We start from the raw sequence: 72089 nt of genomic DNA, 5'->3' as shown, positions 1-72089 counted from the left end.
AGAATAAGATGAGATTAAGTTGGGCCATGAAGGGAGAAGTCTGGCCTCCCCTGCCAGGGGTCACCCACAGCTCTCCATGCATCTGCTGACTTTTCCTAGAAATATGCCACTGCTGTCCCCCACTTCTTACTCTATTCATTTTTATCAGAATGTTCTTCTTTTCTCCCTAGTTCTCTTTTTAAAGATAGAGCCAGTGCTTTTCTTTGGTGATGCACAAAGGGTCAAAGATGAGAAACTTAAAAGCATAAGGGTGTGTGTGTGTGTGTATATATATATATACACACACACGAATATATATATTTGGTTTTAAACTCAATGTAACTGTGGAAATGCCTGCTTTTTAAAAATTAATAAGAGAATAACAGGAACAGAAAAGTAGGGAACAAGGTAGGGTCAGAGTTTGGTTAAGCATTGTGTTTTTAAAGGAATAGTGAGCTATTGTTGACTGGGTTTCTAGAGATAGTGGGTCCTTCAGGGACTTGCCTCTTGATATTCTGAATTTTTAGCTTAGCTAAAAATTTTTATACTGTTGTTTAGTTATTGTGGAAATGATGGCTGAAGGGAAAGAAAGGTGGTTGGATGTGAAAGCCTGACTGTGATTGAGACAGGCATAGAAAAAGCAGCTCCTCTAAGTAGGCATTTTCATGTCAGCATCTCAAACTTGTTCTCATACAGCTGCTGTTTTTTTTTTTTTTTGAACTGTTGACCAATTTATTTGATATCTAGACCTATGAGTTTTGACAAATGCAGAGTTGTGAAAGTACCACCATGAAGTAGATAAACAACTGTTTCTTCACCCCTAAAATTCCTCTGTGCCATTGCTTGGTAATCAACCCTTTCTCCACCCCCTATTGCAATCGCTGTTCTATCTTCTATCGTGGTAGTATTGCCTTTTCCAAAATGTCATACAAAATGATTGTAAGGTGCGTAACATTTTGAATTTAGCTCCCTTCACTTAATACATTCATGATTCATCCTTTTGTTGCATACATCAGTAGTTCATTCTTTTTTTCAGTTTTTATTGGAGTATAGCTGATTTTAAATGTTGTGTTAGTTTTTGCTGTACAGTAGAGTGAATTGGTTATACATATACAAATATCCACTCTTTAAAATTTTTTTACTTTATTTTTTAAGTAGTTGGTTGTACTGGGTCTTGGTTGCAGCATGCAGGATCTTTAGTTGCAGCAGTTGGGGCATGTGGGATCTAATTCCTTGACCAGGGATTGGACATGGGCCACTTGAATTGGGAGTGTGGAGTCTTAGCCACTGGACCACCAGGGAAGACCCTCTACTCTTTTTCACATTCTTTCCCCATAGGTCATTACAGAGGATTGAGAAGAGTTCCCTATGGTATACAGTAGATCCTTATTATCAACTTTATATATAGTAGTGTGTATATGTCAATCCCACTCTCCCAGTGTATCCCTCATTATTTTTTAATGGGTAGTATTTCACTGGATTCAATACCATCCAGTTAATTTATTCATATGACAGTTGAAGAACATTTATTAGAATGTTTTCAGTGTTTGCAATTATGATTAAATCTGCCATAGACATTTGCATCCATGTTTTTGTGTATCAGTTTTCGTTTCTCTTTGGTGAAATATCTGAAGATGGGATTGCTAGGTTATTAGATTCCTCTTGCTGATATAACTAATTACTATGAATTTAATCACTTAAAACAACATAATGACATAGATCTGTTCTTTTACAGTTGTGGAGGTCAAAAGTCTAAACTGGTTTGGCAGGGCTGTGTTTGTTCCAGGGCTGTAGGGAAGAATCCACATTCTTGCCTGTTCCAGCTTCTAGACTCCAACCCTCTTCCTTAGCCAGTGCTCCTGCCTCATTCTGACCTCTGCTTCTGTGGTCACATCTCCTATAACTCTATTCTTGTCTTCCTTATAATTACATTGGGCCCACATGGATAACCCAGGATAATCTCCCCATCTCAAGATCCTTAACTTAATCACAGCTTCAAGCTTCCTTCAAAATCCCCTTTTACCAGATAAGGTAGGGCAGTCCTTGGTTCAGGGGTGTGGATGCAGATATCTTTGGAGTGGAGTGAATGTGGGGATCTCATTGTGCCTACCAAAACTGGGGCATGCAACAAGTGTACATTAACTTTATAAGAAAATGCCAAAATAATGCTTTCAAAAGTATTATCATGCTATAAATTTTTGGTAATATTTCTAGTTGTGTTAATAATATATTGAGCTTGTTAATCAGGGTATGTTTCTGCATCAGTTTGCAAATTTTTTGCTGTATGTCAGAGAAAACCTAATACAAACTGACATTTGAAAAAAGGAAAGTTATTGGCTTACATAAACAAAAGGTCTAAGGCTGAAGTTTTGCTCTTAGCATTTCTGAGTTCAGGACTCAAACATTGTCATCATTAGTTTTTCTCTATCTATTGGATTTGTATCATTTGCAGGCTCTATGCAGTGGCAAGGAGATGACAGTAGCTCAAGATCTTATATTCTCTTTGGCTGAAGTCCCAGGGAACAAATACCCAATTATATCTCAGTGTTTTTAGCCACTGCTTCTTATTGTTGCCAGTGGATCACATGACAATCCTGTGAACCAATCACTGTGACCACAGGATAGGATATGGAAATTGGTCTTGGTCACCTGATCTATCCCTTAGCTGGGCAAGGATCTTAACCCAAAGACTGTGGACTAAAAGATAGATGGAACCCAAACAGAAAACAGAGGCTATATCTAGCAGAAGATACAGATGTTGGAGACATTCTGCAAATGTCCATTCTAATTTCTTAAACTTTAAATAGAGCTCTAGACTTAAGTCTCCTCTAAGGAATTTACTCTTTTGGGTGTGTTTACCTACTTTTGCCAAATAAGAAACCATGTTAACTTCATTTATACCACTAGGGATTGCTTATAGATGCAATGGGGGAAGACAGGGAACTAGAGATGCCCTGAAACCAGTTTGTGTTGGCTCACATGCACTCCTGTTGTATGGATCTCTTCCCAATGCTGAATCTAGTCAGTTTATGTTGATTCCTTGAAATCAGCCATGGGGAAGTATTTACATCACAGAAATTGGCAAACGCACGTATCAGGGCTTTATCCCCTAGAGGGCTATTTGCTAAACATTTACCAATACACTGCTGGCAGCTAGTAAATAACAATACAATGAATATTATAGCTTTGTGAGAGAATTTTAAATTAATTCAGTCATTAATTGCAACAGGAATTGAGAGAAGGGAAATATCATTGTGTGTGTGTGTGTGTGTGTGTGTGTGTGTGTGTGTGTGTGTGTCTACCCCTCATACTTACCTCCCAAGAAAGCCTTCATGGAGAACCAGAGAGGTTGAATTGGACATTGCACTGGAAAGAACACACTTAAGTTTAAGTCTGCGGCTTGTGCTTTCATGGTTTGTACTTTTTTCTGCCATCCAAGAAAAAATTTTCGTTTCACAAAATACTCTATTTTCTTCTAAAAACAGCATAGTTTCTCAAATTAACTTTTGGGTGTGTTGTGAGCTAGAGGCCAAGATTCTTTTTTTTTCCCAATGCCTTGAGAATTAGAAAAAACCCTCTTCTGGCTATCATCAAGATATTATCACCAAATGCTGCATATTCCCTTTCCTTTTTTCATGGATTCTTGATTCCCAGCATGAGTTCTGTTAAATTCATGAGTCTTCAGCCTATATAAGAACAGAGGTCTAATGTTCAAAACCTCCTGTGAGTGTGCTCTGTGAGTCTTGCTGTGTAGTCCATTCTACCACTAGCTTCTTCTTGACCTGGGCACCTTCTCCCCCATGAGGAACATGGAGGAGTTCCTGAAATACTAGCTGAACAAGAGGCATTCATTTTAACGTCAGCAGGTTCTATGCAGATGTTCAGTTTTTTAAAATATATCTTGTTCTCATTCGCACTGCACCAAAACCCTACCTCATTTCCTCAGATTGTCATCTCCAGGTTTATTCCACCCCTTCTCTTCATCAGGTCAACTGAAAATGAAAGATGATTTTCCTCCCAAAGAAAAACTTCCGTGTTTTGGGCCTCATAACTTCTTGTGTAATTTCCTGTCAGTTCTCTCTTAGGGCACAGACTCCAAGAGCTGATTGATGTGTATGAGTTTCTTGCAGTAGAGATGCTCACTAACAATTTGCTGCCTGGCTCTATCATATCTTTTCACTTGACTTTTTGGAGAAAAAGGTTTTTTCTTGCGCTTATTTGCATTCTAATGATTTCTTTCTGGTAAAGCCCAATGAAAAGATAATTTCATGGTTAGAATAAAGATGCATATTTTAATTTAAAACATAAGTCTTTGTTTCCTGGTTATGAGCACACTTTTACATGCTAGAGTTTAGATAGGTCTGGAGGGACATTGTGAAGACACGCCATAGTCATTTGGCACATTAAGGAATAAAATAAGAGTAAAGTCTTTGAGAAGATTTAGCCTTCATTTTATGTACTTTCAGAGATGACACATGCTGTGGGGCTCAGGGATGCTTAGGTCATAGAAGAGTCCTTTAGAGGATGAAAGTAGGACAGTCTAAGTGTAGATATATTGGCATATTGGTGTAAAATTTTAGAAGATAAATACTGTGTGAGGTTCCCATCTCTTGGTGTTTAATTTCCATGTCATTACAGTCAAAGAAAGAAAGACTTGATTCAAGAAAGGACTAAACTCAAAACCACATATTGCAATTTATTTGGAATTTCAGTGAAAACATTAGGTGCTGGCACTAAGTTATTAGGATATTTTTCAAGGAAGGTTAAAAACACCATTGCTTAGAGTGATTTAATATAGAATAACCAACTGTTTGTGTGAAGTGGTTTAAAAGCTTTTGGTCTGGAGTTGAGCAAAAATCTTCAGAGGGGATTATTCATGGAATAGGGAACTGGGCCTAAATATTCAGGCCATGTAAACCTAGATCTGAATTCCAACTTTTGTAGTTGCTTGTGATGTTACTTTGTGCATTTAACTTACACTTTCTGGATCTCAGACTTAATTTATTTGTCTAATGGACATCCTGAAGCTACCTCAAGGTGTTGTTATTATGAATGAAATGAATGAATGAAATATAAATATGTGAACCTGTTAGCCTATTGCTTGGTACTCAACAAATACTGTTCATGGGATTCTTAAGACAAGAGTACTGAAGTGGTTTGCCATTCCCTTCTCCAGTGGACCACATTTTGTCAGAACTCTCCACCAAGACCTATCCGTCTTGGGTGGCCCTATATGGCATGGCTTAGTTTCATTGAGTAAGACAAGGCTGTGGTCCATGTGATTAGATTGGCTAGTTTTCTGTGATTGTGGTTTCAGTCTGTCTGCCCTCTGATGTCCTCTCTCAGCACCTAGAAAACTAAGATCATGGCATCTGGTTCCATCACTTCATGACAAGTAGATGGAGAAACAGTGGAAACAGTGGCTGACTTTATTTTCTTGGGCTCCAAAATCACTGCAGATGGTGAGTGCAGCAATGAAATTAAAAGATGTGTACTCCTTGGAAGGAAAATTATGACCAACCTAGACAGTATATTAAAAAGCAGAGAGATTACTTTGCCAATAAAGGTCCATCTCATCAAGGCTATGGTTTTTCCAGTGGTCATGTATGGATGTGAGAGTTGGACTATAAAGAAAGCTGAATGCTGAAGAATTGATGCTTTTCAACTGTGGTGTTGCAGAAGACTCTTGAGAGTCCCTTGGACTGTGAGGAGATCCAACCAGTCCATCCTAAAGCAGATCAGTTCTGGATGTTCATTGGAAGGACTGATGTTGAAGCTAAAACTCCAATACTTTGGCCACCTGATGTGAAGAGCTGACTCATTTGAAAAGACCCTGATGCTAGAAAAGATTGAAGTCAGGAAGAGAAAGCAACTACAGAGGATGAGACGGTTGGATGGCATCACCGACTCAGTGGAGATGAGTCTGAGTGAACTCCGGGAGTTGGTGATGGACAGGGAGGCCTGGTGTGCTGTGGTCCATGGGGTTGCAAAGAGCTGGACACGACTGAGTGACTGAATTGACAACAAATACTGCTCACTATCCTTCTTCCTTAAGAGGAGGACACAATTGTTATGGGAGAAGTTTGGGAAAATTCTCAACTGAGACTTATTATGCTCTAGTAGGACCATGTAATACTTTTTTTTCTTTTGGGGGAGCTGATTGGGACTAATGTCATGATACCTGTTCCATCTGCCCAGTAAGGAAGGGATGACACATTCTGTGGAGCTCAAGGATGCTTAAATCATGGAGGAGTCCCATAGAGGATGAAAGTAGGCCAGTCTAAATGTAGATATATTGGCATAAAATTTTAGAGGATAAATGCTATGTGAGGTTCCTAACTCTTTGTGTTTAATTTCCATGTCATTACTACCAAACAAAGACTTGATTCAGAGAAAGGAAGAAACTCAAAGCTTTGGAAGACCTGAAAAGAGGCCTCTACTTTACAAAGGAATCCCATCTATAGCAGACCCAATGGATCTGGTTGATCAAATTTGGTTACAAGGAGTAGACCACCCTTAAGGGATCCTATTTCATTTCTGAACAACTGTAACTGTTAGAAATGCCTTTATATTTAGTCAAATGCAACACCTTTGTGCTGTGATGTTTATCATTTCAGTACTAAAGTCAATTTCAGCTACTTTATGTTCTTTTCTCCCAAAGTTTTCCTGAGATATAATTGACATATAACATTGCATTAGTTTAAGGTGTACAACATAGTGAATAGTATATATATATATATATATATATATATATACACACACACACACACACACACACACATATATATAAATGATTAATAGTAAGTTTAGCTGACACTCATTTCCTCACATATTTGTAATTTTTTTCTTGTAATGAGAACTTTTAAAACCTACTCTATTAGCAACTTGAAACTATAGAACACAGTATTATTAACTGAATTCACCAAGCTGTACATTAATCCCCAGAACTTATTTATCTTATACCCCCAAATCTGTGCCTTTTGACTACCTTCACTTATTTTGCCCACCCTCTACCCCCTACCTCTGGCAACCACCAATCTGTTCTCTGCGTTCATTTTTTTTTTTTTTTTTAGATTCCACATATAATAAGTCTGTCGGACTTATTTCACTTATCATAATGCCCTCAAAGTCCATCTGTATCACAAATGGCAGGGTTTCCTTCTTTTCTATGGCTGAATAATATTCCACTATATATTGGGTTGGCCAGAAAGTTCATTTGGGTTTTGTAAGATAGTACAGAAAAACTCTAATGAACTTTTTGGGCAACCCAATATATTTATGTGTGTGTATATATCTCTCACATTTTCTTTATCTCTTGATGGACTATTACGTTTTTTTTTTTTTTCATATATAGCTATTATAAATGCTGTTAGGAACTTGGGGGTGCAGATAACTTTCTAAGATAGTGATTTTGTTTCCGTCTGATAAATACCTAAAAGTGGAATTTCTAGATTATGTGGTAGTGCTATTTTTTAATTTTTTGAAGAACCTCCATACGATTTTATATAGTTGTTGCACCAATTTGTATTTCCACTAACAGTGCACAAGTGTTCCCTCGCTCCACATCCTCATTAACATTTGTTATTTCTTATCTTTTTGATAGTAGCCATTCTAATAGCTGTAGGGTGATAGGGCTTTGCAGTTTGATTCTCATTTTCCTGAATGATATTGAGTACTTTTTCATGGACCTTTCACGATCATATGTATATTTTCCTCAGAAAAATACCTAATCAGTTTCTCTGCCCATTTTTCAGTCAGGTTATTTGTTATTGCTTGTTTTAGTTTTTTTGCTGTTGGGTTGTATGGCTTCTTTACCTATTTTACATATTAACCAGATTTATGACTTACAAATATTTTCTTCCATTCTATTGATTGCCTTTTCATTTTGTTGATGGTTTCCTTTGCTATGCAGAAGCTTTTAAGTTTGATGTAGTATCACTTACTTTTGCTTTTTTCTGCCTCAGCTGTCTTGTATTTCTTCAGAGGAGTACAAAGCGGACATTGGTAGGCTTAATTCCTCTAATGCTCCTTTGCACACCCCAGAAAGAACTCTTTTCTTACTATAGGCTGTTGCCCTGAGCAACAGTGTTGTAAAGAGTATTTTGGAGTTAATGTGAGTATGAGGATGGGGCAGGAGGATAAAGAGGTAACTGTGGGAAGCTCATTCAGTACAAAGTCATCACCACTGTTGAAATAGCTACACAAAGCCCAGGCAGCCCACTTGGTACTTGAACACCTAAATCTTTCAAAGCACCTGCAGTTCAGTGATATTTTCTAAGAAGATCTCAGTAGAGATAGCTTTTTTTTCAGTTAATTATCTATAGGAGAATATGATAATTGCATTTCTGAAGGTCTCCTGTATTTCAGTGTTTGCATCCTTGACATTGATTGCTCTTTGAAACTTCAAATGCTGATAAAGGAAATATGCTTGAAAGAAATGCCAATTGAATTCAGGCCTGTTAAAGACCTGGCTGTGAGAAGACTAATCCTTCAAATAATACTGATTTATTAATGTACTGTATCTGTTATCTGCCCTTTTTCAGAAGTCCCCCAAAAAAACAGGAATCTTAAGGAAACATTTGCAGCTTACTTAAGAGAATAATAATAAACTAATAAAAGCCATTTTTCTGAGGAGAGAGCTTTCTGAGAAGCATTTTATTAAGTGTCATGCTTGAATGGGATTCTGATTTTTGACACTTGCTAGTTGGGGGAGGCAATTCCAATGGTTTTCTTTCATAAAATAATTAGCTTCAAATGTAATAGAGTTATATAATTGGAAGGAAGCTTAAAGATAGTTTTGTTCAGTCTTTTTCATTTTCCAGGTATGAAAACTAAAATAATTTTTTACTGGGTAATTGTTACATTCCTATTATATTCCAGGCACTGTGGTAGGAACTAGGGATATTGTGGACAACAAGGCAAAGTTGAGTAGTTAGACCAATTACAGGGAAGTCATGGATTAGTTAGCGCAGCTCAGGTGTAGACTAGCATTCAACCCACAGTTGCTTTGACCATCTGTCTTGCCTCCAACCCTCACCAATTCATTCAACACCGTCAGTTGCTTATTCCCATTTGCTCCTTTACCTGCTCACTTCTTTCATATTGTCTGAGAATGGCGGTTCTCACCACTTTTGGTCTTCTCTCCTCTCCCTCAAATGCACATGTTGAGTGTACACATGTGATTTATACATTCTCGGGGCATGTGCAGCTCTCTTGAACTCCACAGGCATCAGGAAAAGAAACTCTATCTTGGTGATATATATTGAAACAGTAGCCACACAAAGAACTTTATTGACCATCTGCTTTCTACTGGGGAATTTTGTGGGGCCTGCAGTATTTTTACTATTGGTGAGAATTTTATCAATCACTCAATAAATCAGTCAAATCAAGGAGTAATTGACAAATCATATTCCATGCCCTGTGGAAAGATAAAATTTTAGAATGTGATCCTTGTTTTACCCATGAGGAAACTGAGCTTTAGAGATGTTAAGTAAGAAGTTCCCACAGCCTCGAGGTAGAGACCAGGGTTTGAACCCAGAGTTTCAAACTCTACTTCTAGGTCTTTTCTCTCCTAAGAGTAGCTACTTTAAGTGTTAGAAATACCTCTGGAGTGGAGACACTTTTTTGGTTTGTTTGTCTTTAGTGTATAATAGACCACATGTGTTTTAGGAGCCTGGAAGCAAGGGAGATGGGTAAGAGCTGGAGAACACTGAGGAAACTTCCCCCATAGACACTTCATCAAAGAATGGGTAAGATATGGTTAAGTGGAATAGAATCAAAAATGGTTAATATTAACTTGACTCAGGTGTTTCTAGAAGGATGGGAATTAGTTTGAAGCATAAAGAGCTTAATATAGTATACATAATATAGTATATTATACTATATATAATATAGTAATTTCTATGACTTCAAATCCAGCTTTAAATATAGATGTGTTTAGGTAATCAGTGAGTTTCTTTTCTATATATTATATAGAAAATATAATATATAATATATTCTATTATATCTGATATTTTAAGGGGGGTAAAAAAGGTATCTTGTCAATTCATCACACATTTATTTATTTGTTACTTAGAAATAATAGAGAATAATGACCAGTAGCCCTTACTCTTAGAGAGCTTAGATTCTGATTGTGGAATTGTGATTTCAGCTATACCTGAAGAATTTAAAATATAAAAATTCTTGACAGTTTTTGATCTTTTTAATACCTTTTTTCAGACTTTAGTTAGAAAGTAAAATAAGCCAAATTAAACCACTATTTTTACAATGGTTTCCAAATACATTTTCAGTTGAAATAGGCAAGTATCGCTCCAGAATTTTAATTAAGAGACTAACAACATGCTATACGTCCTTTAAGGTACTAGACTGTCTGTGGTGCTTATTTTATTTGAAGCAATTGAACTAGTCTATAGCTTTGTATTCTTTCCTGGGAAATCCCATGGACAGAGGAGCCTGCCTGACTATAGTCCATGGGGTGGCAAAAGTTGGACATGACTTAGCGACTAAACCACCACCGCTGTAACTTATGATGATCACACTGAGAGAAGTTTTAAGCTTTTCTTGCCTCGATCCAAAGTACTATTGTATGAATATTGGAGTACCATGATCAGTGCTTTAGAAGAAGAGTTTTTTGGGTCTACATAATGGTGGCATTCTGCACTCTTGTTGTTCCCATTCTACAGATGGGAAAATAAGCAAAGGAAACTGTTAGGACAGTCACATTAGGGGGAAAAAGGCTTGAGGAATTTTATGCTCCAGATATTCAAATACAAAGAGTGTGTAGTAATGACAGATAATTTCTTGTGACCATTTTATCTAATAATCTTTCATTTGTTCTTAATTAAAAGAAAGAAGAATTGAAACTGCTGTAGTGCCTTTGGTTCACTCCTATATTTGAATCTACAGATCTAGAACTTCTCATCTGGAAGTTCTGTCCATATTCTTACATATTGTGGACTCTATCATAAGCCATTCCACTGTATAGTAATACAATAATTCTTAAAATATAATTTTATATCTTAATTACTTACAATATTATATATGCTATGTGTAAATGCATTATATACATTATATGGAAACAATGTGTTGCATTCTGTCATCATATTTGACTAGCTAATTTTGAACCTGTTTCCATCATTTGAATTCAGCTTGCTTTCTTGGCAGCTCAGACACCCTAGTAAGTGAAGAGCCAAGTATACTCAACTTGACACACTAGTAGTGAAGAACCAGGATTCAAATCCAGGCCTGAATGACTCTAGAAGCATATGTCCTTCACTATGCTTTGCTTCTACCCTGATTTAAGATTTACTTTTTATAACTCTAGTTTCATCTAAGTTTGAATTGTAAGTCTTACATGTATTTTGGAATCACTGTACATGTAAGAGCATAAAGAATACACCTTGGGAAGTTACAGGCCAGAATAAACTGGATGTACATAGTTCATCAACATTAGCTAGAGATTCATCACCTTGAAATGTGGTCATGTGAAATTATTTGTGGAAACTCAGCTAAACAAAACATAGCAGTGTATGTAGTAACATGTTAAATGAGATAACCTGTTTTGTTTTGGTCAAACACTCAAGAAAATTGGAGGCTCTGATTCTTACTTTCCAAAGTGAGGTTTGAATCTACCTGACCTAAACTGCTAAAGAAGAAGGTAAAAAAACCAGTTGAAGTCTTCAGTTTCCTGCCAAGATGGGATAAAAGGGATTAGTTTTACTCTCCCTCCTGGGAGGCTGGGAATAGTATCTGTTCCCACCAACCTCCCTGGAAAATCTCATGTTCTATGAGGCTTTAAATAGAGCCTTCAGAAGGCCCAGTGATGGGGAACCATTCAGTTCAGTTAAGTCACTCAGTCGTGTCCAACTCTTTGAGACCCCATGAATCACAGCACACCAGGCCTCCCTGTCCATCACCAACTCCCAGAGTTTACCCAAACTCATGTCCATTGAGTTGGTGATGCCATCCAACCATCTCATCCTCTGTTGTTCCCTTCTTCTCCTGCCCTCAACCTTTCCCAGCATCAGGGTCTTTTCCAATGAGTCAGCTCTTCGCATCAGGTGGCCAAAGTATTGGAATTTCAGCTTTAGCATCATTCCTTCCAAAGAAATCCCAGGGCTGATCTCCTTCAGAATGGACTGGTTGGATCTCCTTGCAGTCCAAGGTACTCTCAAGAGTCTTCTCCAATACCACAGTTCAAAAGCATCAATTCTTCAGTGCTCAGCTTTCTTTATAGTCCAACTCTCACATCCATACATGACCACTGGAAAAACAATAGCCTTGACTAGATGGATCTTTATTGACAAAGTAATCTCTCTGCTTTTTAATATGCTGTCTAGGTTGGTCACAACCTTCCTTCCAAGGAGTAAGCATCTTTTAATTTCATGGCTGCAATCACCATCTGAAGTGATTTTGGAGCCCAGAAAAATAAAGTCAGCCACTGTTTCCACTGTTTCCCCATCTATTTCCCATGAAGTGATGGGACTGGATGCCATCATCTTAATTTTCTGAATGTTGAGCTTTAAGCCAACTTTTTCACTCTCCTCTTTCACTTTCATCAAGAGGCTTTTTAGTTCCTCTTCACTTTCTGCCATAAGGGTGGTGTCATCTGCATATCTGAGGTTATTGATATTTCTCCCAGAATTCTTGATTCCAGCTTGTGATTCATCCAGCCCAGCATTTCTCATGATGTACTCCGCATATAAGTTAAATAAGCAGGGTGACAATATACAGCCTTGACGTACTCCTTTTCCTATTTGGAACCAGTCTGTTGTTCCATGTCCAGTTCTAACTATTGCTTCCTGACCTGCATACAGGTTTCTCAAGAGGCAAGTCAGGTGGTCTGGTGTTCCCATCTTTTTCAGAATTTCCCACACTTTATTGTGATCCACACAGTCAAAGGCTTTGGCATAGTCAACAAAGCAGAAATATATGTTTTTCTGGAACTCTCTTACTTTTTTGATGATCCAGCGGATGTTGGCAATTAGATCTCTGCCTCCTCTGCCTTTTCTAAAACCAGCTTGAACATCTCAAAGTTCATGTATTGCTGAAGCCTGGCTTGCAGAATTTTGAGGGTTACTTTACTAGTGTGTGAGATGAGTGCAATTGTGCAGTAGTTTGAGCATTCTTTGGCATTGCCTTTCTTTGGGATTGGAATGAAAATTGACCTTTTCCAGTCCTGTGGCCACAGCTGAGTTTTCCAAATTTGCTGACATATTGAGGGGAACCATTAGACTGATGAATACTCTGGTCTCACCTACAAATCTTAAAAAAAATTTTTTTAATTCAAATATAGTTGATTTACAATATTGTGTTAGTTTTAGACACACAGCAATGTGATCCAGTTATATATATATAATGGGCTTCCCAGATGGGTCAGATGGTAAAGAATCCACCTGTCAATGCAGGAGACCCAGGTTTGATCCCAAGGTTGGGAAGACCCCCTGGAGGAAGAAATGGCAACCCACTCCAGTATTCTTGCCTGGAGAATTCTATGGACAGAGAAGCCTGGCAGGCTACAGTCCATGTGGTTGCATAGAGTCACACATGACTAAGTGATTAACCCCCACACACATATAAATATATCTTTTGTACTATATATATATATTTCAAATTCTTATCCCTTATAAGTTATTATAAAATATGGAATTTAGTTCCTTGTGCTATATAGTAGGTCCTTGTTGGTTATCTAATTTATATATAGTAGTATGTGTATGGAGAAGGCAATGGCACCCCACTCCAGTACTCTTGCCTGGAAAATCCCATGGATGGAGGAGCCTGGTGTGCTACAGTCCATGGGGTTGCAAAGAGTAGGACACAACTGAGCAACTTGACTTTCACTTTTCACTTTCATGCATTGGAGAAGGAAATGGCAACCCACTCCAGTGTTCTTGCCTGGAGAATCCCAGGGACGGGGGAGCCTGGTGGGCTGCCGTCTATGGGGTCGCACAGAGTCGGACACGACTGAAGCAACTTAGCTTAGCAGTGTGTTATGTTAATCCAAAACTCCTAATTTATCCTGTCATATCTTTCCCCTTTGGTAACTGTAAGTTCCTACCTAACAATTCTTAAAAGCAACACCTGAAAGCATAGTACTGTTTTCAAGTGATTTAACCACAATGAGATGCCACCATACAACTATTTGAATGGCTCAAAGAAACATCTGACCATACAAAGTATTAGCAAGGATATTTAGAAACTGGAACTCTCATATACCATAGGTGAGAATGTAAGATGCTATACCCACTTTTCAAAACAGGCAATTTCTTATGAAGTTAAATATACCCAGCCATAACACCCCTAGGTACTTGCCCAGGAGAAATAGAAAATTATCTTTACAAAGATTTATACATGAATATTTATAGCAGCTTTATTTACAAACGGCCTCAAACTGGTAACAATCAAAATGTCCATCAATAGGTGAATAAATAAATCATGGTATAGTCATACAATGGAATACTGTTCTGTGATACAGGAGTGAACCATCACACCTGAATGAACCTCAAAACATGCTGAATGAAAGAAAGTCAAAAAACAGTACACATTTGCACAGCAGTGTGAATGTACAGTCAAAAAGGGTTAAAATGGTACATTTTATGTCATGCATATTTTGCCATAATAAAAAAGAGTACTTGCCCTGTGATTCTTTTATATTTATGAAAGTCTAGAAAATCAACTAATCTATGGTAACAGAAAGCAGATCAGTGGTTTTGGAAGGGATCAGGACACAGAAGGAAGGATTACTAAGGGGGATAAGCAAACTTGTGGAAGTGATGGACACCGCTGTCATTTTTCAACAGCGTTTGCTCAATTTGTGTCCCTATGTCACATTTTGCTAATTCTTGCAATATTTATTGTTTTCATTATTAATGTAGTTGTGACAGTGTTCTGTGATCAGTAATTTTTGATGTTGCTAAGGCAAAACTACTGGCTCACTGAAGGTGGCTTAGATGATGGTTAGTATTTTTTAGCAGTAAAGTGTTTTTTATTTAAGAAACGTACCCTTTGTTTTTCTTAGACAAAATACTATTGCATACCTAATAGACTATAGCATAGTGTAGGCATAATTTTTATATGCTTATATGAGAAACCAATAACCTTGTATGACCCTCTTTATTGTGATATTTGCTTTTTTGCAGTAGTTTAAACCAAACCTATAGAATCTCCAAGGTATGCCTGTTTTAAAATGTGTCCAAGATTTGTTTTGATCAGATATGGTAACACATGCAGACATGGAAATGTCATGAAGAACTTTGTGTACTTACGGTTCCCTGGAAACAGAAGGCATGCCATGTTACACAGGGTGACCTGGGAAAGCCATGGAATCAGTCAGGAGGGAAAGTGAGGGGAAACATGGACAAGTGCCTTTCTGGTGATTTCTGTGGGAAAAGCAAGATGAGACAGAGAAGACAGGCTTAGGATTAGCTAGTTTGAATCATCTCAACAGACTCTGGCTTCTCCTACTTGTCTGATACCTAGCACTAGGGTGGTTAGGATGGGTGGAGAGTATCTTGGCATATGAGAGCCCTGTTGAGGGTCTGATAAAGGAAGTGGTAGGGGCCAGGGCCTCTGGAGGCTGGTTTGCTTTTGAAGAGCATACTCTTGGGAAAGTGCTTACTTCACTAGGATTTAGCCAACCCTGGGAAGGGTAATCCCTTCCTGTGTCAGCAAGACCTCAAAATGTCAAAGCAGAAGGAAATACAGAAAAATCATAACTAATACAGTAAATAAGAGTGAGAAGATGAGTCATGTATATATTGCCCATTTAGATAAGGCCCAGGGATAAAATGGGTTTCCCTGGTAGCTCAGCTGGTAAAGAATCTGCATGCAATGCAGGAGACCCCAGTTTGATTCTTGGGTTGGGAAGATCCTTTGGAGAAGGGATAGGCTACCCACTCCAGTATTCTTGTGCTTCCCTGGTGACTCAGATGGTAAGGAATCTGCCTGCAGTGTGGGAGGCCTGGGTTTGATCCCTGGGTTGGGAAGATCCCCTGGAGGTGAGCGCATGGCAACTCACTCCAGTATTCTTGTCTAAAGAATCCCCATGGACAGAGGAGCATGGTGGGCTACAGTCCATGGGGTCACGAAGAGTCAGACAGGACTGAGCAACTGAGCATAGCACAGGGATAGAATGGACCATAATGTTTTAGTAGCTTCAGTTGTGTCCGATGGATCTTTGTGAACCGATGGATTGTAGTCTGCCAGGCTCCTCTGCCCATGGGATTCTTCAGGCAAGAATACTGGAGTGGGTTGCCATTCCCTTTTCCATGGGATATTCCTGACCCAGGGATCGAACCTGGGTCTCCTGCATTGCAGGTGGGTTCTTTACCATCTGAGCCATCAGGGAAGCTCTAATGGATGGGGTAGGTTTAATGGCTAGTAATGCCTTTGGCACCCCATTCCAATACTCTTGCCTGGAAAATCCCATGGACGGAGGAGCCTGGTAGGCTGCAGTCCATGGGATCACTAGGACATGACTGAGTGACTTCACTTTCACTTTTCACTTTCATGCATTGGAGAAGGAAATGGCAACCCACTCCAGTATTCTTGCCTGGAGAATCCCAGGGACGGCGGAGCCTGGTGGGCTGCCATCTGTGGGGTCGCAAAGAATCGGACACGACTGAAGTGACTTAGCAGTAGCAGCAGCAGCAGTGCCTTGGGGGCAATTAAAACATAGATTTTTTAAAGTTAGGGCTTCTGAAACTTTCTTGTGCATGCAAATCACCAGGCGTCTTGTCAAAGTGCAGATTCTTATTTAGAAAGTTCTGGAGTAAGTCCTGAGAATCTGAATTTCTAACAAGCTACAGTGCTGTTGGTGTAAGACAACCCATGATACAGTAAAGTTCTGAGTGCTTGAAAGAGCAATGGGTAGGAATCTGGGCTGAAGTGTTGGTTCTGCTACTTGGTAATTGGATAATTCTGGGGAATGTACGTAACCTATGAAAACCTTATATTACTTACAGATAAGGTGGGAGTTATAACAATATCTACCGCAGAAGATCATTGTGATAGTTAAATGAAGTATTACTTAAGGGTGCTCAGTGAAAGGCAGTCAAAAGTAAGAAAAGTTGGGGTGGGTTTCTAAGACAGCTTACTGTTTCCTAAATTGCAAAAGTGGGATAATTTAGGGATCCTGTTCTTGCAAGGATCTCCTTTGCCATCTGTCTGGTGAGAAGATTTTTGGCTTCTGTATCTAAAGTGATGGGAAGAATTCACTTGGAGGCCATTTTGTTTCTAGACTGCTCTGTTCATTTCAGAGATTTTTTTTTTTTTTTGGAGATAAAGTCAGCTGCAGCCATGTAGTGATAGGTCTATTGCCTGAGGCAACTCAGAAGGAGAAAGGTCTGCCCTCCCAACCCCCTTTCATTTTTCTGATACATCCGGAGTTTCACATTTAACCAAGCCTACCCACAATTACTGTATTCTCTGTGGTCAATACCAATGACTTTGAGTGATAAGAGGTAAGTGGTTATAGTACATCTCCCACAACCTCATTACAATGAGGCACTCAGACAGAAGTATAAACATACTTTTAAACAAGCATGCACAAAAACAATAATACAATCTACAGCAAACTCAAAACATTCTTGACTCTCAGGCTTTGTAAGGGCTCAAAGAGCACTTTGTATGAAAGTGTCACTCAGTAAACATAATATCGCAGAGGGAGGAATCATTTCATTTTCTAGGTTCTGAGAAGCAACAGGACACAGAGGTTGAGAGGTCTGTGCCCAGGATGCTGTTCTGAAGAGTGTGGACTGTCAGGGTTTTATATCTTTTTTCCTCCTACAAAGGGAGAAGGATTTAAATATAATCATCAATTTGAATAATCCTTTGGTTGGTTGTTTATAAGGATCAGAACCTCCTCACTCAGTTTAAGTGAAAGAAGGTTTATGATCAGGAATGTTTCATAGAATTCAAGGGCAGAAATCACAGCTGAGGGTTATGAGAAACTGGAGCTGGAAGTGTAAACTTCAGTGACAAGGAAGGCCTTGGTCACTTCCCACCTCCCTTGGTCAGGTATCTTATGACCTCTTCCCTGAAATTCACTTCACATTTTACTTTTTTATAGAACATATCTTCCATTTAATTTTCCAAAGACCCATCCTAGCCATCTTCAAACTACCTGCAGCCCCTGGGTCTGTGTTACTTTCAGAACAGGACACTCAGCTAAGCAATATGATCCCTACTCCAGTTCCGAGTATAGGAAGATTTGACACAAGATTGATACAACTTGAATCAGTTGTTTCTCCTTGCTCCAACCAGCAGCAGGTAGTGTAAAGTTACTTGACTAGCCATAGGACAGTTCCCAGTTGGTAAGAACACAGGGCATAGGCAAGGAATTTGAATGCCATGCCTGCTCTGGCCTTGCCACCTAATCTGTTAGTCATTGAGACTGTTTTGTTAACCAAGAAATTCATTGAGCACCCATTTGATATATTCATCACAAGCAGTTGGTAAGTAGGAATCAGGACTTTGGCAGAGAGTGGACCTCCTTGTTTGTCATTGACTGCAGTTGATTACTGTTAGTAACCTTTGGAGAGGGCTGTACAGTCAGCTATAAATATACTGTCTGTACCCTTATCCACATTTTTCTACTTTGTCTATAAGGTTCTAAGGAATGCCAGTGATATTTTCCTAGTCTTAAAGTCCTGTGGGTAAAAATGATAGTAGATCAACAGGTGTGAGCATCAGAAAGAGCATGTGGAACAACAGAATGAGCCTTGTTCTGAAAGCCGAAATCTCTGTTTTTGATAGTTACTGTATAGTTAACCTTTTTACACTTCTTCTAGTCTAATCTTTATAAATAAAAAATTACAGTTTTTATTTCAAGTCTTCTTGTGAATACTCAGTGAAAGAATTATATGAGGTTATTTGTGTCTTCTAAGGTAAATATTAAAGGGCACTGAAGATTGAGTAGCCTTGTTGAGGCTTCTTTCATTTCATGCATTCCCCATTTGTGGACTATGATAATGAGATATGATAAAAGGTGTTGAAGAAATTATACTTCGTTCTACCACCACATGTCTCCAAGGACAAAGATTCTTCCAGGGATATGGAGGGCCACATTCTATTTAACTTTTTGATCTTCCATATACTTCAGTTCAGTTCAGTCAGTCATGTCTGACTTTTTGGATCCCCATGGACTGCAGCTCGCCTCCCTGTCCATCACCAACACGCGGAGTTTACTCAAACTCATGTCCATTGAGTCAGTGATACCATCCAGCTATCTCATCCTCTGTCATCCCCTTCTCCTCCCACCTTCAATCTTTCCCAGCATCAGGGTCTTTTCCAATGAGTCAGGTCTTCTCATCACGTGGCCAAAGTATTAGAGTTTCAGCTTCAGCACCAGTCCTTCCAATGAATATTCAGGACTGATTCCCTTTAGGGTGGACTGGTTGGATCTCCTTGCAGTCCAAGGGACTCTCAAGAGTCTCTTCCAACACCACAGTTCAGGAGTATCAGTTCTTTGGTGCTCAGCTTTCTTTATAGTCCAATTCTCATATCCATACATGACTCCTGGAAAAACCATAGCTTTGACTAGACAGACCTTTGTCGGCAAAGTAATGTCTCTTTTTTTAATATGCTGTCTAGGTTGGTCACAGCTTTTCTTCCAAGGAGCAAGCAGCTTTTAATTTCATAGCTGCAGTCACCATCTGCGGTGATTTTGGAGCCCCCCCAAATAAAGTCTGTCACTGTTTTCATTGTTTCCCTGTCTATTTGCCATGAAGTGATGGGGCCAGATGCCATGATTTTAGTTTTCTGAAAGTTGAGTTTTAAGCCAACTTTTTCACTCTCCTCTTTCACTTCCATCAATAAGCTCTTTAGTTCTTCTTTGCTCTCTGCCATAAGGGTGGTGTCATCTGCATATTTGAGGTTATTGATATTTCTTGCTGGAATCTGGATCCAGCTTGGGCTTCATCCAGTCCAGCATTTCTCATGATGCATTCTGCATATTAGTTAAATAACCAGGGTGACAATATACAGCCTTGATGTACTCCTTTCTTGATGTGTAACCAGTTTGCTGTTCCATGTCCAATTCTCACTGTTACTTCTTGACCTGCAGACACATATCTCAAGAGGCAGATCAGGTAGTCTGGAATTCCCATCTCTAAGAATTTTCCACAGTTTGTTGTGATCCACACAGTCAAAGGCTTTGGCATAGTCAATAAAGCAAAAGTAGGTGTTTTTCTGGAACTCTCTCACTTTTTTGATGATCCAATGGATGTTGGCAATTTGATCTCTGGTTCCTCTGCCTTTGCAAAACCCATCTTGAATATCTGGAAGTTCACAGTTCACATAGTGTTGAAGCCTGGCTTGGAGAATTTTGAGCATCACTTTGCTAGCATGTGAGATGAGTGCAAATGTGTGGTAGTTTGAGCTTTCTTTGGCATTGCCTTTTTTGGGGATTGGAATAAAAACTGACCTTTTCCAGTCCCATGGCCACTGCTGAGTTTTCCAAATTTGCTGGCATATGGAGCGAAGCACTTTCACAGCATCATCTTTTAGGATTTGAAATAGCTCAACTGGAATTCCATCACTTCCACCAGCTTTGTTCATAGTGATGCTTCCTGAGGCCCACTTGACTTCCCATTCTAGGATGTCTGGCTCTAGGCAAGTGATCACACCATCGTGGTTATCTGGGTTGTGAAGATCTTTTTTGTATAATTCTTCTGTGTATTCTTGCCACCTCTTCTTAATATCTTCTGCTTCTGTTAGGCCCATATAATTTCTGTCCTTTATAGAGCCCATCTTTGCATGAAATGTTCCCTTGGTATCTCTAATTTTCATGAAGAGATCTCTAGTCTTTCCCATTCTGTTGTTTTCTTCTATTTCTTTGCATCGATCACTGAAGAAGGCTTTTTTATCTCTCCTTGATATTCTTTGGAACTCTGCATTCAGATGGGTATATCTTTGCTTTCTCCTTTGCCTTTTGCTTCTCTTCTTTTCCCAGCTATTTGTAAGACCTCTTCAGATAATCATTTTGCCTTTTTGCATTTCTTTTTCTTGGGAATGGTCTTGCTCCCTGTCTCCTGTACAATGTCACGAACCTCTGTCCATAGTTCTTTAGGCATTCTGTTTATCATATCTAATCCCTTGAATTTATTTTTCACTCCCACTGCATAATCATAATGGATTTGATTTAGGTCATACCTGAATGGTCTAGTGGTTTTCCCTACTTTCTTCAGTTTCAGTCTGAATTTGGCAATTAGGAGTTCGTGATCAAAGCCACAGTCAGCTCCTGGTCTTGTTTTTGCTGACTGTGAGCTTCTCCATCTTTGGCTGCAAAGAATAAAATCAATCTGATTTCAGTATTCCATATACTTAGCTTGTAAATTGTGTGGAATTTTAATGTGAGCAAAAATAATGGTGTATTTTGGGTGAAGTGGGACTTCCAAAATGTTGAAGAAAGGGGCTGCTGCAGTTGGGATGATGGTGATTGATTTTATGTGCTCAGAATCTCCCAGGGTCTTGGCCCAACTGCTAAAGAACAGATGCCTAAATAGGTTCCTAATGTTGAATATTTCCCACATTTTGGAGTTTTCCCCTGTTCTTGAAAGACTGATAAAATTACCTAAAAGTGAGATGTTTTCATTGCTTTCCTCGAATTGAAGCTCTCACACCTTCAATCTTATACATATTATAGACAACAAAGACTGTTAGTTTAAATGTTACAAAAACTACATGCCTTTTAAAGCAAGCACTTGGTCTTGAAGTGAGCTCCACTGCACTTAATACATTTTTTCTAGAGACTTTTTTTTGTACAGAAAGCCACTTAGGTTTGTAAAATAATGTCAAGAAGATCTGCCTTCTATGTCCTCTTGTTAATAGCCCTGTTGTTGTTGTTCAGTTGCTCAGTTGTGTCCAACTCTTCATGACCCCATGGATGGTAGCACACATGGGGTAGAATTTGCCCAAGTTAATAACCCTGCTAAATCCATTAAATTTTCTCTTCCACAAGAGTTACTGCTCCCAGGGATAGAATAGGAAATAATGCTGCTGCTGCTAAGTTGCTTCAGTAGTGTCTGACTCTGTGCGACCCCATAGATGGCAGCCCACCAGGCTCTGCTGTCCCTGGGATTCTCCAGGCAAGAACACTGGAGTGGGTTGCCGTTTCCTTCTCCAATGCATGAAAGTAAAAAGTGAAAGTGAAGTCGCTCAGTTGTGTCCGACTCCCCGCGGCCCCATGGACTGCAGCCTACCAGGCTCCTCCGTCCATGGGATTTGCCAGGCAAGAGTACTGAAGTGGGGTGCCATTGCCTTCTCCAATATGTCACTTCAGTTGTGTCCAACTTTGTGTGACCCCATAGATGGCAGGCAGCCCACCAGGCTCCCCCGTCCCTGGGATTCTCCAGGCAAGAACACTGGAGTGGGTTGCCGTTTCCTTCTCCAATGCATGAAAGTAAAAAGTGAAAGTGAAGTCGCTCAGTTGTGTCCGACTCCCCGCGGCCCCATGGACTGCAGCCCACCAGGCTCCTCCGTCCGTGGGATCTGCCAGGCAAGAGTACTGGAGTGGGTGCCATTGCATATTGCACATATAGAACTGTTGTTTTCAAGACTGTCTTCCAGAATAGTTAGAGGCACATCAGCTGTCAATATAGCTCTTTGATACAGCCATTTTCTTTGGTCAGTCCTTTCTAGAACTCCAGTAACTGAGCAGATTGCTATTGGATGGACCATCTTGAAAACCTGCCTGAGTCATTTGGAAAGGAAACATGTTTCAGTACTGACTTCAATAGAAACACAAAGTTTCTACATGAAAAGCCCTTGCTTTTAACTTGCACAGCCATAGGGAGACTGAGAGGGTGGCTGATTACTCTCAGAACTGGTAGAGCATTCAAAGGATATCTGTCCAAATAGAGGTATGTGTGATGTCACCTGAGCTAGCCTTGTTTGGCATTCTATGGATTGAGTCCTTTACCTCTGCCCTCTGCTGCAAGCTTCAGAGCCTAGCACACAAGGTGTTTGTCCCAAGATCTTCAGCCTTTTTAACAAACAGCAACTGAATAGAAGCGATACGCTGGAGGTGTGATGTTTTAAGATTCTTCGATGGCAGGTTTCAAAAAAACCTACTTGTATTTGTATACAAGAAACTGCCTTGTATTTGTTCAGATAAAGCTTGATATTATGTCACTTAGAGCCTGAAATCTCTGTAAAGTCTTAACATAAGGTGAATTTTTTCCTTGAGCTTGTAAAGTCTACTTGGTGAGAGCGGCTTGGCTGCTCCAAGCATTCTTTTAGGACCTAAGCTAAGGAGGTGCTGACATTGTCAACAGGAGACTTCTGCTATTGTCCCTAGTGTTGACTTTTAACTGGCCTATGAGGAAAGAGTGCTAGTGGAGAATCACAGGGGAGGTTTTATTGCCAATTCTGAAAGTAGAGAATATCACTTCCTCTCCCATTTTATTATTCAGGGCCCGGTCACATGACCGCAACTAACTACAGTGAATTCTGGGAATGTAATTTGTCTGTGTGCCCTGAATGAAAGGGGCTGGCTTGGTAACAGCTGGCCAGTCTGCCAACTAGCTGAAACCAAATGGTGTTTATGACAAGAGTGCAGGGGTTCTCACAGAATCCTAAGTCTTCAAGAAGAGTGTGGGTCTAGAAATCGGACAGTGCCTCTGTCTCTTTCTTTCTTTTGCTCTTGATCTCTTTATTTTTGTGCCACTGGTTCAGTCCATTCTCTGTTTCTCTGTGTACGTTTTAAAGGCTGCTCCTTCACCTGCAAGGCTGAAAATGGTTATTCCACAGCCCAGTTTTCATGTTATGATCTTGGCTATCCAGAGCTTAACTATTTTCTGAATTCCAATTCCAAATTTCTAGGCAAGAGAATTTGACTGGCCCAGGCTGCCTCAGTTCCAGCTAACTGAGGCCAGCAGTTGGGGACCCAAAGTGTACACCTGGCTTTGAGATCCCCAGCCCACTACCACTGTGACCCTGAGAAGGAGACAGTGTTCAGAAATGGATGATTTTGAGCTGGATCACCCAAACTATCCATATGTTTAAATGGCAGATTTCAGAAGTGACTCAGGAGTTTTCAGCCACAGTGTTTGCACTGCAAGAAGGCAAGAGGAAGTTCTCATGCCTGAGTCCTGATACCCCCACTTCTCTCCTCTATCACTCATATCATTGTGTTTGCCGTTTTGTGACATTGTGTACATCCCAACTCAGGTAGTCACACCACCACTTCTCTGTCTTTGAAAGGAAAGGGTCACCTTCATGTATATAAAATCACAACAGGCCTAGCTTTAATTTAAAGTGTTTTTCATTTTCTGAAACTTTCTATATAAGCTCTATGTGGTAGAGCTTCTTGAAGCCTATAAAACCAGTGACCTAAATATTAAACTGATGATGCATGCAAGAGAATAGAGAAGCTAAGGAGGATTTCTCTTATCCGGAGTCTGTGATATTCTATCACTGTTATGGAATGTTTTATTTTAAGATTCATCATATTTTTAAGGTAGAGGAAAATATATCTAGATATAAATCTGTCTCATTTTGGTTTTCACTGTGGTCTTATGACGTGCTTATTATAGGAGGGTAAATCAAGGCTTAGTCTGGTGATTCACTTAATGCCTTTCTTTGAATGTCCCTCATTTGTAAAATGGAGATAGTAGTACATTACACAGGGATGCTGGGAAGATTAAATAAAATAATGAATGTTAAAAAGCTTACAGAGTCTTCAACAAATAAGCATAGAGTTAATGTACGACCCAGCAATTCCACTCTTAGATATGTGCCCAAGATAGTAGAAAAATAGGTGTTCAAATAAAACCTTGTCTGTGAATGTTTGTAGCAAGTCGATTCACAACAGCCAAAACAGGAAACAGCCCAAATGTCCATCAGGTGATAAATGAGTAAATAAATGTGATATATCCATACAACAGAATACTGTCTGGCAACAAAATGAATGAAGTGCTAGTACATGATATGGCATGGATAAATCTTGAAAATATGCTAAATAAAAGGAGTCATAAACAAAACAAAACAAAAACACCACATATTATTAATATATCACTTCCACTTCTGTTAAATATCCAGAATAGGAAAATCTATAGGGATATAAAAAGACTCAGGGTTTTTAGGGTCTAGGGAGACAGGGAATGGACAGTGTTTTAATGGACAAAGGTTTCCATTTGGATTGAGAAAAAAGTTCTGAAACTAGATACTGTCCAATGTCTTGAATGTACTTAATGCTACCACACTGTATGCTATAAAAAGGTCTGAATGGTAAATATTATGTTATTTCTATTTTATCACAATAAAAAATCATACCTTATGCCCCCACCCCCATTTAAAAAAAAGCTTTGTAAGCGCTAAAGTGCTATATGAGATTAAATCACTCGTGATTTTTTTTTTCTTTTATTAAAGTGGCTGTCCTAGTCAGGTGACTCCAAGCACTTCATTACTCTGTGATACTTGTATTCTCAGTGACCTCTCATACCTCAGTCAAGGACCAGTTCCAGTCTTTTAACTTAAGGTTTTTCTTCTCAATTCTATGAGGAAATATCCATTATAGTAATTTAGTTAAGAAGCAAGCAAGGTAGATACATGCTGCCTCTATGTTTTTCAACGAATAAGAACCTTTCTTCAGCTGGTAGCTACCTGGCTTTCTGAAAAGTAATCTAAAGATTAGGTTGCAGAGTCAAAACGAACCAAGAAAGAAAACGTCTGGGTTCTGGATTATGGTAGGTTTCATCAGTGTCGGTTACCCATTTCCAGTTCTCTTTTTTGTAGGCATGTGGGGAGGCTGAACTTCCCAGCTCCCTCAGTGCAGAGGCAGAGTGATGTGACTAATTCTAACAGATGACGTGGAGACATTTAAGAGACAGTGTGGCACCTCCTGCTCTCCTTTCCTCTGCTGCAGTAACCCTTCCACAGGGTACAGAGGGGAGTGGGAAAACCTTGCTAGTATAGGGATATAAATGGGAGTGATTTAGATTGGTCTTTGAGCCTGAGAAGCAAAGAAGGAATCTGACCATCTAGGACCAAACAGGATCCCTAGGGGAGAAGGCTTCCAGGAGATGCTAGTACCCACACTCATCTGTTTCCCCAACCTCCTTGGAACATTCACCCATTAAGACCAGTCAGTTAGAGGTGGTACATTGCTAGATATGTCACTGGGGATCAAATAAAAAAAACAGCACACAGCCCCTGCTGTCAGGAAGCACACAGCCCAATGGAAGAGACAAAAAAGGGAGAGATGCTTATAACACAATGGGTAAGCATGGCAAGGTAAGTCCAGAGAACAGTGAAGGACAAAGGTGGGCCCTGCAACCTGGTCTGATGAGCAGGGGGTTAGGGAAGTATTATAGAGAGATGGCTACTGACCTGAGACTGGAATGGGTTGGACTGTGAAGAATTTGGAAGAGAGGTTTTGTTATCACTCTAGAGATAATATCAGAAGAATGTGGGGCTTGGGCATTTCAAAGTGGAAATCAATTCATTTTTCATCAGACATCCTTATATGTGGTGGACACTCCAGTCCTATTGGGAGGGTAATTTTCTTAGTACTAATTTTAAGAGAGGGTAGAGCATCGTGGTTATTAGTTCTCCTGCAGGATTAGACAAATCCTAACTTCAATGTTAGCTTAGTCTTATTTTTTAACTGTGTGATTTTGGGAAGATTATCTCTTTATGTCTCAGCTTTTGCTTGTTTGTTTTTTAAATCTGAAAATGTGGGTAATAATTTGTTGTTGGGATTGAAGGTTAATCCCCAAAGCTTGATAGCATCAACAGTGACATGGTTAAAAGGATGATGGCAAGTTATTTTAAGACCTTAAGTAACATACTGACATGGTTTTACTAGAAAAGTACTTTCCAATTTCCAAATAACTGACCCCAAAGAAACATGGAGGAACCAAATTACTTAGGAGGGAAGACTACAACTTCAGCTTAGCAGTGTTAAATGATTGTGGTCATTTCCTGGCTCCCACTGAAGAGGAAGCTTGTCAGTGGGGTACAAGGTATGCTTTGTAGATAGGAATATAGTGCTTCTCTTATAGGCCTCTGTCCTCATTTACCCTGTTCAGAAATTCATAGCCAGTGAGTTACATTTATTCTCTGTCTTTGATCTTTGGCTTTGACTAATAGGAACATCCTTGGGACACGGTTCCAGACAAGGATTCTGAGCACACATTTCCTTCATGGGCCTGTGGAGCCCTCTGCTTCTGTTCAGCCCTGAGAAGCCCTTATGAAGAAGTGACATGGGGCAGGCATGTCAGTGCTCCTGGAGAGAATGCTTAAGGACAGAAACTGGTGCTTCTAAAACTTGTGTGCAGGCTGAGAACTGACTGTACTGAAATCTGAAATCTCTTCACCTTTGGGTATCAGACAGGCTACTGCAGTGGGCAGATGGGAGGGAGATTCTATACCTCAGACTGCCAGGGCTCAAGAAACTTCCCAAACTGTATAATCAAGCCCTTGAATAAGCTCTTAATGAGGCTGTCAGTCTGTAGACCACATACCTTGGCAAAAATTGGAACATTTTAAGTGGAAGGAATTAATCAAAATTTGTGGATTTGACGGTGGGGTCACTTACCTCCTAATGTTTGAAAAGGAAGGAGGAACTGAAAGTGAGTATCTTTTGTGACACTTTGGTTTCAAGGTAAGTGAATATTAAAATATGGGGCCCTCCCTGACAGCTTTAGCTGCTTTGCAGAGGGCTAAACTTATAGGATGGTGTGGTAATTAATGTCAAGGAGCTGTTATAAGTTGACACCATTCTGAAAAGCATGGGGTCTGAAAGGAGAGAGTATATTTCTGGGAAAGATATTTTTCAGGAGGTTTAGTGGGCTGTGTTCTTTCCAGGGGGTGCTTTATGGTGTCACATTATTCAAGCGGGGTCACTGCGCACCCACAAGTGTGAGGTCAGTCAATTGCAGGACTGTTCTCTCTGCCTGGTAGAGCCCCGGGGATAAGGAATATGCAATGTCTAGTGGATCCTAACTATACAAAGGTGTCCCAGGGTGATTGTTACGCTGATACTTGCAAAATAGATGACAGAAGGTGTGTATCCTTCCCTCTTTAGTGTTCTTAGGTTTTAATTTCTAAAAGGGGGAAAAGAATCCAGTCAGTGACAGAAAGAAGTTCTGTGTTTACATTTTCAAGTTAACTAAGAATTAAGTTAATAAGATGATTAGATGGCATAACCAGCTCAGTGGACAATAGTTTGAACAAGCTCCAGGAGATGGTGAAGGAGAGGGAAGCCTGGTGTGCTCCAGTCCATGGGGTTGCAAAGAGTTGGACACAACTGAGCGACTGAACAACAAGAAATAAGTAACACTTGCTTTTTAGAACTCTCTAAAATTTTCTTCCCAGCCCCCTTTGGCCTTACCCTTCAGTGACTTCTTAATGAGGAGAAGAACGCCTAGTCGTCTCCGCCTCCTGCCTTCCTTAGTGCCCAAATCTATAATTACCCTGTTTTTTTCTCCTTCTTCTTTACCAAAGCTCTGGCAGTAGATATTCTGGGCACACATGCAGATCCCATTGTCAGTATACACATGCTGCCTGCTGCTTCCAGTGCTAAGATTAAGGGTTAACATCAATCACCTTTCTCTAGGGAACTGCCTGTTCCATGCCCAGAACTCTGGGGATGACACTGTCTCAACCTGATACTGATGACTCCCTGATAGTACAGACCGCTCCTCCCGGCTCTAGGCAGGGCAATGCTGGATTTGGCCGTAACTGGTCATTACCTGAAAGCGTTTCTTCTGTTGCTTATTCTGCTTCTGTTAGTCCCTTGTAGGGCTCTCCTGAGAAGCATGTCCTCACTAAATCACAGGTGTCTAAGATTCTCAACTGTTTTCAGGAACTCAACTAAACAACTCTGTGGGCCAGTTGGAGCTTTTCAAAGTATTTATCTCAGGAAAGTGATTTCACATAGATGTCTGAGAGTTCACAGTTCACTTTCAAAGGAGGCCCTTATTAGCAGCTGGTCCTCCCTAATTGGTGAAATTTCACTTATTTCAACAACAGACTGGACATTTTTAGACAGTGAGAGGATAATTCTCATGGAGATTGTTATTGATTCTACTTATCTGTTTAGAGCAACCCATTATATGCTTTGTTAAGGCCACAAAATGGCTGATGATGAGTATACATGTCATAAAAACTTTAAAAAGAAAAGAATTATGAAAATACACAAGAGAATGTAGTTATGAGGACTTATCCTTTAAAACCCTAGGACAGGTTAATACTCACTGTGTAATAAAGATGGTCTTGCTCCCAGGGGAGGTTTCGGTGGGGTTTCCTGTCAGTCTCTTGTACTCTGCACTTTGGAAGTCGTGTGGAGCATGGCAGAGTTACTATTGGCTGTTCAATGGAAAACTACAATGACCACAAATAGGAATGAGAAATATGACATATGACAAAAGATAGTGTGCCAGTTAAGTAACAGTTTTCACATAGACATATGTAGTTTTCAGTGTTATGGTCAGTGTTGAAGCATGCACTTTTTACAACACAAGAAACTTAGATGAACCGTATGGATACGATAGTTCATCATTAAATTGGATGATTGAGGGAATGTTCCTTTTTTCCTTTTTAGACAAAAGAACAGAATTATTAAGAAGATGCAGACAAAAGAACAGAATTATTAAGAAGGTGCAAACAAAAGACTAAACAGTAAAATCAGAAAACGTTCTTGCCTTTTACTTCGTTTTCCTACTCTGATTTTCCAGAGACAAGAGCCATTTGCTGTACACTTTATATATCCTTCCAAATATTATTCTTAATACTCAGAAGTAAATAATGATATATACATACTTTCATATTACCACAAAGGCACATTATAGATTTATCTAAATCTCTAAATGGAATCATTGTAATTTTATTCTTCAACAATAATTCTTTCTCTACTCAGTACTGTGTATCTTTGTCCTATGTTAGTACATACAGACGTACCAATTTATATTTTAAATTGCTGTATACAGTATTTTAAAGTAATATTTCATTATTTAACTCTTTGGAAGGGGAAGTACTGATTTATGTTTCTCTCAAGGTCTTTAGCAATAGGAAAGTGGTTATTGGCTTACTTAATTAAAATCTTGGTCATATTTCTGGAGACAGTCAGCACAGAAGCCAAATTACCAACCTATAAATTTTTGTTCTTCATTGCAAAACACTGAATGATACTCAAAGGGGTTTGATTTTGTGTTTTTTAAAAATGATGTTCTCTAATCCAAATTGGAGGTCAATATTTACCTCTACTGTGCTGTATTCTGGAAAATTTGAGGAAGAAGTAAGAACTTTAGAGTTGCTGCTGCTGCTAAGTCACTTCAGTCGTGTCCGACTCTGTGCGACCCCATAGAGGGTAGCCCACCAGGCTCCCCCCTCCCTGGGATTCTCCAGGCAAGAACACTGGAGTGGGTTGCCATTTCCTTCTCCAATGCATGTAAGTGAGAAGTGAAAATTAAGTCGCCCAGTCGTGTCTGACTCTTAGCGACCCTATGGACTGCAGCCCACCAGGCTCCTCCATCCATGGGATTTTCCAGGCAAGAGTACTGGAGTGGGGTGCCATTGGGCTAGATCTAACTCTAAATCCTGGTTCTGTCTATTTTGAACTATATGATCTTGGCAAATTATTTAAACCCCGTTATCCTCAGTCCTCTTCTTTGTAAAATGGAAACAACAATCCTTAACTCATTAGATTGTATTTACTATGAAATGAAATACTATATATGACAATAGGATAATGTCTAATTGTTGGTGTTCAATAGTTTTAATTAACATTTATATGTGATGGAAAAATGAAGTTGTTGATATACAATGTTTTTACTTACCAAAAGGCAATTTCATATAGTTTTACCTAATGTATATGTTATGTGTAACATTTCATAGTCATTCTCTTCAAAGAATATTCACTGATGAGACAATATCCTTAGATACATTCTTGAATTGCTACTTAAAGGCTCAGTTCAGTTCAGTCAGTCAGTCTTGTCTGACTCTTTGTGACCCCATGAATCGCAGCACATCCCTGTCCAGCACCAACTCACAGAGTTCACTCAAACTCATGTCCATCGAGTTGGTGATGCCATCCAGCCATCTCATCCTCTGTTGTCCCCTTCTCCTCCTGCCCCCAATCCCTCCCAGCATCAGAGTCTTTTCCAGTGAGTCAACTCCTCGCATGAGGTGGCCAAAGTATTGGAGTTTCAGCTTCAGCATCAGTCCTTCCAATGAACACCCAGGACTGATCTCCTTTAGGATGAACTGGTTGGATCTCCTTGCAGTCCATGGGACTCTCAAGAGTCTTCTCCAACACCACAGTTCAAAAGCATCAATTCTTTGGCGCTCAGCTTGCTTTATATTCCAACTCTCACATCCATACATGACCACTGGAAAAACCATAACCTTCACTAGATGGACCTTTGTTGGCAAGGTAATGTCTCTGCTTTTTAATATGCTATCTAGTCTAAATGGTCAATATAAGACATGACTTTATGAGAAATTATAATATGGAGAAATTTTCACTGAGATAATTAAGGATGACTTAATGAAGGTATGAGATCTGATACTGACCTTGAAAGATGGGTAGATGATGGAGAAGCAATAGAATATTCTAAAAGTTATGACTGAGCTCTCTCTTTCATAGATAGATGAGGGACAGAGTAAACATTTAGACTTTAGAATTTAATTTTAGATGGGACCACTTATTTATTTCAACCATTTCATAATACAGATAAGGGAAGAGGCCTGTAGGGTTTAAGTGACTAGGCAAACATAAAATTAGTTAGCTACAAAACTGGTAGGCTTCCCTCGTGGCTCAGAGGGTTAAGAATTCACCTTTAGTGTAAGAGAGCTGGGTTCAATCCCTGTGTCAGGAAGATCTCCTGGAGAAGGGAATGTCTGCCCACTTCAGTATTCTTGCCTGGAGAATTCCATAGACAGAGAAGCCTGGCAGACTATTGTCCATGGGGTCACAAAGAGTTGGACACAACTGAGCTACTATTACACACAAGCACACACACACATACACACAGCTACTACAAAAAGGTAACAGGTACTATTATTACTCACAAGCAAGAAATGGAGATAGTTTTAGAGTTATGAATAAATGCTCATCAAGATTATTTTTAAAACCTTGAAGAGTAATGTTTAAAAAACACTGCCCATGGAATCAATTTTTTGAAGAATATGCACTATTATGATTGAGAACAAATAAGAAATGTTGATGGAAGTAAAGGATGCAGAAGGAAATGGCAAGCATTTGAACAAAAATTAATATATGCCCAGGGGCTATGCAAACTACTGAATGATAAACACAAAGCAGGCTTTACAGAGACCATGTAGATGAGGGAGGAGGGCTGAGGGTAATCAAGGTTGAGCAAGAGGCATATGTAAGATATAAAACATTTGGGACAGAACAGGCTGGGAAATATTACAGAATAAATTTAGAGAGTGTACAAAAGCTCAGGCAAATCAAAAGTAGAAAATAAAAGGAAGATTGCACAAGAGGATTGATAATAAGATGTGTTTCAAGTACATGGAAACAAGATGTCTGTACAGAAGGCAAGAATCTCTCACAGGTGGAAAAGGTAATTTATTGAGATAAGAGGTAGAATTTCTGAACAAAATGATTTTCCTAAGCATTAGTGATGTCAGGAGTGGACATACCTAGGAGGAAACAAACAGAAAAATTTGGCTAGTATTTGCATAGCTGGAAAAGAAATGGATTGAGAATTTTGGTGACTTATTTAAGGCGGGAATGGAGCATGATTGCTGTCAGGAAATCTAGCAAACTTTGTGATACTGAGTTGGTTGTTGAACTTCTCAAGACCTCCGATTTCTTAGCTGTAATTAAAGGACCTGGACAAAATGAGCTTCATGACAGCTTTACTCAAAGTGTGGCCTATGGACCAGCAGGTCCAATACTATGTGTTACTGGTCTGTGAAAAAATTAGTAGACTTTTGAGAATGTTTAGCAACTTTTATAGCAATTTGACTTTGTTGCAACATCTAGCATGTGATTTTGTATTATACAGATTATTGGTCTGCAGTGAACTTGAAATTGAAAAAAAAATGTCACTGTGATAACATGAGAATCATTGTTATAAAGTCTTCTGATACTAAAGTTATAACTATATATATATTCAGTGATTGAAATTTCCCTGGGTATGGATAGGTCCGACTCATCCTTGTATCAGCTTGCTAGGGCTGCCGTAACAAAATGCCACAAACTTGGTGACTTAAATGCGAAATTTATTTTCATAGTTTTAGATACTGAAAGTTCAGAACTGAGGTGTCAGACTGAGCTCCTCCTAAGTCTCCTCTCCGTGGCTTACAAATGGCAGCCTTCTTGCTGTGTCCTCCCATCTTTCTTCTGTGCCTGTGCCTCACGTTGTCTCCGTGTGTTCTAGTCTAAGGATTCCAGTTGGACCGGGTTTGGGTCCACCTTTAATGGCCTCATTTTAACTTAATCATCTCTTCAAAGGTTTTATCTGCAAATAGTTACATGCCAGGATACCAGGCATTAGGGCTTCAACATATGAATTTGGGAAAAACAATTCTGTCCACAACCTTGCTAAAGAAAGCTGTTTTTTTCAAGACATTATTTTATGACAATGTAACCAACTGATGGGTATTTTGGAGTTGGTTTGTATGCTTGTTTTTGCCAAATAACCACAAATACATGAATTAATTATGGTATGTTTTCATTTGATTTTAATGTATATACATTTCCCCCTAAAATAATGCCTTTATTCCAATAAATTAAGATCAAAGTAAATAAATTTCAGTTATCCAAACCTCAGAAGTGTTTGGATGAACAAATGGCAGAATTATAACATAATTCAATAAATCTATGAACCTTCCTACGTTTCTGAACTGTCACTTTAAAAAAAGTAAATCAAGTCACACTAAACTCTCAGAAACTTAATAGGACATAAATCACTTTTTACCTAGGCACAACAGAAAAAAATTGATGCATTTGATTTTTTTCCATGGCTCTGATCATATACAAATTTACCTGTCTTCTGTTATTCAGATTCCCTGTATCCTGTCATCTTTTCCCTTTAATTTAAGTCAGTCTTTGGGCATAATGCAGATTAATTTCTTGGGTTAAATTTTTAGAATTAGATCTACTGGGTGAACAAATAGAGTATTTCTGAGGTTCTTCTTATCTGCTGCTAAATTGCTGCTGTACATCAGAAGTATGAATCACCCTTGTCACTAGTAATGTGGGAGAATATTTGTTTTGCTGTATTCTTTCCAGAATTTGATTATCGTTAAGCAAATTCTTCTGTAAGTATGAAAGAAGAAATGTGGTATGTTGTTTTCCTTCATATGTTTTCTTACTACAGATGAAGTCGCACCGTTTTTCAGGTTATTTGCCACCTGTATTTCTTTGTGAACTGCTGTTGAGCATGATATACTTTGAAAGAGAGCGAAGGACATATTGCCCTACAATGATGTTACCTCGTATTGAGAAGTGAGCATACGTTTTAAGTACCACACAACTTTACAAACTTGTTTTCATTCTTTCCTTTTCCTCCCCAACTTTTCCTGCTTTCTGTTAGTCTATTAAATCACTTCTCTGTGTTTGCCTGTGGAGGTCCTAGAATTCAGTGTGCTGAGAAACTCATGACAGAGTTCAGTACCCACTCTATTTTCAGTCTAGATCCAAAAGGAAACAAACCTCTTAAGTTCATCAGAAAGAATATGAACTGAATCTGAAAGTTTCACTTTGCTCAAATCTTACTGTACAGTGGAGATAATACATCTCTATATTACTAATTTTGCTCATTAAGAAATAGACATGGAAGCCCAGAAACTGAGGACCAAGGCTGAAATGTACCTTGATTTTCTTTGGTTTCATATACATTTTGCCTAGGTGGTAGTTAATACTTCAGTTTACCTTGCATGGTCTATCTTGAGCATGAAAAATCATGCTCATGTCAGACAGGTTGACTGAGACTGCCTTTTCTTTCATTGTCAGGCTTTCAAAGGTTGCTCTGAGGAATTACACATAAACCTCCCCTCTCCTGAAAAGCCAGCATTGAATCTGTCTTACATTACCTGAAAGAGGGCTGAATTCCTGAGAGCATTTTTCACTGTGTGAATAAACTCCTTTTCACGCATGACCAGGAGAATTTTATGCTGAGACTAGAGAGATGAAAGTTTAAAGATTTGGTAGAAGTAAGGGTGAGGAAAAGGGAGCAGCTGGAGCCAAATTATAAGTAGCGAGTGAGTGAAGTGAAAGTCGCTCAGTCGTGTCTGACTCTTTGCAACCCCATTGACTACACAGTCCATGGAATTCTCCAGGCCAGAATACTGGAGTGGGTAGCCTTTCCCTTTTCCAGGGTGTTGGGGGCCGGGCGTGAGGCACTCTGCCCATAGCAAAGGTCGTGAGGAAGGAGGCTCGACATACGCAAAGGCAGGATCGAGCCTCAGGAGTCCCCCTGGAAATCCTCGAGCATCTACCCCCATAACCAGAGCCTGCCTTCTTTACTACTTTGTGCTCTCCCCTACACCTCTGACTTTACAGGGGGCTGTCCCCCACCACCTCTTTCGGAGAAGGAGTTAACTTAGAGCTCCAGTTAATAATAATTCCTGGGTGTGATAGGAGTGTTTCAACTACAAACTCCTCTGAAGGTTCTCTAGCCTGCCTGACAGGCTTGTCTGGCCACATGTGATTGCTCACAGCCTCCCTACCGTGAGAGGCATGAGATGCTTTAAACCTTCTAAAAACAGTTCCTTAGAAAAGTTAGAAAACTATTAGTATAAGTATAATGGGCTGATTAGAAATTGTATTGGTGAAGGGTTTTTCATTTGTTGAGCCAATGTTTGTTGCTAAGTCTCCATATCCCCTGCCCTTACACACATTAATGAATATATAGAAGAAATAAGTATTAACCTTTGATATTAATCATGTTAGACCTTAGGCTAAGTAAATTCTTTCCTTAACTAAAACCCACTACACCCTCACCCTATAGGAATGTAACTTTATTTGGGTGACGTCTGTTTTAAGAATAATCACCCCTGGAGAAATAAGTGTTGACTGACCGCTGTCACAAGGAGAGGGTCGTAAATTGTCAGCAGGCCCCCCTGGCCAGAAGATGATGTAACACCCCTAAGACCTCTGTATACATTTGTGTGAAGCACCTGACTTTAATAAAATTCAGGACTGCTGTCTCTGCGTGACTTTTGTATAACATCTCAGTGTATAAAAGTAGACCATGGAAAATAAAGAATTGGGATCAGTTCCTCGAAATACTGGTCTCCCCATGTCTCTCTCTCTCTCAAACTCTGGCTGAGTCTCCATCTGGAGCACAGAACCCTCCATGCTTACTAATTATGCCTGGGCTTCTAACATCCGACCAGGGAGGCCTCAGTGTCTCCTCTCCTTCGGGAGAACGGAAGGATGCCTGCGGCCTACGTAAGTGGTGCAAGCTTCTTGTCTTGAAGTTTTATTGGTCTCCTGCGTAAACCAAGCTTCTCAGCCTCTTTTCTCCACTGAATTTTCCTACTGAGCTATCCTCATTCTATTACTCTTTATATCTTTGATGAATATTTAAATAGTCACCGATACCGTCTCCCCTTCGAATACCCTGGATCAGCCGGGGCTGGACCCGGGCACCAGGGGATCTTCCCAACCCAGGGATCTAACCCAGGGCTCCTGCACTGCAGGCAGATTCCTTACCAGTTGAGCCACAAGAGAAGCCCAAGAATATTGAAATGGGTAGCCTATCCCTTCTCCTGGGGATCTTCTCCACCCAGGAATTGAACTGGGAATCAAACTGGGGTCTCCTGCATTGCAGGCAGATTCTTTACCAATTGAGCTATCAGGGAAGCCCATTTAAGTAGAGAGTTATTTAAATAAGAGACAGTAAATTCACAGACCTCTGCCTGAATTAGGGTTATAAATATTTTCAGACAGCAAGATTTCCATTTTTAACATTTTTTATTGTTGTAAAATATGCGTAACATAAAATTTATCACTGTGAACATTTTTAAGTGTGGCAGAATTAAGTGCATTCATACTGTTGTGCAGCCATCACCACCATTCATGTCTAGAAGTTTTTTTGTGATGCAAAACTGAAACTGAAAAAATAACTCCCAATTCCCCACCCCCTCAAGCCCTTGTAAGCTACCATTCCAATTTCTGTGTCTGTATCATTGACTGCTTTAGGTATCTCATGTAAGTGGCATCATATAGTGTTATTTTTGTGATGCCTTATTTCAATTAGCATAAAGTCCTCATCGATGCTGTAGCATATGTCAGAATTTCCTTCTTTTTTATGACTGAATAATATTGCATTTTGCTTAATTCAGTCTTCTGTCAGTGAACACCTTGATTTCTTCCATGTTTTAGCTATTATGAATGATGCTGCTATGAATATGGGTGTACAAATATTAGTATCTCTTTAAGAGTCTGCTTTCAAGTTTGGATATATATACTAAAGTGGAATCACTAGATCATATTTTCAGTTTTTTAAGAAACTGTCATACTGGTTTCCACAGCAGCTGTCTCATTTTACATTCCTATCAACTATGTCCAAGGGTTTCAATTTCTCTACATTTGTTATTTCTGTTTATCTTCTTAAAGTAGATATCCTAATGGTTGCGAGGTGGTATCTCACTGTGGTTTTGATATGATTTTCCTAATGATCAGTTATTTGAACATTTTTTCATGCATGTGCTTATTTTCCATTCATATATCTTCTTTAGAGAAATGTCTATTCAAGCCCTTTGCCCATTTTTGAATTCAATTCTTTTTTTTTTTTTTTTTTTGCTGATGACTTTAGGAGTTCTCTATATACTCTGGTTATTAATCTCTTCTCAGGTATATGAAAATATGTTTTCTCATTCTTTGGGTTACTTTTTTACTCTGATAATACCCTCTGAATGCAAAAAATTAAAAAATTTCATGAAGTCCAATTTGTCTGTTTTTTCTTGTGTTGCCTATGCCTTTGATATCATATTCAAAAATTTTTTCCTAAATTCAGTGTTCTGAAGCATCTGACTTAAGCCTTCTTCTAAGTGTTTTAGTTCTTATGTTTAGGTATATGATCCATTTTGAGTTAACTTCTGTATTTGGGGTTATGTGAACTTCAACTTCATACTTTTGCATGCAGATATTCAGTTTTTACAGCACCACTTGTTAAAAAGGGGCTTCCCTGGTAGCTCAGTTGGTAAAGAATCTGCCTGCAATGAGGGAGACCTGGGTTCAATCCCTGGGTTGGGAAGATACCCTGGAGAAGGGAAGGGTTACCCACTCCAATATTCTGGGCTGGAGAATTACATGGACTGTAGTCCATGGGTTCACAAAGAGTTGGACATGACTTTCACTTTCACTTGTTAAAAAGATTGTCTTTTCCTGCATTGGATGACCTTGGCACCCTTGTGAAAAATAGTTTGCACATATATGCAAATGTTTGTTTCTGGGACTAGTTGTAAGCAGTAATTAGTGATCTTTTAGTTAAAAACTTCTGTGTGTACCCTCGTGTCACAAAAGAGCAAAATAGCTGTTTGCAGATTTATAAGCTATCAATTATTAATATTTCTCTAGTGTTTGAAGTTGTCTGATATATTTTTTATTCTGCCATGTAAACTGAAATGGTCGCTAGATTTCTTAGTGTTAAAAATAATCAGTTTCAATAAATGCTGGAGAGGGTGTGGAGAAAAAGGAACCCTCTTACACTGTTGGTGGGAATGCAAACTAGTACAGCCACTATGGAGAACAGTGTGGAGATTCCTTAAAAAACTGGAAATAGAACTGCCATATGACCCAGCAATCCCACCACTGGGCATATACACAGAGGAAACCAGAATTGAAAGAGACATGTGTACCCCAATGTTCATCGCAGCACTGTTTACAATAGCCAGGACATGGAAGCAACCTAGATGTCCATCGGCAGACAAATAGATAAGAAAGCTGTGGTACATACACACAATAGAATATTACTCAGCTATTAAAAAGAATGCATTTGAATCAGTTCTAATGAGGTGGATGAAACTGGAGCCTATTACACAGAGTGAAGTAAGCCAGAAAGAAAAACATCAATACAGTATATTAACACACATTTATAGAATTTAGAAAGATGGTAATGATGACTCTATATGCGAGACAGCAAAAGAGACACAGATGTAAAGAACAGACTTTTGGACTCTGTGGGAGAAGGCAAGGGTGGGATGATTTGAGAGAATAGCATCATATGTGAAATAGATCACCAGACCAGGTTCGATGCATGAAAGGGTGCTCAGGGCTGGTGCACTGGGATGACTCTGAGTGATGGGGTGGGGAGGGAGGTTGGAAGGAGGGTCATGATGGGTGATCATGTACACCCATGGCTGATTCATGTGAATGTATGGCAAAAACCACCACAATGTTTTAAAGTAATTGCTGCTGCTGCTAAGTTGCTTTATTCGTGTCCGACTCTGTGAGACCCCTTAGATGGCAGCCCAGCAGGCTCCCCTGTCTCTGGGATTCTCCAGGCAAGAACACTGGAGTGGATTGCCATTTCCTTCTCCAACGCATGAAAGGGAAAAGTGAAAGTGAAGTCATTCGGTCGTGTCCGACTCTTCGTGACCCCATGGACTGCATCCTAGCAGGCTCCTCCATCCATGGGATTTTCCTGGCAAGAGTACTGGAATGGGTTGCCATTGCCTCCTCCAATTAAAATAAATTTTAAAAAATCCTAAAAATAAAATCAGTTTCCTTAAAAAGTCAAAATCTTATTCTTTTCTCATTGCAGGATATTTGCCATATATTCCATCATAATATGTGATATAAAGATATGTTTGACATGGTTTCTGGAAAAGTTGTTTTCATGATCCAGAAAAGAATTGGTGTTTACAACTTGAGAATGAGTTTCCTTCTCTTGGCTTCATAGTGTATGAATTTCTCTGAATGTGTGTACTGTGTGAGTGCATGCATGTGTCACATGTGAGTGAAACAGGCACATGTAATTAAGGTAACACACGGTCGTCTGGCTGTGGAGAATACACATGAGCCCATTCCCTAAGTAACAGAAGCTTATGCCCTTAAATGCCAAAATTTGGGATATGTAAAGGCATTTATTTTCTCAAATGTATCACACTTGATTTGAATTTCTTTAATTGAAATATTAAACTCTAAGCATTACTCTTTGGGGGTACATTTCAGCATTTTCTTTAAGTGTTTTTATTCCCTTAATAAAGTACTTCCCCCTCCCCCCGCCTCAATTTTCCTTTTGTCTTTGAATTTTTTCAAGTATTTGTATTTGAATTTTTAAAAATGTTCTTCTGATGTCTTCTTTGCTCAGGTTCTAAAAGACTATTTTTCCCCGGGAGGTATCAGCTGCTAATGGTGCCCATTTCTTCTTCTACTTTGTTGCATTTACTATGCTGTGGGCAAGGTTAGAATTGTGTATAAAACAAAAGTAGGTCTCCTTCTCCAAGAGAGGAGAAAGAGTTCTCTTAAAAATTTGAAGGCTTTGGTCTTTGAAATATGTGTTTTATGAGATTATATGACTCCTGTTACTATAGTATTGGTTGAATTCTGAATGATCTAGGTTGGAATTGCTTTTGTGCTTAAATTTGATTTATTAATTAAAGGATCTTCAATTACCATTAGGAAGAATTTACTGGTTAACTGCAGTTTGTGCAAGTTGCCAGGTATTGCTTTGCTATGCATTCTGCTAAATACTCGGTGTGAAGAGATGTTCTATTTTCAGTCATCAGGTGTTAGCCTGCCTAGTTTCCTCCTCTTACAGAAGGTTACCGCTCAAAGTGGTATTGAAAGTTGTGCTTCAGGGGTGTTGGTAAGCAAATTGTTCATCCCTTTTATTTATAATTGCCCACATTTCAACGTATTCTATATCAGTTCCTTGGAAATTCTGCTTTTAACCCTTTGCAGATGTCTGCTGTGAAGACTAGTACCACTATTACGATTCACTGACTGGCTGGGACAGGGTTTTTTCTTCATTTTTTTTAACTCAAAAGAAACATGTCTTTTGTGTTAACCCTCATATTTACTCTTCATACCACCTTTTCTTTCTTTGTGTATATTCAAGTATCTGTATAGTATCATTTCCCTTCAGTCTTAAGTTCTTCCTTTGATATTGTAGCAAATTTTATCAGATGCCATTTTCCCCAAAATGCTTTTATTTACTATCTTTTCTGAAAGATGATTTCACTGGATAAAGAGTTTTTGGTTGGCAGTTTTTATTACCTTTCATCATTTTAAAGATGTAATTCCATTGTTGTCTGATTTCCATCATACCTAATGAGAAGACTTAGAAAATTCATATCATTGTCATCTATATGAAGTATCATTTTTCTCTGGCTGCTTTCAGGAATTTCTTCTTTACCTTCAGTTTTCAGCAGTTTGACTAAGGTGTGTAGGAATGGATTGACTCAGCAGGCCTAGGCTGCTCAAACCCCACACATTCCTATTTTCAGAATTGGTCCTTGGCTAGTTTCCGTGAGATAAACTCTGAAACCTTAAAATGCTCTGCCTATTAAGAATGTTTTGGCATGCCTGAGGCCTTGAGCCACATGGAATTAGTTTGATCTAATAGTTTGTGTTAATGGTGTTATTTGTGGTGAGTTCTTGGTTTTGTTCTGGGAGGCTGGAATCTGAGATCAGATGTGCAGATTCTGCTGGCCTACTTGAATGACCTCCAATAAAAGCTCTGAACACCAACCAAGGTTCTGGTGAGTTTCCCTGGTTGGCAGCACTCTGCATGTGTGGTCACACATGATTTCTGGGAGTAGGTGTGTGCCTGTGCTGACTCTATTGGGAGGGGTGTCTGTGTGTGTTTTCTCCTGGACTTCCCCCAATGTGTCTTTTTCCATAAGTATGACAAATTTTCTGAGTCCATGACGAGCCTGAGGGTGGTCTGGAGAACTCACAACACAGTAGGCGCCTGAAGTGGGATTTGGTACAATTATCCCTCATACACTAAAATATGGAGAAGGATTTGTTTGGGAAAAGAAAAAATAAGAAATTTTTGATGGTTTGATAGCTATCAAGTCATCCATCATATGAGGCAGCAGCTGCTCTGCAATTAGCTACTGAGGGTAAAAGTTACGCATGAAATTTAGAAATGATCAACTCAACTACTGAGGAATTGGCTTACTGCAAACTTAAGGAAATGCAGAATACTGAGAATAAGGTAAACACTCTCTGATTTTTAATATTCTGTCTAGGTCTGTCAGGTGAAATGCTGGGCTGGATGAAGCACAAGCTAGAATTGAGATTACAGGGAGAAATATCAATAACCTCAGATATGCAGTTGATACCACCCTTATGGCAGAAAGTAAAGAGGAACTAAAGAGCCCCTTGTGATGAAAGTGAAAAAGCTGGCTTAAAACTCAACATTCAGAGAACTAAGATCTTGGCATCTGGTCTCATCACTTCATGGCAAATAGATGGGGGAAAAATGGAAACAGTGAGAGACTTTATTTTGGGGGGCTTGAAAATCACTGCAGATGGTGACTGCAGCCATGAAATTAAAAGACTCTTGTTCCTTGGAAGAAAAGCTATGACCAACCTAGACAACATATTAAAAAGCAGAGACATTACTTTGCAAACAAAGATCTGTCTAATCAAAGCTATGGTTTTTCCAGGAGTCATGTATGGATGTATGTATGGAGAGCTGGACTATAAAGAAAACTGAGTGATGAAGAATTGATGCTTTTGAACTATGGTATTGGAGAAGACTGTTGAGAGTTCCTTGGACTGTGAGGAGATCCAACCAGTCCATCCTAAAGGAAATCAGTCTTGAATATTCACTGGAAGGACTGATGCTGAAGCTGAAGCTCCAGGACTTTGGCCACCTGATGGGAAGAACTGACTCATTGGAAAAGACCCTGATTCTGGGAAAGATAGAAGGCAGCAGGAGAAGGGGATGACAGAGGATGAAATGGTTGGATGGCATCACCAACTCGATGGATATGAGTTTGATGAAGCTTTGGGAGTTGGTGATGGACAGGGAGGCCTGGCATGCTGCAGTCCATGGGGTCCCAAAGAATCGGACACCACTGAGCAACTAAACTGAACTAAAGGTTTGTCATAGCTTTTCTTCCAAGGAGCAAGCGTCTTTTAATTTCATGGCTGCAGTCACCATCTGGAGTAATTTTGGAGCCCAAGAAAATGAAGTTTGTCACTGTTTCCCCATCTATTTGCCATGAAGTGATGGGGCCCAGTGCCATGAACTTAGTTCTCTGAATGCTGAGTTTTAAAACCAGCTTGTTCAGTCTCCTCTTTCACTTTCATCAAGAGGCTCTTCAGTTCCTCTTCGTTTTCTGCCATAAGGGTGGTGTCATCTGCATATCTAGGTTACTGATATTTCTCCCAGCAATCTTGATTCTAGTTTGTGCTTCATCCTGCCCAGCATTTTGCATGCTGTACTCTGCATATAAGTTAAATAAGCAGGGTGACAATATACAGCCTTGACATACTCCTTCCCCAATGTGGAACCAGTCCGTTGTTCCATGTCCAGTTCTAGCAGTTGCTTCTTAACCTGCATACAGATTTCTCAGGAGGCAGATCAGGTGGTCTGATATTTCCATCTCTTGAAGAATTTTCCGCAGTTTGTTGTGATCCACACAGTCAAAGGCTTTGGCGTAGTCAATAAAGCAGAATTAGATGTTTTTCTCGGAGAAGACAATGGCACCCCACTCCAGTACTCTTGCTTGGAAAATCCAATCGACGGAGGAGCCTGGTGGGCTGCAGTCCATGGGGTCACTAAGAGTCAAACACGACTGAGCGACTTCACTTTGACTTTTCAGTTTCATGCATTAGAGAAGGAAATGGCAACCCACTCCAGTGTTCTTGCCTGGAGAATCCCAGGGACGGCTGAGCCTGGCGGGCTGCTGTCTATGGGGTCACACAGAGTCGGACATGACTGAAGTGACTTAGCAGCAGCAGCAGCAGCAGATGTTTTTCTGGAACTCTTTTGCATCTGATGATCCAACAGATGTTGGCAATTTGATCTCTGCTTCCTCTGCCTTTTCTAAATCCAGCTTGAACATCTGAAGTTCTCAGTTCATATACTGTTGAAGCATCACTTGGAGAATTTTGAGCATTACTTTGCTAGTATATGAGATAGTGCAATTTTACGGTAGTTTGAACATTCTTTGGCTTTGTCTTTCTTTGGGATTGGAGTGGAAACTGACCTTTTCCAGTCCAGTGGCCACTGCTAAATTTTCCAAATTTGCTGGCATATTGAGTGCAACACTTTAACAGCATCATCTTTCAGGATTTGTAATAGCTCAGGTGGAGTTCCTTCACGTCCACTAGCTTTGTTCATAGTGATGCTGCCTAAGGCCCATTTGACTTTGCATTCCAGGATGTCTGGCTCTAGGATGACACCATGGTGGTTATCTGAGTCATTAGGATCCTTTTTTGTCTAGTTCTTCTGTGTATTCTTACCACCTCTTCTTAATATCTTCTGTTTCTGTTAGGTCATACCATTTCTGTCCTTTATTATGCCCATATTTGCATAAAGTGTTCCTTTGGTATCTCTAACTTTCTAATTTTCTTGAAGAGATCTCTAGTTTTTCCCATTCTAATGTTCCATTCTAAAAATAGGATACAATGTGTGTAATCTTGTGTTACTGCTGCTGCTGCTAAGTCGCTTCAGTCGTGTCCGACTCTGTGCAACCCCATAGACGGCAGCCCACCAGGCTCTGCCATCCCTGGGATTCTCCAGGCAAGAACACTGGAGTGGGTTGTCATTGCCTTCTCCACTGTGTAAAAGTGAAAAGTGAAAGTGAAGTCGCTCAGTAGTGTCCGACTCTTCGAGACCCCATGGACTGCAGCCTACCAGGCTCCTCCATCCATGGGATTTTCTAGGCAACAGTACTGGAGTGGCTTGCCATTGCTTTCTGCAAATCTTGTGTTAGGCAAACATTTCTTAACCTGAACATAAAAAATACAAACTATAAAATTAAAGTGGGTTAATTATGCTTTATCAAAAATATAAACCTTTGTTCTTCAAAAAACTCTTAATAAAAATAAAATGTCAAGGCATTGGCTGAAAGAAAATATTGCAAAATGTACATCTGGTAATATCTTACATCCAGAGTATATAAAGAAGTGTTACAACTCCATAGAAAAAAGAAAGATTAGTGAAAAAAAAATCACTGGGGCAAAAATTTGCTGACATTTCATGGTCAATAAATATATGAAAAGGATGCTCAGCATCATGAATGATTAAGAAAATGCAAGTAAAAAATGCAATGAGATACCTCTGTACACCGACCAGACTGACTTTTATCTGTAAGACTGACAGTGCCAAGTGTTGATTCAGTTCAGTTCAGTCGCTCAGTCGTGTCCAACTCTTTGCAACTCCATGAATTGTCACAGCACACAACTGTCCATCACCAACTTCTGGAGTTCACTCAAACTCATGTCCATCGAGTTGGTGATGCCATCCAGCCATCTCATCCTCTGTCGTCCCCTTCTCCTCCTGCCCCCAATCCCTCTCAGCATCAGAGTCTTTTCCAATGAGTCAACTCCTCACATGAGGTGGCCAAAGTATTGGAGTTTAAGCTTCAGCATCAATCCTTCCAATGAACACCCAGGACTAATCTCCTTTAGGATGGACTGGTTGGATCTCCTTGCAGTCCAAGGGACTCTCAAAAGTCTTTTCCAACACCACAGTTCAAAAGCATCAATCTTCCATTCTCAGCTTTCTTCACAGTGTTGGTAGGGAAGTGTAATAAGGTCATACACTCCTGGTGGGAATGAAAAATGATACAATTGATTTGGAAAACAGTGTGACAGTTTCTTATAAAGTTAAAAATATACTGGGTGCCTGGTCCTCAGTCACTCAGTCTGACTCTTTCATGACCTCCATTGACTGTAGCCCACCAGGCTCCTCTGTGAGATTTTCCTGGCAAGAATACTGGAGTAGGTTGGTGTTCCTCCTCCAGGGGATCTTCCTGAGCCAGGGATTGAACCTGGGTGTCCTGCACTGGCAGGCGGATTCTTTACCATTGACCCACCTGGGAATCCCCTAAAGTTAAATGTGTGTGTGTGTGTGTGTGTGTGTGTGTGTGTGTGTGTGTGTGTATCAGTGTGCTTAGTCACTCAATCCTGTCTGACTTTTTGCAGCCCCATGGACTGTATCCCACCAGGCTCCTCAGTCCATGGGATTCTCCAGGCAAGAATACTACAATGGGTTGTCATGGCCTCCTCCAGGGGATCTTTCCCACACAGGGATGGATCTTCTGTCTCCTGGGTCTCCTGCATTGCAGACAGATTCTTTACCACTAGCACCACCTGGGAAGCCAAAGTTAAACATCAGTTCAGTTCAGTTCAGATCAGTTGCTCAGTCATGTCCGACTCCTTGTGACCCCATGAATCGCAGCACGCCAGGCCTCCCTGTCCATCACCAACTCCCGTTCACTCAGACTCACGTCCATTGAGTCGGTGATGCCATCCAGCCATCTCATCCTCTGTCGTCCCCTTCTTCTCCTGCCCCCAACCCCTCCCAGCATCAGAGTCTTTTCGGGATTTCTTTGGAAGGAATGATGCTAAAGTTGAAACTCCAGTACTTTGGCCACCTCATGCAAAGAGTAGACTCATTGGAAAAGTTAAACATATGATCCAGCAATTCTAGATTTTTACCCTAAAGAGAAACATACATCTGTCCAAAAAACCAAGTCAAAAATGCTCATAGCAGTTTTATTTATAATAGTTCCAAACTGGGAATAAATCAGATTGTTATCAAAAGGCACATGGATAAACAAATTGTGATATAACCAGATAATCAAAGCTACTCATTAAAGAAAAGGAATAAACTAACACAATATGGATAAAGCACACGTGCATTTTGGCAAGTGAAGGAGGCCAGTCATAAAGGGATACATGATGTATGAATCCGTTTGTATGAACTTTGAGGAAGGGTAAAACTAGAGTGGTAGCAATCAGGTCTACTTACTGCAAAGGAGTAAAGTGTGTGTAGAATGAAGGAAGTCATGATTGTTTCATTCCATGCTTGTGATGTTGCTACACATTTGTCAAAACTCATTGAAATATGTATTTCAAATTGGTGAGTTTTACTGTACACAAATTATGCTTCAACAAAGCTGACAAAAATTGAGCCACCCTTACTGGGAAAATTTTTTTCAGGAAGCAAAAAGTAATCTTTTACTTATTTTGCCTTTCTTTTCACTGACATTAATGCCTGTATTACATCTTATTCATTATGTTTTGTTGAAGTCTAGCATTCACCAAAAGTGAAGAGGAGCATATTAATAAACAGAAATACTCTTTGGGAGGATGGTGTAAGCATCTATTGGTAGAATGAAGTGACAGGAAGAGTAAATAATAATCAGTCATAATCTAATTAATTGCTAAGTGTTAGAAAGCAATGTGAAAAGCTCCATGGAGATGAGGACAGCTCCTTTGGCTGAAAAGTGCTTTGATACCTCTTGAATCCCAGGTGTGAAAAGAAAGAGGAAGAAGGGGGGAAAAAAATCCATCAGCAAAGCTGTCAGACACTTTGGGTTTTTGGCTCTTAGAAAGAAAGGTCACTGCTGCCTTCTCCAAAATGCTAACAGTAATCTTTCTTAGGCAGCGGGAGTAGTTCTGTTATCAGCTGAGCAAGCACCATTTTCAATGATTGACGAGGTTTCCACCTCCAGATTTATTCCATAACCATGCTTAACAACTTGGGGCTTGCAATCTCCTGCTCACAATGAGGATTCAACAAAGCTCACGGAGGCAGAATCCCTGCATGGGCTTCATGTGGCACACACTCCTTCTCACTGCATTCCGCTTTGGAATGTTCTGCTTAGCCAGGCAGGCTGCTGAGGGCAGTGAGAACTTTGGATTTATGCATATGTTCAGCATGGCCCAGATGCTGCTCAGCCCTTTACATGGCAGTCTGCAACAAGTCTAGTGAGAGTGGACGATTTCACCTGAAAGTGAATATGAGGAGGAAGGTTGAAAGTCTGTTTTGTTAGAAATGTCAGCAATTAACGTGCTTCTGTCAGCTGGTAATGGGGTGCTTCAAAGGACTTCGTCTCTAAGCCATGAGCTCATATTGTAAGAGCAGGAATCAATCAGGTCCAGGAGTGTGCAACTCAGAAAGGTCCATGCTTGGCTGAATGTTCTACTATTACCATCTTGAAATTATTGATGATTTTCTGTTTGAATTTGTGTTTGATAAGAGACAGTGGGGCACCTGTGATACATCCAGTATGTGTATCTGACATTGTTGTTGCCCCATTCATGTGTAATGTACACAATGCCACGTGAGCACAGAATTCCAGTGGATCCTCAATGCATGGGAGTCAAGGGAGACTTACAGAGAGTACAAAGTAAGTGTGTTATGTCTAAGATGGAATGGGAGGGTCCATAGACAGTCCTGAGAGGCCATGCTTTCCTTTTTGAAGCATGCTCTTCAAGCTTCAAAAGTAGCGAAAAGGCAATAGGTTTGTTTTTTTTTAAGTTTTTAAAAAAATTTTTTAAAAACAATTATTTATTTATTTGGCTGCACCAGGTCGAGGCACATAGGATCTTCAATCTTTATTGTGGCAATGCAGGGTCCTTTTAGTTGTAGCATGCAAACTCTTAGTTGCGGCATGTGGGATCTAGTTCTCTGGTCAGGGATTGAACTGGGGCCCCCTACATTGGGAGTGTGGAGTCTTAGCCACTGGACTACCAGGGAAGTTCCAAAGCAGTGACATTCTAAGAATGAGCAAGAACCAAGGAATCCTATGCTTTCTTGTGTACAGTCACTTACACTGAAAATGATGGGGAAAAAGGAACAATAGGGCAACTCTTATTTTTCACTCTTCATCAATTATTATTCATCGGTAGATGAAGATAGAGCATGTTGGTAGAATCCATAAATACAAAAGTGGAAGTGAAAATAATTGAGTTACTTTTGTTCATTGTTCCGTTTGTTTTGGTAAGAATGAAATGCATATGCATGTATAAGTTGCAAAATACAAATTGTGTAATTTTGGTGATTTTGCTTATGAATTAAATGCTTTTATATCTGCATGTAAAACTAGCCTTGTACAGTATAAAGATAAATGGTGAATTTTATTCTAATAATTAAAATTTTTAATTTTTCTTTACTTGGAATTATATTAAAAAGCAAATGAAAACACTATGATGAGTAGAGAAAGAGAGTTGCAGAAAAAAAGAAAAAGCTTCCTATTTTTAGTACTTTGGTGGTACTTTTTTTCTGCTTTGGAACAAGTGGCCCCACATTTTTTCTCTCAGCTGTGCCCCACAGATTATGTAGTCAAGGCCCTGCTCTAAAAACTAGTTTCTCTCCCAAGTGAAATTCATTAGTGCTATTTTGTATGTCAAGTATTTGGCTGTTAAAGGCAGCCATCCACTTCATTAATTTTGTGTCTTTTACTACTCAGCCTTCTAACATAGGCTGAACAATCAGATTTCTTCTATTTTAGGTAAGATTGTGTTCTTTGATTTAGTGCATCAAGTAATCTGTAAGCTTGTCATGAAATACCTACTATATGCCACTTACTTGGTTATAAAAACTTTAAGTTGAGGGAACAGATACTTACATGGTAAAATGATATGTGCTATCTACTATAGACAAGAAAATACATAGATAAGAGCGATGTAACTGTGTCTTGCCAGGCAAGAGGACACACTTGACTTTACTGAGCTGGAATTATTTCCTTCCTCAGTTGAAGCAAGAGTTTTTACAGGTAGTTGAATTAATGGCAGGACATTCCAGGCCAAGGAATATTTTATTCCCATAACTAAGTTAATTGCAATGTATTCTGCTTTTGTGCTTTAGAATTCGTTGTTTGCATCCTTTTTTAAATTTTTCTGCTGAGTTTAAAATTGTGAATATACTGACATTTTTAGAGACTTTTTGTATAAGGATGGGGTAACATTTTTGTCTGTGGCAATGTACTTGTACATTTCTTTTTATCTCTTTGTATCTCTATCTCACTCATTATAGTTTAGAAAAAGTGTTTTTTTTTGAAAAATAATCTGAAACATTTTGCCTTCTTCTTTACCATCACCAGTGAAAGAAGGTGTATAAAAGTTGTGATGTGGTAGGGGGAGAAAAATAAATCACTCATGAGTCCTGGAGAAATTCACTCAGAGCATGCATGGCTCTATGAGTAACACGAACAACAAAAATGAGGGACTAGGGTTACAACTCAAGATTTGCTTAGCACCTAGGGTGCTTTTGGACTTTGATGTGATGATGATATGCCAGTGTATCAACTGGGAGCAGTATCCCATAGGAATTAAGGAATGCATCTGAAATTTCTTTAAATCTACTGTAATAATGTTTGTGGTAACTGAAAGTCTTTCTTAACCTTTGGGGGTGGGTGGAACATGCTGGAGATCAGTTACTGTTTTCACTAAATGGGAAGATAGATGCTGACATGCAGAGCAATATAACTTTATTTTCTGTGCCATGTCTATGTTCCCTGTGATTACAAGAGAATTATGAAAGTGGAGTGGAGAAATCCATCAGGAGTGTGGTGTGGCTGAAAGGCAGTAGTAGAAACAACAGTTTCAGGTTCTCATTTTTTGCTGCTCCTTCTCCGTCAATTCAAGTAACTATGAGCCTGGCCCTCCCTTCTCACCTGGGGAAGAAGTACTGGCCACAGAGCAGGAATCAATGCTCACCGCTAAAGAATGGGAAATGAAAATCTGCCTGGAGCTCTGGTGGCTAAAGGTTATAGTTAAACCATGTTTACCTATAAACCTATCCATGTTGGAGGCCAAGGTATGCGCTTTGAGAGATTGTTTTCCTCCAGAGATAAATGTCTTGTAGATACTTACTCCCATCCTGACACTCTCTAAAGAGCCTTTTATAAATGATATTCTCACTTGCCTTTGTTTGGCTTTTAGCAGCAGGAAGCCAAGAAAAGGCCCAACTCTGGTTCTGAGGGCCCTGGGGAAGAGTTGCAAAAATAACACCTGCAGATGTAGAAGGCTGTTCGGTGACCCCCGGTGTGCAGAAGGTCATGAAGAAATTATGAGATTAGAGGATCGGAAGAGTGACAGCAGCTGCCTTTCAGCAGCTTTCTGCTGGTGCCTTGAGAAAGATTCAACTCCAGCAGACTTATTTAGGGCCTGGGAAAATACTGCAAAGTGAAGAAAGAGCTAGAAATGCTAGTTGCCCTCCTTTGGGTGAGAATAGAGATTTGAGCTTGCCCCAGGATGTTGTGAAGTGGAATGACAGAGCAAGTCGTGTTAAAGGAGTAAAAGAACACACTTTTCTGTTGTGCATTTTCATAGGATAAAAGAATGGTTCATCTAAATATTGAGAACATTTTAGATAATTTATAGAGAGTATTAGTAAAGCCAGGGAAGTTTGCAACCCAAACTAAATCTCCAGGTCTTAATAGTAAGCAAAGAATACAATGAAGATGTTATAAATGAAGATTCAGCTATCAGGAATAAGTTCAGTTGCTCAGTCATGTCTGACTCTGCAACCCCCTGGACTGCAGCATACCATGCTTGCCTGTCCATCACCAACTCTCAGAGCTTGCTCAAACTCATGTGCATTGAATTAGTGATGCTATCAACCATCTCTTCCTCTGTCATCCCCTTCTCCCCCTGCCTTTTATCTTTCCGAGCATCAGGGTCTTTTCCAATGAGTCAGTTCTTCCCATCAGGTGGCCAGAGTCCTGGAGATTCAGCTTCAGCATCAGTCCTTCCAGTGAATATTCAGGACTGATTTCCTTTAGATAGACTGGTTGGATCTCCTTGTAGTCCAAGAAACTCTCAAGAGTCTTCCCCAACACCACAATTCAAAAGCATCAATTCTTCTGCGCTCAGCTTTCTTCACAGTCCAACTCTCACATCTATACATGACTACAGGACAAACAGTAGCCTTGATGAGATGGACCTTTATTGGCAAAGTAATGTCTCTGCTTTTTAATATGCTGTCTAGGTTGGTCATAACTTTCCTTTCAAGGAGTGTCTTTTAATTTCATGGCTGCAGTCACCATCTGCAGTGATTTTGGAGCCCAAGAAAATAGTCTCTCACTGTTTCTATTGTTTCCCCATCTATTTGTCATGAAATAATGGGACCAGATGCCATGATCTTAGTCTTCTGAATGTTGAGTTTCAAGCCAACTTTTTCACTCTCCTCTCTCACTTTCTTCAAGAGGCTCTTTATATTCTCTTCGCTTTCTGCTATAAGGGTGGTGTCATCTGCATATCTGAGGTTATGGCAGTCTTGATTCCAGCTTGTGCTACATCCAGCCCAGCATTTCGCATGATGTATTCTGCATAGAAGTTAAATAAGCAGGGTGACAATATACAGCCTTGACATACTCCTTTCCTGGTTTGGAACCAGGCCATTTTTCCATGTCCGGTTCTAGCTGTTGCTTCTTGACCTGCATACAGATTTCTCAGGAGGCAGGTATGGTGGTCTGGAATCCCCATCTCTTGAAGAACTTTCCACGTTTTTTTGTGATCCATGTAGTCAAGGGCTTTGGCATAGTCAACAAAGCAGAAATAGATGTCTTTCTGGAACTCTCTTTTTTCAATGATCCAACGGATGTTGGCAATTTGATCCCTGGTTCCTCTGAATTTTCTAAATCCAGCTTGAACATCTGGAAGTTCACAGTTCACATTGTTGAAGCCTGGCTTGGAGAATTTTGAGCATTACTCTGCAAGCCTGTGAGATGAGTGCCTTACTGGCTTCTTTAAAAAGAATTAAAGCAGCTTTTAGTTTAAAATTGCATCAGGCTAACAGTCCCTTATTATGCCTCTTTTAACTTTCTGCTGAACTGCCAATGAAGATGGGGAGACCAAAGTTCTTAGTACCACCAAAATTGGAAATTTCAACATATTTCTATAATCTTGGCAGTTATGAGTATTGGAAGTGTATTTAAAGATATACTTAATAAAATTTCCCCTAGCTTTATTGAAATATAATTGACCATAACATTGAATAAGTTCAGGTTGTACAACATGACAATTTGAGACATATATATATATATATATATATATACACATATATATATAGTGAAATGATTACTGAATAAGATTAGTTAACATATCCATCACTTCATATAATTATGTTTCTTGTTGTTGTGAGAACTTTAAGATATGCTTTCTTAGCAACTCTGTGCACTGTTGGTGGGAATTTATATTTGTGCAGCCACTATGGAAAACAGTTTGGAGGTTAAGAAATTAAAAGTTAAGACTGTCATACAATTTAGCAATCCCCCTTCTGATACCTTTTATCAAAAAGACAAGAGATAACTGTGCTGTGCTGGCCATTTATTTCTTCAGCGGTGAAAGCTGCTGGGGTGGTCTGCAGAGCAGGTCGCCGGGAACTGTCTCTGTTCCCACTGTATGGTTAATACTGGCAGCTCCTGTTCACCCCCTTGTTTCTTTGCATCTTGCATCTCAACTTGTCTGGACTCTGGGAGGCATGAAACTGAGGTGAGTCCTTCCTGTGGTGCCTCACAAGGCTTGGGAAGCTGGTCACTCACCTTGTTCTCTCCTTCCCTGTGAGGAGAACTCCTTCTAGTTATGGGTTCCCACTTGATGCTGAGGGTTTCCCAGGTGGCGCAAGTAGTAAAGTAAAATAAAGTAAAAGTAAAGTAAAGTAAAGCAAAAATACTGCCTGCCAGTGCAAAAGACATGAGACATGGGTTCACGCCCTGGGTTGGGAAGATCACCTGCAGAAGGGCATGGCAACTGACTCCAGTGTTTTTGCCTGGAGAATCCTGTGGACAGAGGAGCCTGGCAGTCCATGGGGTCAAAGAGAATCAGACATGACTGAAGCAACTTAGCCCACACACACTTGATGCTTTGATGCTGAGCAGAGCAAGCCCGGGTAATGGAATAATGCAGTCTAGTGAAGCTGTCTTCCTTCTCTTTTGGTGTGGTTATTCTCAGGTTTGGTCTTGTACTCTGCTGCTGTCCTTTCCTAAGTGGACTCCTGAGCTCTCCCTGAGCTATCCTTTGTTCATGGATAGTTATCCAGTTGTTGATTTTGTAGGGGGATGTTGGCTGGGGTCTTCTACTTCACCATCCTGGTGGTGTCCGTTTTATGAGCTTTTCAAGAATCCAGTCCTCTGACAGTAGATTCTTTGATATGTCGCTGACTAGCCTCAATTCAGAAGTGCCTAGTTCTCAGCAACCAAATCAATGCAGAGATCAGCTTATTATTCCTGGGTTGCTGCTATTTTATGTAAATGCAATTCCCTTATCCTTTCTTTCTCATGTTCTACCAAGAGAATTTCTCTCAGTTTAGGGAGCACAACTCCAAAACAAAATCCAAACACATCAGCAGGAGAAGGTAAGGAGAGAGTAACTCAGGATACAGGATTGTATCCTGGGAGGGGTGGTCAGTGAGTGCCATGAAGCATGGGAGGATCCCTGCTAGTATTTCATCTGTTTATAATGTTAGAGGATAGGCTGGGTGAGTTGGAAAAAATCTCATATTAGACTACAAGAGCCACAGTCAGAAGGAAAAAAATGTCGTTGAATTATTTATACCACTTCTATCTTAATACCACTTAATATCTTCTTTTTACTGGGGAGTGGTGTCTGTAACACCAGTGTGGGGCTATAGGTTTGCTTATAGCTAAAGGGTCCTTTTAGTGGACAGTGCTAGAAAAAAAATGTGTGTGTATCCAAGTGCACACATATATGCATATAATAAAAAAAAAAGGTTTTATACTGATATCTCAACTGCTATCCTATGGGGATCCTTGTTGTCTTCTCTTGCTCAATATTCCTGTCTTTACTGTGAGAATTGGGATTCTCAACAATATCAATATATTTGTTCATTTGTTCAATCCTATAATATGCCCAAAGTAGTATTGGAATTTTGATATCTATATTAGCAAAAAATAAACCTTACTAATAATTGTTTACTATATATTTTTGTGTTTTTACCCCTTAGACAAAGAGTATATAGTCAAATTATATTGTTTAGAAGTACTTGGGTAGATTTTCTCCCCTTCATTTGAAATATAGATGTGTTTATTTCTCTTGGCATTCAGTTTTAGAGTTCCTCCCATTTTTTTGTTTTAAATTTAGTTTTTGCATATGCAGAGCATTAATATAATTCCAAGTATACAGTCCTTCCCTTATCCCTCCCACCTATCCCCCTCTCCCTAGGTGATCAAATTCATAAGTTTCTGATTCAAACTTCAAGTTGTGTCTTTTTGCAAATATAAGCAAATACACATATGAATTCTGTAGAAAAGTTAGCGTACTATATATAGTCTTTGTACTTTTTTTTTAAACTTAACAATATGTCATAGAAGTTGTTTCACATCCACTGTGAAACAGTGATGTGTTTCACATCACTTTTGGGCCAGATAAGCCTCCAAAAGGTAGAGTGAATAACTAAATTTGATTTGTAAGAGAAAATAAGCAGGAGCTGTGAATAACGATATTATAAAGCCATGATTTTCTCAGCTTGAAATTAAGGGAGATAGGAATATGTAGCTAGGGTCACAGTGTGTTTTAAAAAGAAAAACAAATCAACAAGAATGATTGACATGAAGACTTAAGCTTATAAAGCTTATACAATTCAAAGAAAAGGAAAGAAACATATGGTTATCCAGAAAGATGATAAAAACTTGTCTTTATAAAAGGAAAATAAGGCTGGCTGAGCATCCTTCAGTGCCAGAAGACAATGAAGCAAGGTCTATAGATTTTGGAAGGGGAAATGCAGGATCAAACAATATTATACCCTACCAAGATGTCATCCTCCAGAAAGGCAACAATGAGATTTTCAAATGTGTGAAAACTCAAAGAATATAGCATACATGGAATTCCTATGAGTCTATTACTTGTTAATAAAATCAACCAAGAGAATAATCAAAACAAAACATGGAAATGTGAAAAACATATGAACCTGATTAAATGTATAACTGAAGCAAAACAATTTTGAAATTACTGCTGTGCAACAAAATTTAAATGTTACAAATGTTGAAAGAATCTACATCACATAAAATGTTAATTATAATGGACTCACAAAAGTCTCATTGTGGTAATTTTCTTATCTTCATAATGTGAGTCTGTTGATTCTAGTTCACTTTTCAAGTCGGTGAAAATAAATGGGAATGTGAAAGTGAAGTTTAATAACAGAATATATGCCTTATAAATTTGGGGGAGAGAGTAAGAGGAAGAAAGAGATCATGCTGCTGCTGCTGCTGCTAAGTTGCATTAGTCGTATCTGACTCTGTGTGACCCCATAGACGACAGCCCACCAGGCTCCTCCGTCCCTGGGATTCTCCAGACAAAAACTCTGGAGTGGGCTGCCATTGCCTTCTCAGGAAAGAGATCATACCAGAGATCAAATAATAAAATTATAGGACACAGCAGAAAAAAAAGAGAAAAAAGCCAAATTAAGCCAGGATGCTATTGCAGCAGTGATTAATGGGATAAAAAAATTTTTATCAACCAAATGTTTTATCATGAGAAAATAACAAATTAGAAATATTATTATCCTGTATCTCTCATCATATAGCAACTTATGTAGAAATTATAAAATGAATAGCAACAAAAAATATCATTACTACTTTGTAATTTATAAAATCTCCTCTGTTTAGTTACTTTTGGGTAAAATAAGAGAGTTAAATTTAAAAATAAAATTACAAAGTAATAAGAAAATAATCATAATGAAAATAGTACTTTCAAGACCTATGGCATGCAGGCAAAACTTAGAGAAGAACGGGAAGCCTTTAATATTCATCTTGCTGAACAAAAAATGATATAATAAGTGAATTATGTTCTGCATGAGAAATGAGAAAGTGAACAACAAATTAAAGCAAAGGAAAGTGGAAGGAAGGAAATAATCAAGATGAAAGCAGAAAATAATTTAAAAAGAGAGGAAAAACTCAATTTCAAAATTGATAATCATGAAAAGGAGAAAAATCAATAAAATAAACAGTCCATTAGCTAGCTCAATGAAGAAAACCAGAGAGCACGATATACTAAATCAAAAGGAAAAATGATGAAATAACCAGAGATGCAGAAAAAAAAGTATAACTCTATAAGATATGTTTGAGATCCTGGGATGATTTTTTGGGAAAATAGAAATTGCCAAATTGTAGAAAGGGCAAAGATAAACAGATGAGTAACCATGAAAAAAATGATAGAATTATAAACATTTCTTCTCAAACAGCATTAAGCTTGGAGCATGTGACAAGTGAATTCTTTCAAATAGTTTAAAAGATTGTTCTTGGGAGGTTAGAGAAAACAAGAGAACTTTAAGTTAGATGTTACAGGGTGGTAGGAAGAATTCTGAACAAAGACCCAGAGCTTGAATATCCTGAGGTGTCACTGAGGGGCAATGACTGGATGTCTCGGAGTTTTGTTAGCAATATGAATATCAGTTATTGTTAGCAATATGAATATCAGTTACACGAATATATGCAGTTTGGTTACCATGGGAAACTTCACATCTAGTCACTGGACACTGGCGAGGTCTTGGGTCTCTCTTCAGCTGCAGACAGTCCCTGAAGAGAGACTCATCTGAGAGCTGGCAGCTGCTACTTTCAGCAGCTTGGGGAAAAAAATGCTTAAATCCCCGGGTGGGAAGTCTCCACAGAACTTCACAGTAGCCATTGCAGTCCACACCTTGCACTGCTTGGATCTTCTTTTTTTTTAAATGCTAAAACTTTTGGGGTAAACTCTTCTGTGATTTTGGTAGACCTCTTTTAGTTTATTTTTTAATTGAAGACTAGGAAAAGGAGTACATCAAGACTGTATATTGTCACCCTGCTTATTTAACTTCTATGCAGAGTACATCATGAGAAACGCTGGGCTGGATGAAGATTGCCGGAAAAAACATCAATAACCTCAGGTATGCAGATGACACCACACTTATGGCAGAAACTGAAGAACTAAAGAGCCTCTTGATGAAAGTGAAATTGGAGAGTGAAAAAGTTGGCTTAAAGCTCAACATTCAGAAAACTAAGATCATGGTATCCAGTCCCATCACTTCATGGAAAATAGATGGGGAAACAGTGGAAACAGTGGCTGACTTTATTTTTTGGGCCTCCAAAATCACTGCAGATGGTGACTGTAGCCATGAAATTAAAAGACGCTTACTCCTTGGAAGGAAAGTTATGACCAACCTAGACAGCATATTAAAAAGCAGAGATATTACTTTGCCAACAAAGGTCTGTCTAGTCAAGGCTATGGTTTTTCCAGTAGTCATGTACGGATGTGAGAGTTGGACTGTGAAGAAAGCTGAGTGCCGAAGAATTGATGCTTTTGAATTGTGGTGTTGGAGAAGACTCTTCAGAGTCCCTTGGACTGCAAGGAGATCCAGCCAGTTTATCTTAAAGGAGATCAGTCCTGGATGTTCATTGGAAGGACTGATTTTGAAGCTGAAACTCCAATACTTTGGCCACCTGATGTGAAGAGCTGATTCATTTGAAAAGACCCTGATACTTGGAAAGACTGAGGGCAGGAGGAGAACGGGACAACAGAGAAAGAGATGGTGGGATGGCATCACCAACTCAATGGACATGAGTTTGGGTAGGCTCTGGGAGTTGGTGATGGGCAGAGAGGCCTGGTGTGCTGCAGTTCATTGGGTTGCAAAGAGTCGGTCACAACTCAGTGACTGAACTGAACTGATAGTTGATTTATAATATTGTGTTACTATCTGCTGTACACCAGTGATTCAGATATATTTATAAATACATTCTTTTTTATATAGTTTTTCCATTATGGTTTATCATAGGATATTTCATATAGTCCCCTGTGCTATTAGTAGGTCCTTATTGTTGATCCGTGCAATACATACTAGTTGGCATCTGCTAACCCCCAAACTCCCACTCAGTTTCTCCCCAATCTCTCCTGCCTCCTTGGAAAACACAAGTCTGTTCTCTGTGTCCATTTGTGTTTCGCATGTAAGTAAATTTGTGTCATATGTTAGATTCCACCTAAAGTGATATATGGTATTTTTCTGATTTACTTTACATAGTGATAATCTCTAGGTCCATTCATGTTGCTCCAAATGGCATTATTTCATTCTTTTTCATGGGTGAGTAGTATTACATTGTATGTATATACCACATCTTCTTTATTCATTCATCTGTTGAGGAACATTTAAGTTGCTTCCATGTCTTGGCTATTGTGAATAGTGCTGCTATGAACATTGGGGTGCATGTATCTTTTAAATTAAAAGTTTTATCTGGATATATGCTCAGGAGTGGGATTGCTAGATCATATGACTATTCTGTTTTTAGTTTTTTGAGGAACCTCCACACTGTTTTCCAAAGTTGCTACAATAACTTGGTGGGCCTCTTTTCTTGATGTAACAAGAGGTCAGTTAGTATGATGAACTACCACACTTGCCAGTATTCACTGTCTCCCTTTTCTACTGCTTACTGTAGAATCCTTAGAGTTCTACGGTCTACGTGGCAAATCTGGTAGAGTCACCCAATGCATGCAGTTCATGAATATGAGCCCCTGGTTACCAGCTCCTTCTCAGGCTGTGACTGAAGAAGTTATTCATTTTCCATCAAAATTAAGGAGGGAAATACCAAGAAACATTCATGTAGATCATTTTTCCAAACTAATTATTTCTGATTCCTACTGTGTAACAGAAGCTTTCCCTCCCCCTGATTATCAGTGTCAATTACCCTAGCAGAATGATTCTGATTCCTTTATTTGCCTTTTCTTCTTATATCAAAGAAGAGGTTGACTAGATGACAACCATAGTTTGAAATGTAATGGAAATTTTTGTGGTGTCCTCTGGTGAATATCTTCCTCTTCTGGCAGCCAAGATTTCTAAACATGTAGATTCCAGAGTTGTGGGCACAGGATGCACAGATTCCTCGAGTTGGTCCCTGGAATTAATGTGTTGTTTTACTTATAGGGACAGATTACAAATGTTCATTTACAGCATTGGTTCTTAACTGAGGACAATTTTGTCTTCTTGAGGGACAGATAAGAATGTCTGGAAGACATTTTGCTTGTCACAGTGTGCAGTGGGGATGTTCCTTGCTTCTAGCCAGGGATCCTGCTAAACATCCCACAATTCACAAGACAGCTCTCACAACAAATACTTCTGTAGCCAAAAATATCAATCCTTTTGATTGATATTTATTAGAGATTGGATTTATTGGATTGGATTTATTAGAGAGTAGTGCCTTTTGGGGTTTCCTGGTGGCTCAGACAATAAAGAGTCTTACTGCCAATGCAGGAGACCCAGGTTCAATCCCTGGTTGGGAAGATCCCCTGGAGAAGGGAATGGCTGCCCATCCCAGTATTTTCATCTGGAGAATTCCATGGACAGAGGAGCCTGGTGGGTTACAGTCCACGGGATCACAAAGAGACAGACATGATTGAACTGTACACAACTAACGATGCATCTGGAAGGATGGCTGCCTGTCCTTGCAGGGTATCATTTTAAGCTGGAGCTTTAGCTGTGCCTTCCATAAGCTGTTATTGGGAGAAACTCCTGGGTTATGAATGGATGTGATAAATCTTATGATCTTGTGCCCATCTATAAAATAGATTCCTTGACCCCATGTGATACTATTTAGGACATTGTACCAGTGGATCAAACACACTGCAAATCCATCGTGGTGTGTTCAGTGAGGTCCTGTAGAGAGGAAAAGTGGACTCATGCCAAGTTTGTGATAGTTCTAGTCAGAGATTAATTTTCTAGGATTAAAGGAATCTGATGACATCAATTTGCTGCAAAAGGGCTGAGTGGACTCCTTGAGAGGTTTACTTTTGATCTTTATAACTGGCAGATTGAGCTTTCAGCAATAAAAGTAACTAGATTAGGCTTGTTGAATTGACCCCATTGCACTAAAGTAGAAAGTAGCAAAGGCTGGCTGATGTCTACTGGCCAAGTCATTATGTGTACTTGTTTTTCTAATGCTTGTTCTGCAGTGAATGCTCTCCAGTAAGAATTAACATGTGATATAAAAATCTTCCCATTTCTTTTCCTCACTTTCAGATCCTTGTACTCTTTACAGATACTCTGTGCCCCTTCTTGAGCTCCTTCTTCTTCAAGTCTTTGATCAACCAGCTATTCTGCCCTTGTTCATATATATACTCTCCTCCAGACTATACCTCTTATCTGCCAAATTGGATGACTGATCTTCTTCTTCTTCCCTTCTCTCAGTCGTGTCCGATTCTTTGCGTCCCCATGGACAGTGGCCTACCAGGCTCTGCCATCCATGGGATTTTCCAGGCAAGAATACTGGAGTGGGCTGTCGTTTCCTTCTCCAGGGGATCTTCCCAACCCAGGGATCGAACCCGGGTCTCCTGCATTGCAGACAGACGCTTTACTGTCTGAGCCACCAGGGAAGCCCTGTGCATTAGAAAGATTCCTCCTCACAACTGATATTCAACATCATCCCTGAATGGGGCTATAATTCAGTTTTCCATTTTCAGCTTTCCACTCATGCTAGGCTAAGCAGCCCATGTTCCAAGCTTGAACTTCTTATTCTTCCTTTAGCTATCATATGAGAGACCCAGAATAAGAGGTGCTGATTCAGTAGTAATGGATGATAGGAGATCTGGCCATCTGCCTATGAGGCAAATTTTCACCATTTAGTGCTGCTCATGCTGAATCTGGATCTGCCACTTCAGCTTATAATAACTAGATGTTTGGCTCACCTGACCTTGTGTCTTGGTGATGAACACCTGATCAAAATTGACAGTTCTGGTCAGCTTCCTCACCGACTCAATGGACATGAACTTGAGAAAACTCCAGGAGATAGTGGAGGACAGAGGAGGCTGGCCTGTTACAGTCCATGGGGTCACAAAGAGTCAGACATGACTTAGCAACTGAACAACAGGTTTCTTTTGTTGTACTCAAGATTAAGTGACACTTTCCTTGACATCCATAGTTCTTTCCCCTAGGGATGCATGTTTTATTACCTATAATTCTTCAGTTTAGATTCCATTTGCTGGCATCCAAACTTGCTGTTCATTTTAATAATTATACCTACTTCCCTCCCTCCCTTCCCACCTTCCTTCCCGCCCTTTCTCTCCTACTTGACCCTTTTCCTCCCTGCTTCATCCTCCCTTCTTTACTCGTTTCTTTCAATTGAGTAAATGATATACTTTCATTGTAAAAATGTGAATGGCAGCAAAAAGTAAAAAAATTGAGAATTCTCATTACCAACGGCCACTACCAATGCTTTATCTTATCGTTCAAAAGTAAGCATTGTTAATAATTTCTTATGAATTCCAAAGGATATTTTCTGATGTAATATTATATGATATATCTGTCTATTCATTTGCTGTTTGTTTTTGCACAGATGATATAATAGTCTATGAACAGTCTTATAGGGGGCATCCCTGGTGGCTCAGATGGTAAGAAATATGTCTGCCAATACAGGAGACACAGGGACACAGGTTCAATCCCTGGGTTGGGAAGATCCCTTGAAGAAGGGAATGGCAACTCACTCTTGTATTTTTGCCTGGAAAAACCCCATGGACAGAGGAGCATGGAGAGCTATAGTCCATGGTGTCGCGAAGAGTCAGACATGACTGAGTGACTGACACACACACACACAGTTTTATAAAGCACTTTTTTCCTCTATAAGGGTATTTTGTGTTTATTTCCATGCTGCCATGTTTCCCAGTGCTAGCTTCATTGACTCTGTAGTTGAAGTATTAGCACACTATTTTATTGGAACTGAAGAATGAAATAAATAATTTTGTTAAAATACCCCTATTTTCTTATACGAACTTTGAGTGAGTGAAATAATTTTATTGAAATACTAAGATATAGGGACCTAAATGAAATTCATGGAAGTAATATTTTCATGCTATTTCAACTATTTTAATGATTCCTGAACAGAATTCTCTAATAGATGTTGTTGTTAAGTCACCAAGTTGTGTCTGACTCTTTGCAACCCCATGGACTACAGCATGCCAGGCTCCTCTGTCCTCCACTATCTTCTGAAGTTTGCTCAAAATTATGTCAATTGAACTGGTGATGCCATCTAATCATCTCATCCTCTGCCACTCGCTTCTCCCTTTGCCTTCGATCTTTCCCAGCATCAGGGTCTTTTCCAGTGAGTTGGTTCTTCACATCAGGTGGCCAAAGTATTGGAGCTTCAGCATGAGTCCTTCCAATGAATATTCAGGATTGACTTCCTTCAGAATTGACTGGTTTGACCTCCTTACAGTCTGAAGCACTCTCAAGGGTCTTCTCCAGCACTACAATTTGAAAGCACCATTCTTTGGTGCTCAGCCTTCTTTATGGTCCAACTCCCACGTCTGTGCATGACTACTTGGAAAAACATAGCTTTTACTATATGGATCTTTGTCAGCAAAGTGATGTCTCTGCTTTAAAATGCTATCTAGGTCTGTCATCACTTTCCTTCCAAGGAGCAAGCATCTTTTAATTTCTTGGCAGCAGTCACAGTCCACAGTGATTGGAGCCCAAGAAAAGAAAATCTGTCACTATTCCCACTTTTCCCCCTTCGATTTGCCATGATGTGATGGGACTGGATGCTATGATCTTAGTTTTATGAATGTTGAGTTTCAAGCCAGGTTTTTCACTCTTCTCTTTCACCCTCATCAAGAGGCTCTTTAGTTCCTCTTCAGTTTCTGCCATTAGAGTGGTATCATCTCCGTATGAGAGTCAGATACAACTGAGCAACTAACACACTGCATAGAAGTTAAACAAGTAGGCTGACAATATACAGCCTTGACGTACTCCTTTCCCAATTTTGAACCAGTCTGTTGCTCCAAGTCTGGTTCTAACTGTTGCTTCTTGACCCGTACACAAGAAGTTTGTATGTTTCTCAGGAGACAGGTGAGGTATCTGTTACTCCCATCTCTTTAATAATTTTCCACAGTTTGTTGAGGTCCACACAGTCAAAGGCTTTAGCTTACTCAGTGCAACAGAGGTAGATGTTTTTCTGGAATTCCCTTGCTTTCTCTGTGATTCAGTGAATGTTGTCAACTTGATCCCTGGTTCCTCTGCCTTTTCTAAACCCAGCTTGTACATCTGGAAGTTCTTGGTTCATGTACTACTGAAGCCTAGCTTGAAGAATTTTGAGCATGATCTTACTAGCATGTGAAATGAGGGCAATTGTAGTGTAGTTTGAACATTTTTTGGCATTGCCTTTCTTTGGGATTGGAATGAAAACTTATGTTTTCCAGTCCTATGGCCACTGCTGAGTTTTCCAGATTTGCTGATATATTGAATATTGCATAGGAACTTGGAATGCTAGGTATGTAATGGATATAACTTGAATAGTAATGATCATAAGAGATTGGCACCTTACTAGAGTTTTATTCATTTGTTAACAATTGGTTCTACTCATCATCATAGACTCTGATTAGAATGTATCTCAATGTGATACCACTCAAGTTTTCAGGTTTCCATTCAGCATTATCAATTTCCAAATGTGGAGGTGATCTTGGCAAACATACTGCTACTGCTGCTAAGTCACTTCAGTCGTGTCTGACTCTGTGCGACCCCATAGACGGCAGCCCACCAGGCTCCCCCATCCCTGGGATTCTCCAGGCAAGAACACTGGAGTGGGTTGCCATTTCCTTCTCCAATGCAGGAAAGTGAAAAGTGAAAGTGTAGTCACTCAGTCGTGTCCGACTCTTAGTGACCCCATGGACTACAGCCTACCAAGCTTCTCTGTCCATGGGATTTTCCAGGCAAGAGTACTGGAGTGGGGTGCCATTGCCTTCTCCATGGCAAACATACAGCTTAACTCTTTTAGCCATTTGGTTTAATTATGTTGAGACAAAATTATCTTTTTCTCTGAACCTCTCTCATAGCAGCCACGCAATATATTTTCCTCATTGTATGATCCATTTGGTCATTACTTTCAGCTACTATTTTGGGTTTTTTTTTCTTTGGCTTGTATTAGTTTACTTTTTAATAACTTTATTATTTTGCAAAGACTCATACATGCTTGTTGAAAATAAAATTAAGCAATTCAGAACATTATAAAGAAAAAGTTAAAAAAAATCATCCTAGATCCCAGTACCTGGAGATAACAATTTTTCATATTTTAATAAATATGTCACATATCTCTACTAAGGTAATTTGCCTAACTGGTACTATACTGTACCTCCCTCTCTAACCTGCTTTTTTCCTTCAAAGTATGTTGAAAACATTAGCTATTATTCCTCTTTTTCTTGGCATGTCTTTGATTTTAACTCAAACTGCTCCACTTTTAGAAGGAGTGTCAGATTTAGCTCTAGTATTCATTCAGGTTTCCAACATGAGTATGAGTCCAGCAAGTGCCTCATCCCCCTCCATTCCCTTCCCATTTATCTAGGGCACAGAGATACAAAACTAGAGAGCTGTCTTGGTCACTGAGCAGTACAGCTGCAACCACAGAGAATCCGAATTTTGCAAAGAACTCAATCCGCCTGCAATGCGGAAGATCCTGGTTCAATCCTTGGGTCTGGAAGAGCTCCTGAAGAAGGGACAGGCTAACCCTCTCCAGAATTCTTGGGCTTCCCTGGTGGCTCAGATGTTAAAGAATCTGCCTGAAACTTGGAAGACTTAGATTTGATGCCTGGGTTGGGAAGATCCCCTGGAGAATGCAATGGCTACTCACTCCAGTGTTCTTGCCTGGAGAATTTCATGGACAGAGGAGCCTGGTGGGCTACAGTCCATGGGGTTGCAAACAGTCAGACATGCCTGAAGTGACTTAGCACAGGACAGCACATATTGTTTGGTTCTATTCATATGAAATTTCCAGATTAAGTCCTAGAGACAGAAAGTAGATTGGTGGTTGCCTAGGCCTGAAGGGGTAGGGGATAATGGGAGTGACTGCTAATGGATATAGAGTTGTTTTGGGGGGTGATGAAAATGTTCTGAAATTGGTTGTGGTGATGGTTTCTTTTGCTGCATGTGCTTTTGATGTCTTACCTAGGAAAGCATTGCCTAATTCGAGGTCATGAAGATTTATGCCTACAATTTTTTCCTTAAGAATTTCATTCTTTTAGCGTCTACATTTTGATCTTTGATTACAGTTTGAGTTAATTTTTACATATGGTGTGATGTAGGGTGTCCAAATTTTTTTTCTTTCTTTTGCATGTGGATATGTGGTTTTCATAGCACCATTTGTTGTAAAGATTTTCCTTCCCCATTTAATTGTCTTGGAACACGTTGAAAATCAATTGACAATAAAATTAATTGAGGAGTACTACCATCTTAACCATACTGAGTCTTTCTATCCATGAATGTGTGATGTCTTTCCATTTGTCAGATCCTCTCTACTTTTTTTGACAATATTTTTTAGTTTTCAGAGTATATGCTTTACACTACTTATGTTAGTGGTTATCATTTTGTTGTTGCTTTCATTAAAAAATATTTTTTGTGATTCTTTCTATTGTTTGTCCTATTCATTAATTCCTATGTTGCCTTTAATTCTTTTACTTTCCTTAGGTTTACTTACTTTTCAAACATCTTGTGTTGATAATTTAACTAAGATAATATTTAATTCTTCCTTGCTTACTAATATGTAATACCAGGACTATAAATATTCTGCTAAATATGACTTTAGCTCCTTCCCCCAAATTTTGATATTACTCCCATTATAATTCAGTTTTGTACTTCATCACTCACAGTTTAACTTACTCTGACATATCTATGAAAGTGAGGGTAATTTCAATGGCAGTCTCTTCATTGTAGTTCTGTTTCAAGTCTATTCATTATTATAGTGTTCTAATCTTTCCTCATGTGTTCTAGGTTTTTTATTTGTCTCTTATCTACCTATGCATCTTTATAATCATTTTCCAATTATTCTTTTATTTCAAACACTTGAGGATACTTATTTATCTGTTTTCTTCTTCTATTTTAGGTTTTCCCTCTAGTGCTTCCTTGATTGTAAATTTTTATTGATTACAATTATGCAAGTGGGGTAACAATTCTGGAGGAATCCCATGAACTCCGAGATGTGAAAGCGTTTCTTCAGAGGAGGTTGGTTTTGGTTTTGTCAGAGCTGCAGGCATTCCAGTGACCCTGTAGAAAGTGTTATGTTAATGATATAGCTTGTGTTTTACAGAGCAGATGAGTATTGTAAATTCAAACTTCATTCTCAAACTGGGAATAGGCTTTGGGTTTTGATAAATCCCTGTAGATTTTTCCTCATTCCATTCCTAAAATAAGTGGCCTTTTTTCCCTGCTGCTGCTTTAGACTAGTGTCAAGAAGAATTTTTATATATCTCCTCTTAAATGATATTTTAAAACTTGGATATAATTTGTAGATACAGCTCTTCATTTGAGAAAGAGGGAAACTAAATCATTAAAGATGTTATCAAATTCTTGTGAGCCATTTTTACCTGCTGTCCCTCAGGAATTTAGTCACTGCTTTCGAAAACCAGGCTTATTACATTTTTTCCCTTCCAAGTCATCTCCTTTTGTGTTTCCTTTTTGATTTAAGATCCTTACAATCTTCTTAGTCCTTGAGTTAGCAAGCTGGAATCATCAGTTCTTGCTCTCCACCTCAGTTGCCACCACACAACATCAATTCTACCTTTAATACCTCCCTTCCTTCTATATTCATCTCCAGTTTTGTTATTGCTGCCCCAGTTTACATTCTCATTATAAATATCTTACCTGGACTATTGTGGTATCTCCCCCGGAAAACACTCTGCATTCACATTTTCCTTCAGATTACCTTCCAATGTTAAGACAGAGGTATTGTCATGTCATTTACTTGCTTCAGAAACCTTTGGAAGTACCCCATTGCCTAAAGATTAAATGGATACACATTTTATTTTTTCAACTTCTTTTCCTATTATCCACTACATTTGACATATTGCAGTCAAACCAACCTATTGGACTTTCACAGGACACCCTATATATAACCGTACTTTGTTTTGTCTTTGGTGGGATTACTTCCTCCAATCCATGGGTAGTTTCTACTAATTATTTAAAACCCAGATCTAATGCTGTTGTCTTTGCATGTCTTCCCTGTTGCATAATTAGAACTAATCACTTTCTTCTTCGTGTTTCCACTTACTTTTCTCATGCCTCTGTTTCAACAATATCTTACTATTCTGTAAACCTTTACATGCCTGTTTTGCCCTTTTGACTGTGAGCTTCTGCAGGGAGGAGACCATTTTTCATTCATCTTTATCATCTCTCTGCCTAGCTAGCATGTTGCCTGGAACACAACAGATGCTCAATAAATGTTTTTAATAAATTAATGAAATAATGAAGCTATATTATTATATCAAAATAGCAACAGGACAATGTTTTCAATTTTAGATAATGTGTATCTTCTCATCTAGTATCTGCTGCACAGACCAAGACTTCAGTGGGGTACCTAATTCTAAATGATACCTGCTGCTATGGAAGCAAAATTTGATTTTTTTTTGAACCTTATTATCTTTTTCTTTAAAATATAGCTAGAAATCCCTGATTCTTAGTTGCTATAGAACCGGATAAGCAAATATAACCAGCAAATTATTTGTTAACTAATCATGGTAGGGATTTTAAAAATTGCTTTTCTTCTTATTTCAATTACAATACATATTTGAAATAGTAAATTTAGAGTACATAGACACACACACATAAAGTCATGTATCATATCACTATCACTCTGCAAGATAATCAGTATTTTGGATTATATTTGTATAACATTTGATTACAAAAGGAGAGTCAGAGGATATATACTGTTTTGTATTCTTGGTATTGAAAGAAATATATTAAAAAGAACTATTATTGAGGATGCATTTAACTATTATATGTTTTATAGCATAAATATGGTTATGCTATTATAAACGTGATAATCTGTTGATAGCAGAAAGTTTCAAGGCAAACTGTCCTAAGCAGTAAAGAAATTTATTTCTTTCATCATTCTTAAAGGTTAAGAGATGAATCTGGCTGGCTTATACTAAGGATGATCACTCCCTGGAACTGGACAGAGGGTCAACTTTTCTGAGTTACATGGGTGAGGGGTGGCTGGATTAACACATTCAAGAGTTTATTCATCTTATGAGGTGAGATAATATTGACAGTGAGTAACCTGCAGAGTCAGTCATAGTGGCTATAGATCTTTCTCCTTTTTAAGTAAGTGTTGAAGCCTTTTTCACTTAAAATTGCTCAGTTTCCTGTTGTTGACATTTAGGTATTTTTCCTTCAATTTTTCAGTGTTATAAATAACACAGCTGTGAACAATCTCATGGTTGAATCATTGTGAAATCCATGTTTATATGTACAGCTTCAGAATTGTATTAAGCAACCTGTTAAAACTTTGTGAGATGTTGCCTGTGGGGAAATTACACCATTCCTACCAGCAACAAGAGACAATAGCTGTTTCCTTTACCTTGGACAACAACTTTGGGCATTTAAAAGAGTCTGCCTTGGCCAGAGGCTTTTAAACTATATTAGGGAAATCTATTCTTCTGCAGAACTCACTTTAAGCCAATGTGGGTTATTTCACAAGCTGACTTAGCTCCCAGTGCCTGATATGATTCACATGGAGCTTGTATCAGCTTATCACTTTCTCAGTTCAGTGTATGTTAATCCTCACGTTGCACATGTTCTTTTTTCAAAATTAATTCTGAGTACAGTTGTTTTTGCACATGTGTTCTTAGGAGTGATCATTAGCAGACTAGCAAACAAACAAAACAAATACAAAACTAAAAAATACAAACTACTTGCACATTACCAAGTTTGGGAAAAACCAAAAACCATCTGAGAAAGGATAAATTTTAAGGGCCAATCTTTTTTTTTCTAACTCTCAAAATACCTTTCTCCTATAGGGATAGATAATTGGGCCCAAACCAGTTTTTATAAGTGTGTACATATATTATATATATATATATAATATATATACACACACACATACATATATAAGTGTATGTGTGTGTGCATATATATACACACATATACATTTATATATACATACAGTTATTAAAAAATTATCCATTGCTCATGGTTCTGTATTTTAAAGATTCATTGTTTCAAATAGGTTTCTAATCCCTAGGCCAGGTACTGAGTTCATATGAGACCAAGATCTTTTTTACCATCTGCAAAAGCTGTTAAGACATTTAGGTGTCCCAGTGGTGATGATTTATTTTTATTTCTCTGAGAGGTCACTCTGATTTAGGAGTGGGTGACTGTGGGAGTGGAATATTGTATCTCTTCTCCAGCCAATTTTCCAGTTCTACATAAACTTAGAATGTTTGTAAGTTTTCTTGCCAACTATATGATATCATTAAATGTAATAGGTCTGTACATTTGCAAGTGTTACATTTTGGTTTCAGTATGTGAGACTTATTGTAATCCATAGCATAAAACACTCTTCTTGGAAATAGCACCTCTAACTGAAATGTGTTTAAAAGCTCATATAGTGTTCTTTGTTTAGGTGGTTGCCACATGGATGCATTACTTCATTTTCAGAAAGAAACACCAATAGAATCTGTAACTTTAAAAATGTATGTGTAAAAATTTTACAGTCTTTGTTTTTACTTCCTTTCTTTCTTCATTTTTGTTGTTTTCTCTCAACCCTCAGTGAGACCTCAGGAATCCATTTAGATCCTGCTCTACTAAGACCAATTGACTCATTGGCTGGGAGGCCCGTGAAAGCCTCAGGTAAATTAATAGTAGAGTCAGTGCCTGAGAACCATGCCTGGCTGCTCTTGAAATCCCGTCTGAAGCCTGAATTATTTGTATTAAGATAGGCCAGCACTTGGGCTCCTATGAGTCAATTCTTTGTAACAGTTGCCAATATTTTTATACCTGAGAGAGCGGCTTCATTCTTTATTATTGCTCAGGAATCGATACTCCCATTGCCCTCACAAAATGCTATACAAGCATTATTGGCATTTCACTTGGCAGTGAAGAGTATCGACATCAATCTCGCCAACTGCACACTTCACTAACCCTGCTCCACTTCTCCTGCGTCTATTTGTATTCCATCTGGGCTGTCCTCGGCTGCTGAATTTGAATGGGACTCCTTAGCACTGCCCTGACACGTCCTAAGATAAGGAAATGGAAAAGCATCATTTACCCACTCACAGAGACAGTCCCCCCCCCGACCCCTGCCCATTTTGTACCTAGAGGTTTTGCAGCATTTAATAAAACACCATTTCCCACCACCCTATGGTTTTACAAAATTGTCATCTCAGAGCTCTTCATTAATAACCAAATGTCTGCTTCTAATCTACTGTGAATTTTAAAGTAATTTCTGGGCTCTTAAAGTAGCAGATCTTAAAAAATGAAAATTCACACATGAGGGAGTACAGTGTGCACACAGAGCCACGGTGGGAACTGCGGCTGCATTTGTTCTGAATGCTGACCATAGACACACCATGGTTGTTTAGTAAACTTAGTAAAAATGCGTCTCACCCAACATGTGACTTCCCCTTTAAACATGTAGTTCTATGGTAATGTTGAAATGGAAGCCACTGTAGGGAATTCTGTCATATCAGTCTTATGTTGGGCATTATCAGTATGTGACAGATGTTGTTTGATTAAAAGGAATATCTAGAATATATAAAGAACTTTTACAACTCAACAAACATGATCTGAAAAAAGAAAAGTGACCTCTTTAAAAATGGACAGTGGCCACAGTGGGATACCACTTCGTGTCCATCAGGATAGCTATTATCAAGAAAAACAAAACCCAGAAAATATAAGTATTGGAGAGGATATGGAGAAATTCAAACCCTTGTGCTTTGCTAGCGGGAATATAAAAATGGTACAGCTGTTGTGGAAAATAGTTTGGCAGTTCTTCAAAGAGTTAAACATAGAACCACCGTATGATCCAGCAATTCCACTCTTAGATACATAATTGGAAGAATAAAAAGCAGGAACTCAGACAGATGCTTGGACACCAGTATTCATAGCACCATTATGCATGGTAGCCAAAAGGTAGAAACAATCCACTTGTTGGCAGAGTGACTTTGGTTACAATTATTATTACTCTGAGCCTCGGTCTCTTCCTCTGTCCAGCGGCAGTGACAGTGGTGTGGTGATGGTAATAGTGTAATAATGGCGATGATGATTTCATAATGATGTTGATGATAATAATGGTGGTGTTGGTGATGGCGATAATATTTCACAGGATTGTTGTCAAGATTAAGATATAGTATGAATAAGATGATTAAGTGAGATTTGTGATAATATCCAAAACTTTAATACACCATGGTTCTTTAACATTTTAAATCCAAGAATCAGAATATTTTGTATGCTTTATGTCAAGGAGGTATGTTAGAGGTTAATATTTGCCTCAAAGGACAGGCAGATATTTGGAAATTACGTATTCTGTTT

The sequence above is a fragment of the Bos indicus x Bos taurus genome, chromosome 8 (genome assembly GCF_003369695.1).
Source record: "Bos indicus x Bos taurus breed Angus x Brahman F1 hybrid chromosome 8, Bos_hybrid_MaternalHap_v2.0, whole genome shotgun sequence".
Lineage (NCBI taxonomy): Eukaryota > Metazoa > Chordata > Mammalia > Artiodactyla > Bovidae > Bos > Bos indicus x Bos taurus.
This window is presented reverse-complemented; position numbering follows the sequence as displayed.